Genomic DNA, 72,089 nt, shown 5'->3' on the forward strand with positions numbered 1-72,089 from the left:
ATTTTTGCATAATAATTTATTTGATGCCTGATTTTTCTCCTTGGTGGTATATGCTGCTAATTCCCAATATCCAGTATAGCACTGGGCACATGGTAAGGTCTCATTAAATAATTATTGAATGAATCAATAAAATGGAGAGAATTAACTTGATGGGCAAGTTATCTGTCTTACACTGTTTGCATTTTTAAATTTCTCATATTATTTTAAATCAACCCAACTCACATGGAAAAAATGTATGGCATGTCTTAAAAGTAATTAAGAACTAAGTTCCTCTATTGTTGCAACATGAAAATACTTCACTTTCCCCCACCTTGTTATATTTGTAGCTGAGAGGAAATACCCAAAGCTCAAGACAGGCAAGGTTGTCTTTAGGTAGAATGGGCAAGATTTGGTCCATGTTGGTTTAAACAGGCTGTTTGGACACAGTCTCAAACATTTTCGCCTGTAAATTTATTTTTTGATGTTTATTAAAACAAAAATTAACTTTGAAACTTTTAAAAATTACCAAGTAATAAATGCAGCAGATATCTTAAAGCAGCTCCTTGCCTTTTCTCAGTCATTGGGGCCTCTTAGCCTTGATGGCTTACCCACTCCATCACCTTCACTCCATCACTCTCCTGATAAGTACAATAATGGGGTACAGCGTAGAAATGGGGTTAGGCTACCTGCTAAATATTACTTGGTAACAGTATAAAGCTCCAATTTTAATGGTTTTCCCTCTAGCCTACAAAATAATGTACTTGTCCTTATAGCAAAATGTTGGAATCAAATGTCTCCATTTCAATGAAATCTGTACAACTGTCAATCTACCTGGACTTATCATTGAATCTGATGCTAAGGCTATAACTGATTTCCTGTCTTCAAAGAGCTCTTTGAATGTTTCCCCACAAATACAGCTCAGAAACCAATCAGGAGAAGGTTATAGGTAGTAGCAGAGAAGTCATTTTAGAAACTCATGAAAGGTGAGCATAATCCAAGTTGAAGGTAAACTGGAAAGTCTCCTGAGAGAAGTAATGATGGAGTTGACTCTTTAAGAATTTATAAGAAACACCCAGGTAGAGAAGTGGGAATGTACATTTCAGATAGAGAAACCACTGTGTAAAAATACTGAGATGTTTCACTGAATACGTTGCAGTTTTGGATAACTGCAAGTTGTTCAGCAGAGTTAAGGTAACTTTGAAGAAAGTAACAAAAGACAGGGCTGGAAAAATTAATAGGATTGACAATAGGAAGGTCTCATGTTAATTTCAAGGACTGTAAAAATATTCCTGAAGCAAAAACAGGTCGGTCGAATATTTCTTCGTAGGAATGTTTTAGGATTGGCATACTTGTTGGCTGGTGAATATAAAAAGGAAGTACTGCTAATCTGTCGTTTGGAAGATGTAAACATGTTGAATTAATCTTTTTTTACTTAGAATACCTGTTTTACTTTTGTCAACTTTAGTGATGTGGTTGAAATTTATTATATCATCTTACTATTTGTTTTATTATAGTCCCCTATCGCTATTCATTTCCCTTTCTCCCCAAATTTTTTATTATATGAGAAACTTTTAATATTTCATTTTATTTTTTCTATTAGCTCATTAACTTAATTCTTTCATTATTTTAATATTTTCTCTAGAATTTACATTTCATAGTTTAATACCACATTCTATTTTGAAATATTATTTTACTTCATGTATAATATATGTATCATAGAATATAATGCTTCTAAATTCCCTCTTCCTGTGCTGTGTGTACTATAATTTCATACATTTTTTTCACTATGTATTATAAAACCTTCAACCCATTATTATTATGCTTTTCTTTAAATTGTCAACTCCTTTTAAATTAATCAAAAATGAGAAAAAATATTTTATGTTTAACTGCATTTATTTATTCAGTCTATTCTTTCTTCATCTAGATTTCAGTGTCAATTTGTAATTTTTTTCTTCTTTGTGAAGAAGTACCTTCGGATTTCTTGTAGGGCAGATTTGCTGCCAATAGATTCTCTTAGGAATTGTTTATCTAAAAATGTATTTATTTTAACATTTATTTTTGAAGAATATTTGGCAGGATATAAAATTCTAGCTTGACAGGTTTTTCTTTTAACACTTTGAGGATGTCATTCCATTATCTTCTGCCTTGCATTATTTATGATTAAAAAAGTCATATCATTGCTATAATTGTTCTTTTTTTTACGTAATGAATGTGGGATTTATCCTTCCTCCTACCCCTGGATGGTTTTCAATTGTCTCTCTTTATCATTAGTTTTGCACAAATTTATTATGATGTGTTTTGTTATTGTTTTCTTCATGTTGATTTTGTTTGAGGTTCTTGGATATGCAATCTTTGGATTTTCTTCAGAATAAGAAATTTTTTGTTCATTAGTAATTCAAATAATTTTCTCTTTTTGCCCTTTCCACCCAGCATCTCCTTCTATAATTCTCATTACAATAATGATGATGGATCATTTGGTAAGGTCCCACAGGCCACTGAGATTCTATTCTTTTTTTTCTTTTTTTTTTACATGAGCAGGCACTGGGAAGCGAACCCAGGTCTCCAGCTTGGCAGGTGAGAACTCTGCCTGGTAAACCAACCACCATGGCCTGCCCAGATTCTATTCTTTTTGTTTTAGTTTTGTTCATCTATCTGTATTACTATTTGAATGTTTTCTATAATCCTTTATTCAAGTTCATTGGCCTGATAATATTTCCTATAGTATTTAATCTGTTACTCAGACATAGAATGAATTTCCCTTCAGAGTTCGTATTTTTCAGCTCTATAAGTTCCATTGGCACTTTTGAATAGTTTTCATTTCTGTCTTCGATCATGCTCATATTTTCTTCTTGAACCATATATCTCTGCATCTTCAGAGAAAAACTGTCAGACTCTGACTTGCTTCCCTCTTTCCGCGCTGGGGATTTGGCACCTGCTTCCAGGTTAAAACAATGCGGTCGTATGTTTCACCTCATTTGCTAATTTGTTTCATGGGATCCAATCTTGTGTTGGCTTTTCTCTTCAATACCTGAAAACTAGTATTACATATATTTTGACCACTTTATTGCTGTTATGGCAAAAGAGCTAGTTTAGCACCAGTTACTCCGTCGTGGCCAGAAGCAGGGATCATAGTGACTATATTTTAATTGCCCATCTTTTCCAAGGCTTGAGGTCAGTGGTGGGGACTTTCATTATTCACATCTCTATTTTTAATACTTAGAACAGTATTGTAATCGTGCTGAGGTTCAGCAAATGAAAATACTAGTCTTCAGCTCTGAAAATACACTGGGTTGGAAGTATAGATTTATATGTTACATTTATTTGATATGTTTGAAAATATATACAGACTCAATTGTATTACCAAGAAAATAATTTTTCCTTACCATGTATTCAAAACATCTGACATTATTACTAAGGAATGGGCTTTCTTTATTTAATTAATGCTGATTCATTTTTGTCCTTTTCTAATACGTGCTCCTTGTTATCTGACTCTCCCAGACTATGTGTCCTGCCTAAGCAACATTTTCCTCAATTACCATCTTGATAGTGAGGGTACTGATGAATCCAGTTTGCTTTGAAGCAGTAATATTATATTCCAGATCAGGTCGTAAACAAAAGCAGACCCTAACGCTGTGCAGAAACATAAATGCCATGGTAATTCCTCATGTGACTTTTAACATTATCCATGATACATGGGCTGAAATTATTCACGTCACCTGAATGTGTTCACACTTACTCATGTGTGGGCTACATCTTCATTGTAGGTCTGCATTTTGCTGCCATTCTGAGTCCTTTTTTGCTCCATGAAGAAGCTACATAGTTACTAACTTGTAATCATTTAAATTCCATCTTTCCTTTACCACGTTGGGAAATCTGAAGTTGATGATTTCTATGCATCCACTGGTAACTCTTGTTTCCCATATTTATTAATTTAAAACATCTATGTTTTTTTATTTTATTTTTTATTTATTGAGGGTGCATGGTCCAGGAATCAAACCCAGGTTCCCACATGGAAGGTGAGCATTCTAACCACTGAAACACCCGTGCAACCTCACATTTATGTTTTTAAATCACTTCCATTTTCTGAAGAAAAAACCTATTAAGACATTAAGTAATATTTTTCTGGAACCATTTATTTTACCTCATTTTTTCCTAACCATATCATTTCTTTCCTCATGTAATCGATTTATTGAATAGACACTTAGTTATAGTAATAGACAAACGAAAAATAAAGTGACAAGAATGTAATATCTGGAATCATGTAGACCTATCATGTAAATCTTATTCTCACTAATTAGATGTACAATTGTAGGCAAATTATATACCCTTTCCATCTCTCAGAGTCCTTACTTATAAAAGAAAATTTAAAATTTTATGATGAGAGTTTAATGGAGCATACATGCTTTGGAAAATTTTGGCCTTCAGTGTAGTTCCTAGGACGTGGTGTGCTTTCAATAAATGTCATAAAACATACAATGACTCTCCTGTTACTATTTCTCGACAATTAATTAAAAAAACAAAACTTTACAAGTGCCTGGGGCTTCAAGAGGAACACAGTTATCTTTGCATCAGCAAAACGCAGTGGCCTTATCAGTAGACATTTAACATCCGGTTGCATACCACGGGCCCTTTGAAAGTATTAAAACAACCACCTACAACACATAGGCCAATGTTTCTGACCTTTAAGAATGATTATTAGATGAATTATTCATTTTCTCTCTGTCAATACAACTATGTATTTGCTTATTGACCACTTTCTTGATTAAAATAAAAAGTTTCTAAAGGAATAGCTATTTTGTTTGATTTTGTATCCTCTATGCCTTGCACAGTTCATGGCACGTATTGAACACCCAATAAAAACTAGTAAATGGAAGCTAACATATATTCAAATGTTTTACTGCTAGTACATCTAAGTGTTTAATTGTAGAGTGGGTGATAATTGTGATTTATGGGCCTTTTTCCCATAATGTGATAACACTGGCATTGTAATACAAGTGAATGATTAATTGAAAGAAGTTCTATAGACACTATGCTATCTATAAACTTGGTCTAAATTACTCATAGTTCAAAGGTTGAGAAAATATAAGGTATGATAGGAAGAGTATCATCATCATTATTATTATTCCAATTTCAAGATTGTCTCCCTGATTCATTAATCAAAAACATAATGGGCAGAAAGGAAATAAATCATCATGGTGAATAGTTCCAAGAAGTCTAATTCCTGGGCATCAAACGGAAAATGAAGATCACTTATACATACAAGCTCTGTTTCCATGAATACATGGGTTGATAGTCAATTCAGTCCAGACTGCCAAGAACAGTGTGCATGGCAGCACTGGCTCCTGATATTTGAAGATCAAATCAGTAAATGATAATATAAAATGACACCAATCTGTGAATACAACACAGTCCCAGGCTGATACACTCTTTGAAAATTGCCGGACTTTCATTTGTAAGAGTGACCCCAAATAGAATCGTTCATAATATTCTAAAATGTCCCCTACTCATTCACTCTGTGGAACACATGCAAAGAATAAAAGCAAAACAGAAGAAAAACTAATTTGCAAAATAATTGGACAATATTTTTGTTTCTTTGCCATGGCCTTAGAGACCATCTTCTGATTTTCTCCATGGGAAGAAAACTTGGGCTAATGGTTTGAAAACTATTAGACCCCTCAGGTGGGTTTCAAGCCAACCAATCCCCTTCGTAACTGCTTAGAATGCATGCCAATTTCAGTTGTTGGCAGTCATTTGTATGACCTGCCTAGCTTAATATCGCAGCAGGATGGGAAAATATCCAGCAAGGCACTGCTTTGAGGTAGAATTGAATACCTGCAGCACAATCAAATTTAAAAGGAGAAGAAATTGGCCATGGTTTGGAATTACTTGAATGTAAACCAAAACATTGATTAAACATCTTGTAAGGACTGATGCACATCACATCACTCGCCAATACGTTGAAAATACCTTCAATAAAATATATGTTTTAAATTTGAATTTCCTCTTTAAAAAATATATAATCTATTTGATGCCAAATACCCTTTGGAAAGTCCTATTGAAAAGAAAATAGGATGTTAGCATAAGAAAAAGCATACTTACAAATGTACTCAAATATTTGTTCATCTTCATTTTTCTTAATTTTTTATTAACTACCTCTATGGTAAGTGATGTTACTTGTGATAAAAAAAATATTGCAGCTTTCATTCACTTGAAAAGGCAATCATTGTTCCATTTTTCTCTCTCAGGCACCACATTCCTAAGCAGATAATACAATGAAGAATAACTTGATTTGGTCCTGTTAGCCTCTAATGTAGCTTATGCAATTTCCTTCTGATCTGCTATTTGGCCACAAATTACACTACTATTTTTCTAGTCTAAAGGAACTCCCATCTCTTCTGATGGTCTTTATTTGATTTGATTGAAATTGTTTTGATTGTATGCATGTTTTTTCTTTTAATTTCAGTTAGGTTTGCTTCTTTTCCCCTAAGAACAGTCTATTTTGTCCATAAGAAAATTAGAATCTGAATCATAAAATGAAGAGGAATTTTTATCTTCTATTGAATAAGTAGTTTTAAACTCCCCAAAAGTTTCAAATAAGCTTCTTTTCCTCCTTTTTTCTTGAAACTGCTAGGTTCTGAACTTTGTCGAATAGAAAGCACATGCAATTATCTGGAATATGTTATTACACTTAAGGCCGAGTATTTTTTCCTATGAGTCTTCTTTTCTCATAGTAAAAGAATGTCGTTCACATTGGCAAGTAGTTTTCTTCTGTCTTTATCAAAATTCTATTTATTAGCCAGAGGTGTTCAATCATAAAATATCCTAATAAGTAACCCTTTGCTGCTCTGATTCAAAAAATGTCTGAAGTTTGGAAGTCTATTTGAAGTTTTCAAATAAATATATGGATTGAATATAGGACACATTTATTGCAGTTGTTATAACAGCTGTAATTGCTACATCAACTGTCTTTACATATTTTATATATAAAATATAGGAAGTAATCTATAGTCTTAAATTCTCTTTCTTAATTCTTGCAGACCATTTGTAACATTCAAAATACCAACTCTCCTCAGCATTTCCAAATAATTTCTACTTATTGCATCTTCTTTTTAATTTGAACTTGGCAGTGATTCCAATTAGTTTACCTAATGGGTCCAAAAAACTGTAGCATAAATTTGACAGCTTAAATTGTCTCCTTAGTGACTTTCCTTTTATTTCATCTATTTCTTTCCAAATGTGATCATGCCAAACAAATGGTTTTATTGTGCATGTCATTAAGTGAAATATATCCAACCCGTATTTCAAAAATCTGTTCCACGAAACAGTGGTTCCTCCGGATGTTAATGGATGTCATTTGCCATCGGCTTAATACAATTTTCATTACTGCACGAATTCGCTGAGTCTAATATACATCACCAGTGTTGAAGTTAGGGATATCCCATGACACACTTCCTCAAAATCTTGTAGCACAGATATTATTTCTAGGAGCATCTTTTTAAATAAGTATTACATGGAATGCTCTTCAGCAAAAACTGATCCAAGTAATCAGATTTCACTTTTTATTCTATGCTACAGAAAAAGTAAAACCCACATAATAATTAGCTAATCTCCACTAATACCCTTCCTCTTATTTAGCTTCTACCTCTAAATTTGCTATTTTGCAATATGTTCAACTTATAAGCCACCTATTCTGTTGGCTCATTTTCCTGCTCCCAAATAAGCATATTTCACCTTCTTCTTTTAAGCCAAAATGCACCTGGTATATAGGGCCATTGTACTTATAACATTAAACAGAATTTATGTTTTTTGTGTTACCTGCACCCAACCTGTGCACATTTTAATTTCAATAACTGGATCCAGTTATTACTGAGTATGGCATAATAGCCCAGGACCTGGAACACTCAAACAACTTTGAAGAAAGGCAGAATTAGATGAAAATAAAAGTGAAGTTTCTAATGTTCGTCTGGGTATTTTCCAATAGATATATCTAATTGTAATTCTTTCCTGTTAAAATATTACTGACATTTACTACCAACAAATACCTTAACTTATAAAAGTACTAAAACACATTCCAGGATCAAGCTCTGTATTCGAAGTTGTGTTTTTCTTCCAGGGAAACTTTGATTCTACACCTCAAACTTTTTGTTGCCAGATGTTTCTAATTAACCATTGGTTGCTTTCTGCAGTACAGTTTTCCTCTTTCAACTTTACATTTGCATTGAAAGAGAATGGAAAACATCGTGATTACAGTACAGCAAATTAAGTTCTAAATGGCCTAATTAGAATGGCAAATTGTTCCATTCTTTCCTTAGAAGATTCCTATCACATATAGAGAAAAATACACAAAACAAATGAAGTATTCAAAAGTCTTACTTACTTTTGGACCTCATTTTTAGAAAAGGGAAACTATTTCTGAAAACAAAGTGAAAATGCTAAACAGAAAAATATGCAATGGACAACCCAAACTTAAAAGGATCAGAAGCCAAACATTTTTTTTTAAACCTAGCAATATTTCCAAACTCCCTGAGCAAATGATCTATTCCACAACATGCCTAAAGTTTGAGTACTCTTTAAAATTTGATCTACTCTTCATTCTTCTCAGGAGAACTTTTTCTATTTAAGTAAGGATACTTATTTTCTTACATACAGTAATATTGTTTCAGTCACAGATTAAACTGAGATGTTTAACCTCTTTCTTTTTCTTTCTTTCTTTCCTTCTTTCCTTCTTTCTTTTTTCAACAACTTCAAATGGTAATTTATCTCTTTCTTTAACATTGTTTTCATTGCTCAAAGAGATGAAAGTATAATTTTCTACAAATGTATTTCCCAGTTATAAGTCTGATTTGAACATAAATTCATATATTTATGCATTTGCTAAGCAAAGGTATAAAAAGAATGCACACACAAAAAAACAAATATTTTATGTCTACATGCCGCAGTTTGAAAAAAATCAAAAAGCAACCAATTGGCAGTCTCTGGTCCTTTTGAGTTTTGTCACTGACTTGGTTTCCTGATATTTTAAATGAATTGACTAGGTGAGGTCATATAGATATTGCTCTAACATTGACAGCTTATATTGGCTGATATTGTTTACTAAAGATGTGTTTCCAGAGCTAACACTTCTGAACCTTTTGTAGTTCTCTATGTAAAAACCAGTTATGTCATCCTTCTTATTCTAGTCTGGCAGGCTGTGGAAATGCCATGTATCAGAAATGGGCTGGCTTTTCACAATAGGAATTTATTAGCTTACAGTTCTGAGGCCAAGAAAATGTCCAAATCAAAGCATCATCAAGACAAGACCTTCTTCCTGAAGGCCCCTACCAGACAAGGGACCAGGTAGCATCTGCTGGTCTCTCCCTTCTCTTCTGAGTTGCATTGCTTCCAGCTTCTGGCTTCTGTGGCTTCCTTTCTGTTTCTGTGGCTTTCTCTCAGCTTCTGTGTCTTTTTCGCTGAATTTCGTTGTCTTAAAAGGTCTCCACTAAGAGGATTAACTTCCTACTGACCAAATGAGTCTACTTTCCTATGGTCCAGACCCACAGGAAAGGATTAAATTGAAGAACATACTTTCTGGGGTTCATAAAGTATCCAAACCTTCACACTTCCCAAGCACCGACAAAGTACCCACTTGGTGTTAGGCACAGCAGGAACTCAGAAAAAGGAGTTTTTCTTGCTTTCAAAGAATACGTAATACAAGGATATCTATAACAAGTGAGTATGGAAATTTGTGGGAGAGGCCAAATAAACACTGTGGGAGGGAATATGCAAGTTCTCAGACAAGGTCATATGTTTCAGAATTTAGCCTGTCAGCACAGACATGTTCCTTATGAATTTCCATCAAAATTCTAAAGGGGCAATTATGTTTCTGTGCATAATGTGCAACTTTCATAGCTATATATATATATGAGAAGAATAAAGATTTCATGCATAGTGCTGCTATTTTTAAAATGAGCAAAGATGAAATAGAAGGCTTAAACACATAAACTTACAATGATAAAATTGCTGACTAAAATAAAATCTTAAAATACCAATATATACAAGTGACACAAGCTTCCACTAATTCAATTGCCACAAGAAACTCTCAATAAAAAGTCTCTGGTCTTATATTACAGCACACTGATTGCTTAAATGTGTATTTCTATTTGTTGTGTGACCTTATTTCTAATTCTAATTTCTTTCAGAAGAGTTTACACGTTGAGTCTTTTCTCTAGGAAGTAATTCAGGAAAAGTTATTAAAACTGATAATCAATTATCTTATTTGTTTTACCTAACTGAATCTGTCATAGTCATATGGAATATAATTTGTGTGGAGCATATGATTCTAATTTTTCTCCCTTTCTGTTCCCCCATTCAGCTTAATTCAGTGAGTACAGTGAAAATCTCTCACCTCCTTTCTCTGCAAGAATGTCATATTGTCAACAAAACTGGCAGTCAATCCAAAGGAAAGAAAAAATTATTTTGATGTCATGATTGACTTATTCATTGGAAGTAAATGACTTTCCCTGTCATCCATGCATCATCTTAATATGCACTTTAAGTATTAAACTGAATGGTATATTTCAGTTTTGCCACTACTTAGCAATGAAAAGCACAATTCGGAACCAGAAAAAATAATCTGCTAGTTTGCCTTTCCTCAAAAGTCACTGAAGGAAACAGTAGAGTTCATGAGCAGGTCATTTTGCCTCTGTTAATATGTCAGTGTGGTTGTAATCAATTCTTCTAAAAATTGCAATTCTCTCTCACACTGCCAATTTTTTCCAGGTTGGGTTACTGCAGCTAAAAAAATTGTTTCGAGAGCTAGCAGACAATAGAATAGCTATTTTACTTCCAAAGATATGAATAGAATTCAGTAGTATAATTTATCAAAGTGGATATTACCTTTTTCTTTTTAAATAATTTCAAATATTCAAATGGTAGTCACAATATCAGAAACCGCCCCCCATGAGAGAGTTGTTCCTTAGATATATCTATCGATATTGTTTCAATAAAAATTTCTTGACTATCTGCTGTATATGAGGCACTGTGGTGTAGTTTTGAGGGATAATTATTTTTAAACAACTCTTGTGCAAAGGGCCTGTGGTGGTATAATACCTTTTGTCTTTAAGATATATCACCTTAGAAAATATTGGCATGTCACTAGCTGAGAGTAAGGGCTATAAAAATGATTTGGTTCTCAAGCACCAGTTAGGGTGATTAGTCAAGGAACAACAAAAAAAAACGGTAGTGGAAACAGGCTAGTTGAAAGTTTAATCTTCTTTATCACTTTCCGTAGATAGTAGAGAATGCCATTTGCATGTCCTTGTGATCATGGAAAAATGAAGGGTTTATCTGAGATGTAAATTACAGAGTTCAAGGTTTTAGAGATGGTACAGTTTAGTCGACGACATCATCCATACCAGATATCTGCAGGTTAGAGATAAAAATTAATAATATCTGTAAGTTAGAGATAAAAATTAACAATAAACTAAGAGAACAATGTCTCAGATACTGTTTGGACCATCAATATGACACTGGATTTGTACAAAGGTGAATGTGACCATAAGAGGGAGCTAAAAATTGTGAATTAGACATCAATATCATAAAGTCCTCAAATATTGAGGAGTAACTTGAAGCCAAACAGATTATGATGAAAACAACAGGAAAAGAGAAGGGTGTTTCATGAGGTTCTTAGGTCAATAGTTTGTGGGCAGCTCTGAAATGTAGAAAGAAAGCCATGTATGAAACTGAGGTAAAAGCTGGTTCATATAGATATTTTCTTCAACTATGTATTCTCCATTTCTCTATTTTGATTGTAAGAATAGCCCAGGGGAGCGGGGGAAAATGCAGAACATTTTGAATGGACAAGGTCACTGGGGATGGATAATCAGCTATTTTCACAATAATGCTGCCTAAGCAACCACCCCAAAATCCAATGGTGTACAGCAAAAAGTATTTGTTTTCCTATGCACAGTCTCAGGATGATTGCAATTTACCTAATCTGGGCAGGCCTTAGCTGCTTCAGGCTATGATTTGGCCAGGCTTAGGTCCAAGCTGCAAGTTGAGTTTAGGGTTTCTCCACATGTTTTCTCCTTGCTGAGGGTGAAGGGTTACATGAGACATGCTCTTTTCATAATAGCTGAAATAAACTGAGCAAGCACAAATAATACTCGTGTACGTGTCATATTCACCTTTCTTTGGTCAAAGCAACTCATACACAAAGCCAAACATAAGGATTGAGTCCATACCGCCCCACCATGGAAGGGAGACAATATTTACAGAAAAATAACCCAAATCATAACAGGGAAAATATAGTTTCCATTTAAGATGAAAATTGGGAAAAGCGCCTCATAAAATGTGGCAAAGAGTATTTTTTTTAAACGTGCCCCAACCTTTTCCAATAAGTTACTGTTTTCCCTCTTAGCCTTTGCTCCTCACCTTCTAATGTTTCACTCATATATGTTCTATCCCACTCCCCAGAGTTACCAGCATTTACCAGTTTATTTCATATTTTTCTTAATTTCTTTCTGATGTTCGTGTAGACCTACACCGGCTATTTTATCAGTAGCATCAATGTTCAGAACAAGGCAACAGTAGTGTCAGTAGAAGACGCAGAGACTGTGTCCGAGTCCACACACAGCTGATGTGGATAGTGGGGTGATCATTTTATGGGTGTAATTGCACATGGCTGCACTGTGGAATATTGAGAAGTGAAAAGGAGTCAGGATGGACAATTGGCTTCATGGGAAGCCTCTCAACATCACATCCTCACATTTATTACAAGCAGGGAACAATTGGGTAATGTCACTAATACAATATTGATACGAAAATGCCATTTTAAAAATACCTGCATTATGGGAGTGCAAGGGTAGTTCAGTGGTAGAATTCTCGCCTGCCACATGGGAGACCTGGGTTTGATTCCCAGCCTAAGTACTTCCCAAAAAACAAACAAACAAACAAGCAAACAAATAAAAATTCAACAAACGGTTGCTGCAATAAGGAAAAACTTTCATGGAAAAAAAATGAAACGTGACTTCCGCCACACAGCATATGAAAACAAAGCAAAACAAAACAAAATGCATTTTGCATAACATAAGTTTCAAAAAAACTATACCTTAATATGGGAAAGCAAGCCTGATTTAGTGCCTGCTCAGGTAAATAGACTTCAGTAAAGTGTTGGAAAGGAACACTTAGCATTTTTTGGAGAATATGTGTAGATGTAGAGATATCCACTCTGAGAAGATGGGAAGAATGAATATGTAATATCTATATTTTGAATATAGTACTGTTTGATTATCCGTTCTCCTCCTGTTGGTCAGATGGGTAGTTTTCAGTTTTAGCTATAATAAACAAGTCTGATTTAAATATTATTTTACAAGTTTTTATTGTGAACATATTTTCATATCTTTTGGAAGGAAATCGCTGGGTAAAAGGGTTGACATGTTTAAATGCGTGAGATGTTGCCAAATACACCATAACGTATGGCATTTCTAATCTTTCACATCCTTGTCCACATTTGGTCTTATCAGCTGTTTTTGTTTTTTTGTGGTTGTCTGTTTGTTTAGCCATTCTACCATGTATTTCGTGGTTAGTAGTTTTAATTTGTATGTCCCTTATGAGTAATGATGTTGGAAACTTTTTCAAAGAGTTTACTGGCCATTTGAAGTTCCTGGTCAAGTCTTTTGTAAATGTTTTTTAATTCTTCGTCTCATTATTGCTGATTTTTTTTTTTTGAGTTTTTGAAATATATTTTGGAAAAAAGTCCATTGAAAGCTATATTTTCTGCAAAAAAAAAAAAATTCCATCTTATGGCCAGCAGTTTCTTAATGGCATCCTTTAATGAAAAGGAAATATTAATTTTGATGAAACCTATGTTAACAATTATTATTCTCTTTCGTTATTACTTATCTTTCCACCCCATTAGATTTGTCTTTTTCCTACCCCAAGAACACAAACTACTGTCTTATGATTTCTTCTGGAGTTTTATGGCTTTGATGTATATAGTCCACACTTTTTTATACAGAGTGAAATGGGCATCAATTTTTATTATTTTTTTTATTTCCTGGCTGATAGAGTTACCCAGTTGTCCTAGCAATAGTATCTGTTAAAAAAGTTCCTTTCTTCATTGAATTTACCAGGACCCTTGTCAAAAATGAATTGGCCCCTCCTGTTATCGCATGCCGAGAAGGTGGTGCGGTAAGATGCTGACTGCTCAGTCCTGGGCAGGCAAGTGCCGCATCTGAGTCTCAGTTTCTCCATGGTAAATGGAGAGAATCAGCACATGTGTGTTAAAGGGCCGTGCGTATTTTGAGATATGCTGAAAACATATCAGGAGTCCATACGTGTGGTGATTATTTGAGAGGTGACAGTAGGAGGGCGACAGCGGGATTGAAAGGCCCCAGCCCGGAGTTTACTGGCGGGTGTTCTGTGCGAGGTGAGGCACCTTCGCGAACGCGCCTCGCCTAGGAGCCTCCGCTTTTCTTCTGATTACCCAGGGCGCGGGTAGCTGTCCTGCGCTGTCGCGGGAACCACAGCCCTGTGATCTCGCAGGGAGAGATCTGCTCCTCCCCACCCTAGAGGAACCGAGGATTACTCTGGAACCCCGCTCCAGGGTATGCTCTGGGACACTTCAGCACGTGTGCCATGGGGAGACTTTCAGGCACGCAGCATGGGTAGAATTTTTAGAAATAGCAAAAAAAATGATGACAACCTAAAAAAAAGAAATTGAATCTGTGGATGAGTCTAACAGGAATAGCGCCCCGCATGGTACTTTGTGTGATGATGAAATGGGTCGCATCTATACCGCCCAATGGTCACTAGCCACATGCGCTGTTGAGCATTTGAAATGTGGGTAGTGTGACTGAGGAAATCAATTTTAATTTAATTTAATTTAATTTTAATGAATTTAAATAGCCACATGGGCTAATGGCTACTCTAATGAACAAAACAGATCCAGAACCTCTATTTTGTTCCACTGATCTTTTTAGCTACGTTTAAACAAATTATAAGATTTTAAAAATACCTTTATTGTAAGCCTTGAATGCCAGCTGTGTAATTACTCCAAACTTGTACTTTATTGTTTCAGTTTTCTAGATCTTTGGTGTTTCCAAATAAATTTTAGAATCAATCTTGTCTATTTTTTTAAAAGATTCTACTAGAATTCTGATAGAATTTATACGGAATGTGTTGCTCAATTTAGGTGAAAATTGACATCTTATCGAGTCTTCCAATCTATGTACTTGACCAATCTTCCTATTTCTTTAGGTCCTCTTTAATTTCTTTTAGCAATGTTTTCCAGTTATTACTGGAGAGATCTTATACATGTTATGTTAGATTTATTCCTAACTTCCTTTGTATCTGTTTCCGATGAATATAAAAATTGTAGTTTTTAAAATTTATCCCCCAAATTTTCGTGGCTAGTTTAGAAAAATATTATTCATTTTTGCATGCTGATCTTGTATTCTGTGACCACACTAAATTTACTTCTTTTTCTACTGGCTTTTGGTAAAATACTTAGTATTTTCTGTGTGCAAGCTAATGCCATTTGTATTAAAGAAAATTCTGTTATTTGTACTACTGTCCTAATAATGTTAGTATTATTTGTATTTTGATTACATATACAATCATTCTTTCTAATCTACAAAACTGTAGTTTCTTTATCGGCTCTTTTGCACTGTGTAGGGTCACCAATACATCACTGAATGGGAGTTTTGACAACAATATTTGTGTCTTTGCTTTAGATTTTTATGAGTAGAAGAACCATTCTATTTCTAGTTTGAGAAAAGGGTGTTTAGTTATGACAGGTGCTTTTTCTGCATCCACTGATTTGGTGAATTATGTGGGTCAATTTTGACATGTTAAGCCAACCTTGGATTCCTGGAATAAACTACACTTGATCATGCTTCACCACAGTGAAAGTGAATAAACTGTTTCATTTCCAATTGGGCATTTTTGTTTTAAGGCTTATTTTATTTAATATTAATATGGCTAAGCCCATGTTACGTAAGGCAACTCGTGTTGCCTGATATTTCGTTTATGAACTTTTATTCTCTTTATCTTAGTTTATCCCTCATTATATCTTGATGCTCTTTTTTCAATATAAATGTCCCACTTAGTCTTTTAACAGGAAAGTTTAGTCTATAGACCATTGTTTTCCAGACTAATCTATATGGAACTGTTTCTACCATAATGGTTTATTGTTTCATTTTGTCCCACCTTTTCTATGTTTTAAAGATTCTGTTCTTCTCCTTCTAAATTGATATATGTACAGGCCCCAACCTCTGAGACTAATATGATAAGATCTTTAGCATGTTCTCCTTTCTCTAGGTGTTTTCCTCTTCCACCACATATTTTTAACATTACCTAGATTTTTAATGTAGGATTTATGAGTATATTTATTTAGTTCCTTTTTTGTTTGTGTGAGTTTGAAAAACATATATACATACATATAGATGAAGAAATGTTTTAATATACTACAATGACATTTGCTTCTAAAAATCATAACAAATATATTCAATCACCTTTTCCTAAACTAAAACTTGCAGCATCTCTGATTGTGTTTCTCTCTTTTTCCTTTAAGCAGTTTATCCAAAATTCTTTATGTTGATGGTATTTTCATGGCAACTTTCATGTGCCATTATGCATCTGAAAATATTCCCTAAGGCTATTTTTAAAGCAATTTTATGGAGATAAAAATCACACAGCATACAATCCATCCAAAGGATACCATCAATGGCTCCCAGTGTCATCACATGGTTCTGCAATCATCACCATAATCAATTCTAGAACATTTCATTACTCCAATAATAATAATAATAATAATAAGGTAAAACAAAAATAAAAAAGAAAGCCCAAGGTATCTTATACCTCTTCCACCCCATTGTTGACCCCCAGTATTGATGTGATGCGTGTATTACTATTGATGAGTGGATATTAAAATATTACTGTTGATTGCAGTCTGCAGTTTGAAATAGGTACATTTACTCCCAAATACCCCTTGCTTTGGTTTGCTAAGGCTGCCAGAATGCAATATACCAGAAATGGGTTGGCTTTTAGGATGGGGATTTATTAGCTTACAAAGTTACACTTTCTAAGGGCATGAAATGTCTGAATTAAGGCACCAATAGGAAGATAGCCTCCCCGAAGAATGGCCGCTGGCATCTGGGGTGCCTCTGTCAGATAGGAACGCACATGGCCAGCCGCTGCGGATCCTTCACTCCCGGGTTTTGTTGCTTTCAGCTTCTGGTTCTGAGGGTCTCCTCTCTGCTTCTGTGGGTCCTTTCTTTGTTTCTCTGGGGCTTTTCTTTCTAAGCTCTCTTGGCTTTTTCTGTCCTTTATCCTCTCTTAATAAAAGGATCTCAGAGTGGGCCACGGTGGCTCAGCAGGTAAGAGTGCTTGCCTGCCATGCCCGAGGACCCGGGTTCGATTCCCAGTGCCTGCCCATGTAAAAAAAAAAAAGAAGGAATCTCTAATAAACTCCAATAAAAGGATCAAGACCCACCTTGAATGGGGTGGGTCACATCTCAAACTGAGATAAACTAAACAAAACTTCCCACCCACAATAGGTCTGCTCCCACAGGAATGGATTAAAAGAATGTGTTCTTTCTGGGGTACATGACGGCTTCAAACCAGCACACTACTCATACTACCCTGTTGTTAACTGTTTGTAATAGTGTTTTACATTTGTTCTAGTTCATAAGAGAACTTTTTAATAATTATGTTCTCAATTACAGCCATCATTCAGCAGAAGATTACTGCTTCATACATTCCCATGATTTCACCTCTAGTTTTCCTTTCAATGATATACACAAGTCTAACCTACCCTTTCAATCACATCCACTCACAATTCAAAACTATTAACTATATTCACAATAATGGGCTATTGTTACCTCTATTCATTTCCAAACGTTTAAATTCTGCACATATTAAACAACCACTCCCCATTCTCCAGCCTCATTCTATCCCCTAAATTTTATGTCTATGAGTTTACATATTATAATTAGTTCATATTAGTGAGATCATACAATATTTGTAATTTTGTGTCTGACTTATTTCACACAACAAAATGCCCTTGAAGTTCATTCATGTTGTCACATGCTTCAGAACTTCATTCCTTCTTACTGCTAAATAATAGTCTATTGAATGTAAGTACTATATTTCCTTTATCCATTCATCCGTTGATGGATTCTTGGGTGGTTTCCATCTTTTGGCAATTGTGAATAATGCTGTGATTAGCATCAGTGTATGAGTGTCTGTTCATGTTCCTGTTTTCAGATCTTCCAGGTATAAACTGAATAGTACAATTGCTGAGGCTATTTTTTATCATGACTTAATACTTAAATAAAAGTTCAGTGGGATATTGAAACCTAGGTTGTCACTTATATTTTACAATATTTTGAAAATATTAACACACAATAATTAAAATATTAGCTTGAATCCAGTATCAATTTTGAAAATCTGATCTAAATCTGATTGTTTTCCTTTGTATGTGATTTGCTTATTTTTCTCTTAATTATTAAGTTTTTTTTTCTCTAATAATGTAGGTGTGTTTTTTTCTTCTCTCTCTTCTATGACATTTGCTTGGGTTTCTTTAACTTGAGGTCTTCCTTGACTTTTTAAACTTCCTGATGTTTACTGGATACCTTAACTGAGACCCTTGTCCAAAACACTATACTATCTTATTAAAATTCTAAATTGGGCTCCATCTGGTTATTAATGTAAGCGTCAGTTTTTATTTGTATGGAAAACCAAATTTTAAAGTATACTTTGCAGTGAGATTTTCTAATAAATTATCTTGAAGCCACCCTTATTAGTGGAATCTGTTAGGGGTAGCAGTGTTTCAGCAATTTCCAAAGGGCATCCCCCATGTCTACTTTATAGAGAGTCCACTGAAAAGACTGTAGATGCCAAAGTTGTGCTTGAATAGAGTGTGAGTTTTTAATACATGTGGTCTCCAAAGAATTTATATAGCCAATAATAAAGATGTGTTTGTGGTGTGCTGTTGTTAGTTTTATATGCATGCTGTTAAATATGAATTACACTTCCATGTTGTCAAAAATTTAGAAAAATATAGAGTGTTTATATTCAGAACAAGCTTTCATGAATATGAACTTTTTTTAACCTTTGAGATATTAAAGACTAAACCAAGGAACTATCACAGCCAAAAGGAGCCTAAGGAGGCCTAAAGACTAAACGTAATGTGGTGTCTGTGTGGAATCCTGCAACAGCAAAAGGATGTCAGGTAAAAACTAAGGAAATATGAATGAAGTAAATGAAGTACGGACTTGGTTAATAATAATGTTCCAGTGTTGGTTCTTTCATTGTGACAGATGCACTGTAGTAACATAAGATGTCAATTAAAGGGGAAATTTGGTGTCAGCTGTATGGACACTCTTTACTATCTTTGCAATTTTTCTGTGAATGAAAAACTATTCCAAAATATAAAGCTCATTCTTAAAAAGGTAAATTCAGGGATGCCTTATTTTTGACAGTTTTATTTTCCTTAGCTATACATAGGATAAATAAAAACTTCCAGTTTAAGAATCACTAATCAATATGGCATAAATCTTAATATTGGCACATTAAATTTATATGGTACCTCTGCTCACAGAGCCTACAATAATTGTTTACTATTCTTCATGACACTTGTAAGTATGTAAGTACAGTGATTTTTTTTTTAATGTAGGGAAATTTAAAAAGATAGTTTTCTTACTCTGCATTAGACTATTTTAGGCTACTATAAAAGCATTTAATATAACATTTACTAAATGGACCTTGGCTATCCAAAGTGATTCCTTTATTTATTTATTATTATTTAGGGATATGCAACTCCAAAGGTGTGCAACTTACCCTAATTATCATGAGAACTAGACCCCTTAACTGTATCAACTATAAAATGGATTTAACTAATCAGAATAAAGGTGTAATAAAAATGCAAACTATATCATAGCAAATTTCCCTGTGCCTTGCTTACTAAAGCCTTCACTGCTTGTGGCAACTGCAAAGCAATTAAGGCCCATAGTTGCTCAAATGTAATATGATCCTGAATACCAATGGCGCCACACACTTCTACAATGCAGGAAGCCACATTCACAAAATGCATTTGAAAATCCACACTTTCGACATCAAAATCTCCTTCCAATTTACTCCCCAATTTCTGTTCTGTTCTTCCATCACTGATTGCATAGGATCATCAGTGCAGTTCTTGCCTCCACTCCCATATGTGTCTAGGTTTGTTTTCTTAAACACATAATGTAGAGACAGCTGAAAATCCAGCTATTATTCAAACTGCCTCCCTGAATAAGGAGCAACCTGCAGTCTTGAGAAAATCACTTTGGGACTGAGATACAGAGGCAGTAAGGCCATCTCCTTAGCTAAGACAGTGAGTCAGAGCAGACCCGAGGATACTTTTGAAGGTCACATACAAATAAGAATATAAAAATATATGAGTATGTATATAAATAACCACATTATGAATTTATGAATAAATTATAGGACGTAAGACTATTGTCTTTAAAATGACCTTGTTGACACTTCTAGCCTAAAAGTAGTCTGTCGACTCTCCTCATTTGACTTGCAGAAGATGTCTAAAAACAACCTTAAGCTAGGAACAGTTTTGATGGTCATGATTTTCCTTAGACATATTGGTGTGTATGCCTGTAGCCATCTCTGAACATGCATACTTTAGTTTATACTTGGAAAGCGTTTTCCTGGGTGGCTGCTGGCACTTTCTATACATACACATTGGTGTAATTTTCGAAACTACAGAATACTAATTCCAATGAATTAGCATCTACTGACTGGCAAATTTTTAATTCAAGTAAAATATTTAAGAATAGGAGTATGTTATTAATTTTTTCCATTTTTAATCATTTCATGCACTAACATTCACTTGAACTTTATATCTCTTCTTAACCGCAGTCTCAAAAGTAATGTTAGAACGTGCATCTAGGACTGCTATTTTTTTTTGTTTCTAATTACCATTCTTAGCCCAAACTCTACCTGTCTGTCCAGATTTTTTCATCTTAGTGAAACTGTTTCATATAGTTCAAGTCAGCTTTTGCTGCCAAACAAGTTCATGTCAGGTCAGGTTTTACCATCAAATGAATTATGAAAAATGTTTCTGTTTTGTATTTCAAAATTGTAAAATACTGGATTATTACTTTTGCCCTCTTCTCTTTGCATTACATAATATATTATATCCCCAAACAAACCCCACTTGGAATAAAATGCTATGTTTTGGTGGGTATATGGAAAAAACATAATGCTGACTATCTACCAGTGCTAAGGATTATGTCTTATTTTCAAAGGCTGATAGATAACTATTGATATTCTAACAGATTCTCCTCATTTGAGTGAAAGTTAGGAAACTAGAAATCAGGTGGAGGGGCAAAAAGGATAGCATAAGTCCATAGGCATTTAGTAAAAGACCCTAAACTTTTATTTTACTTCATCAGTAAAACAGATTTTGTTCAAGCTCCTCGGTATTGGAAATTTATCAATTATATGTAACTCTATATGTTATATACATTACAAAACACACAAAAATAGAAAACAAAAGGATGGGAAAAACATGAACAGATGTAGATGTTTTAATACAGAGATGTTTTAAAACTGAACCATTTTGAGCAACCTTTCACATCTTCCCTTTGTAATTCATCACAAAAAATTATACATACACCATATCGCTCTGTCCCATGGCTCCAACTTATACCATTAGTATGGGAGACAGGACAGCAGAGTGATATTTCCCAAACTGTGGTAGATGTGACACTCACTGGTGACACAGGAGATGATTTTAGGTGACAAAAGGAGGATTTATTTTATGGAACAGTTTTCAATTATTTTCATGTTCATTAGAAAGCATTACAACGAACATATTAAACTCTTGAATTTATTGACATCCTTGCTTACGGCAAAGGTAAGTTTGAGAAAACTGAGCAGATGTAAAGAAAAATAGCCACTTTCAAATAAAATTAAAAGTGTTTTGTAGCTCTAGCAATAGTTGAAATGGTTGTACGTGAATGACTGAAATTGGACCTGAAGGTTAAGAATGTAGATTGTAAAGTCAGTCTGCTGAGGTTTGAGGACTTCCTGAGCAATGGAAAACAAAATGTGCAGTGCCTCACCCAGAGTCAATGTTCATGAGATGAAACTACTGTGCAGCTCATCTCTCCGCATCTTGCTAGCTTTGAGGCTGAAGACAATGAAAAATAAGATGTAAAGAATCTTAGTGCAAAGAATGGGCAACCTCTGCCCTAGGTTTATCTTCATTTATTCTGCAGACACCAACATAGTGTTCTGACGACATTTTTATAAGCCAACGCTTTTTCGTTCAGTGACTTTGCCACTCAAAGTCAACTAAAACTAGACAAACATGGAGGTATGCACAATAACTAACTTATGAACAAAAATTAACCATTGCTAGAGACTTGTTTCCAGTGTAGCCTATTATGTTTCATTTAAGCTACTTTGCAGATTCTGGCTGTATATTATCTTCATAAAACGTAAACTGCTTAGCAAAAAATAGATGTGATTTAAGCAAAAATACCCAAACAGGGGGAAAAAGTGCTAATTTCAAAGATAACCTTCACAAAATGTGGAGAGAGATCGTTCCCATCCTTTTAAAGAACAAAGATAAGGAAATGAGTATTCTTGAGCTTCATAGCTTGGGGATTTTCTAGGATAGGAAATAAATAATTTGACAACTCTAAGCTTGCAAATCAAATGTCTAAAATCTAACTCACATTGTATAATGTATTGGATAATGTTCCTCAAAGCAAAACTCTAAGATTTGTCTGAGAAATGAAAAACTTTATTCCAAAAAATAATTTTCAATCTGTCTTAAGATGGAATAACTGTCTACAGATACTATAAACACAGTTCTAAATATTTATTCAGAATATCAAAAATATTTAAAGACCCTGGTAATCCCTTTACCTTATATTTCATTGAAAATACTTAACTGAGATTGACCTAGGTTCTCATTACAAATTATCTTTACGAGATATACAATAACCACCTTACCTTAGCAAACTCACTTGTCCTTTGAGGACCTAAGCTAGATTTAGTGGTGTGTACTTAATTTCCTCTACCTGTGCACTTCCTACTCTAGTAAATTCTATTATCTCTGGCTCCCACCAAATATCAATCATATCAGCGATTTTAATCTGAGCATGTTTGCTGTACTGCCTATTGTGCATTTTTCCTTGTGTATGTGTGTGTGCATGTGTGTTAGAGATTGCATTGTGAAAACCATGAACCCCATAATGTTAGAAGTGCTGAAGTTGTTAGTAAAGAGGCAACTCTCTCTCTTCTCTCTTCTCCTCCCTCCTTGTCCTATCTTGGAACTCTCCTTTAACATCTGAAGGATGTTGGTTTCTGTTGCGGTCATGACCATAAAACATCTCAAACTTCCAGATCAGCCCCCATCTTCTGGACTTTAATCTACCCCTTAGGATAGCCCCACCCAATTTACTGAAACCATTTTACTGTGAACTTTGAAATGCAAGGTCAATTATCAGCTAAAATCCCTTTATCTTCAAGCATTGCAGGGAAAGTTGCAACTGAAACTTGGTTTTTCCCTAATAACACGGCTTCCCTGAAGTCCCTGTTTTCTGTCGCATTCCCCTCATAGTTTAAGATTGGAGTGCGGTATGTTTGCAACTTCTCAGAGCCACCAGATACGTTCTACTGCAGACCTTTGCAGTTACTAGTTTTTTTCTACCTGGAATGCTCTCCTAACCCCCAACCTCTATATCCAAATGGCTAGGTCATTCACTTCCTCCAAAAAATATCCCCCACCCCTGTGTACCTCATATCTTTCTCATTATCTTAGAACAATCTAATTGAAGTCAAGAAATGAGAGTCTATATCTCCTTGATGTGCTGCAGGTTATTACACATATTTAACATCCATGTGCCAAGTTCTATTGTTATATACCAGTTACACAATGGTAAATGAGATAGAATCCTTTTCACCTATTTTCATATCACCACTGTAATCAGATAAACAATCCTTACCCTATCTCCTTTCCTCATCTTTATTCCTTCTCTTTCCTCCATTTTGCCATTAATCTAAAGCACAAATCTGAATTTTCTCCTTTGCTTAAAAATACACAGCTTCCTCTTCTTGGAACATGTTTTCTCTGTCTCATTAATCAATCAGCTTCAACTCACTCAACATTTAATATTTAATTCACCTTACTTGAATCTCTCTCTCTCTCTCTCTCTCTCTCTCTCTCTCTCTCTCTCTCTCTCTCTCTCTCTCTTTCTTCTTCTTCTTCTTCTTCTTCTTCTTCTTCTTCTTCTTCTTCTTCTTCTTCTTCTTCTTCTTCTTCTTCTTCTTCTTCTTTCTTGTGGCTTGGTTTTATGCTTTTCATCTGTGCTCTCCTGGTTTCACCATGTTATCTATTATTCCATCACAATACTATTGTTTGATATTCTATAGTATCTATGCACCCTGACTTATCTATCACTGTTTCTCCCATCAAATATCATAATTATGTAATAAATGTTTGACACATTGAACTCTCCCCTATGACCATTGAACTCTCAGTACATTGAACCCTATGACCATGTTTCCATGAGGAGAATAGGTGAGACCCAGGTACAGAGAATAATTACCCAAGTGAAGGAACTCAGAAGATAAAAACCTACTTCTCTCTAGTACTTAGCACTCCCATTGCTACCATAATAAAATGCCTCTGGAGATATACTATCTCAGAAGATGAGGAGAAGGACAGTGGATATTTTAGTTTCCTATTTGCTAAAACCATACCATATATGGGTTAGCTTAACAACAGAAATTTATTGGCTAATGTTTTCAGGGGATCAAACTTCCTCCCGGGATTGGTATCTTCTCACTGGGTGGCAATCTTGGGGTTTCTTGGCTTTTCCATTACAGGGCAAGGTACATGGTGGTGCCTTCTCCTTTCTCTTCCAGTTTCCACTGACCTCCATGTTTTGGCTGGTCCCTGTCACTTCAATTTCTTTTGTTTATCAGGACCTTAGCCCTAATGGATTAAGGCCTATCCTCATTCAGTGTAGGGACACTTTAACAATATCTCCAAAAGACCTATTTACAAGTGGATTCATACTCACAGGACCAACACTGGGAATTGAATACACCTTTTGTGAGGCACATGATTTAATCCCCAAAATCTGCCCACCTTCTGGACACCAAAAGACAAGTTATTCCTGCATACAAAATAATATCTTCATTTCTTCACAATATACCCAAAGAACTTAAGCCATTTCAGACCAATGCTAAGCACAAAGTCTCATCAAAATCAGTTATGGATATGGTCTATCCTGAAGCACAATTCCCCTCTGTGTGTAGACCTGTGAAACCTAGAGAACAAGTTATTCAGTTTCAACTAAACACTTCCATTCCAGAAGAGAGAAATTAGAAGGAAAACAGGGGTCACGAGCCCCAAACAAGTTCAAAACCCAGCAGGGATAACACCATTAGATTTCAAAGTCTGAGATTCATCCATGGATCTGGATTTAATGGAGCTGGGTCCTACCCCTTCCAAGTGCTGCTCCTGCCAGAGGGGTGGACCTGCCCTTCCCACACTCATGAGTGTACCCACTTTCTTGGCTTGAGATCTCTTCAGTCCAAACTTCACTTTCCATGGTTCTGCCCTTGAAGTCATTCTTCCTTCAATTTATCCTTTCCCTGTCTGTTTCAGCTTGGGCTGGCATGGTTATGCTCATACAAATATTGCAAAAACTCTGTCAGTTTTGCATTTAATTCTAGGAGGTCCAAACCATCATAAAATAAAACTTGCCAAAAATGCTTTTGGATAACTGTATTTACAACCTTTCACTGAAATGGCTGACTTGGATCCATGTTCAGCCAGAGCTTCTTTCACAAAGGGTATTTCAGTTAAATCCTCACATGGAGCCCTGCGCTCTGGGGCCTTACTTCCTGAAAGCACAGGGACATAGGGCCATTTCTGACCCAAGTCTCAGAACACAGTATCTGGATAAGCTGAGGATATTCCGAATCATTAATTTCCAGTTTCCTTGTGCTTAAGAGTTCAGTTCTCAGCTTCTCTCTTTCCTCTAGCATTTTATTATAAGCTGCAAGGGAAAACCCTACACTTAGCTTGGAAAGCTCCTCACCTAAATATCCAAGTTCAACACTTTGAATTTCTGTCTTCTATCCAATATCAAAGAACACAGTTTCACCAAGTTGTCCTACTTTATAATGGAGACCGCCTATCTTCCAATTTCCAATAACGCATTCATTGTTCCCTTCTAAAGCCACATCCAAATCAACTTTAATGTCCACATTTCTATCAACATTCTCTTCAAAGCAACCTAGGATTTTTCTATCAAGCGTCTCACAGTTCTTCCAGCCTGTAACCATTAGCCAGTTCCAAAGCTGTTCACATATTGTCAGGTATTTGTCATAGTGGCACTCCACTTTCTGGTACCAAAAAACTTTTAGTTTCTTGGTTGCTGAAACAAATACTATGGAATGGGAATTACCAACAAGAATTTATTGACTCACAGTTTCAGAGGTTAGAATTTCTCCTGAAGTTGATATCTTCTGATTAGGTAGTAATCTTGGGATTCTTCGGCTTTTCAGTTACTTGGCAGTGTACATGTCAGCATCTTCTTTCTTTCTGGTTTTCCACTAACTTCCAGCTTCTAGCTGCTCCTTGTGGCTTCTCTTTCTGCAACCAATTTCTTTTGTTTCTGAGGACTTCAGCCATATTGGATTAAGGCTTGCCCTCATTCAGTCTGTGCACACCTTAACTAATAACATATTCAAAATTCCTATTTACGAATGGGTTCCCACCCAGAGGACCAGGGATTGAGGCCTGAACATTCCTTTTGTGGAGAACATGATTCAGTTGCCAACATTGGACATGCCCATTTTTTAAAGTAATAGCAGATGACAGAAGATATTTGAAACTATAGAACTTTAGAATGAAAATTGAAATTATCTAAATTTGCAGATATTAAGGACTCCATATTATGAGAGAGGAAATATGGCTCACACAGATAAAGTGCCTGCATCAATGTAACGCAGCCAGCATATTTTAGAAACTTCATTTAAATTCATATCATTAGACATTCACTCACTATATGGACTTCCATTCAATATCAAGAAATTAAAATGGTATAGAAGTCCATATGCATAAATATGTATTAGTCAGGACTCTCCAGTGAAACAGAACTGACAGAACATATCTACGTGCACACATACACACACACACACACAAACATATATGCACATGCATTCCATTATCTCTATGTAAATATTAAGAGATTTATTATAGGAATTAGCACTTGTGACCATGGAGATTGGGAAATCCTAATTCCATTCAGGGGTTACTAGTTGGAATCTCAATGGTGATGTAAAATTCCCAAGAATAAGCCACTAGTTGGGAATGTCAATAAAGAAGATGATGAATTCCCCAGGAGAAGCTGACTGACTAAAGTAGAGATATTAATTCTTTTTTTTTTTTTGACTATTGAGATCATCAGTTATCCCCTTAAAGCATTCAATCAATTAGATGAGGAGATTTCTCTCATTGCTGAGTTCAATCTCCTTTGTTGATTGTTGATGTAATCTGCCACGAATGCAATCAAATGCATTACTAATGACTTACATCCGTGAAACGCACTCACTTAACAATCAGACCAGTGTTTGCTTAATCAAACAACTGGACACCATAACCTAGTCAAATTGACCCATGAAATTAACCATCACAGGTATCATGACATGAGGCATGCTCTGCAACCGTTGATGCCTTTGTCATGACCCATGGCAATTCTGAGTTGGTCTTAGACTGCAAAAAGTTCATATGTCTGGGAGAAATGGGCTTATTATATAAGGTATTCATCTGTTCTGCTTTCTGTACTTTGTCCTCTGAATGTCTCATTTAACCACTTATCCCTGATCAGATATATTTTCTAATGTAATCATTTTGTTTACTCATTGGCTTAGCACAATGTGACTTGAATTTAGGCTGCAATTTCTAGATAATGTCTGAGCAGAGGTAGATACACTTGGTTGCCCATATTTCAGGCATGGGATTGCCTTGAAAGGCCCTTGCTTGCCTATAAATATATTCACAATAGGATTTCTTAAGTCTTAACCCCCCAATATCCAGTTCATATGGTGAAAATGAGCCCCAGAAGAGAGAAACAAATCTAACAGCATTCCCTTACAAATTCCTAACGTCTTAGACTTATTGGAATCTTTGTGAATATAGATTATCTTGAGGGAGAATAAAGTCTGTACATGACGAAGGCCATTTCAAGTCATTAAAGTTCTCAAAAATCCACTTTCCAGATTGTCAATAGTGAAATATTTTTCCTTTACCTCTTCTGCGACACACTCTTCCCAGAATCTATGGATGCCCATGGAGCAACTTGGAGGCTTCTCTCCTGGAGGCCCCATATATCAATCCCTTCCAATAAAATGCATATTTGATCTTTGCTCAGCGTCCAAAAGTTTCCTCTCTCCTAAGAGCATGTCCTTCCTTTTATATAACTGCTGAAGGGAAATCAAATATGTGAAACCAATGAAAAGAGGCTATTTCTGAGCCTTGCTTTATTAAATAGGGAGCATATTATTAATATATAATGCATATTTAATGTAGAAACAATTATTAGTTTTAGATCCTATTAAAGAAGTTGTAAACCCCTTTTAACAAGGCAAATATGCTGGAGTCCCTGGTGACAGGCAATACTATTAATAGTAGAGGTTTTGTTAGCTTTATGGGTATTTCTTCAACTGTAGGCAGTTAAAAATGCTTACACCCTCTCACTTTATTCATGTCTCTGGGGACCAGGCTCATTCTACCTTCAGTCTGATGCAATTTCACATGCTATACTCTATTCTATTTTATAAATTGTGTCTCAAATTCACATGACTTGGACAGCAGTTGAAAATTAATTGCTCACAGATCAATAAGATTTCTCCCCTTTGTCCGTTTTTACACAAAAGCAAAGATGTCTTTCATATATATCATTGTACTTTAAAATATGGTGAGAGTTTCAAACTTATCTACCAATACCTTTTTAAAATGTTGTTTCTTCTAGCACATTCAGAATGACTCCCTACATCCTGAACTTTATCTTATATTTTATAGAAATAACAGGCTCTCTCATATGCATCAGCTCCGTATAAATTCTAGGTTGGTAAAATTCTTGCTTCTATTTTCTCCAATTTTCTGCTGCATTTCTTTTAAAGCTTAACTTTCCTGGAGGTTTTAATTGGTCCATTTTTAATCCCTTTTGACATCACGTAATTATTGGTTTCCTTGGTAGGAAAAAAAAAAACTACAGACTCTTGTTGTTAAATATAAAATATTTTATTGTGGGACTTCTGTGAGCACTTTATATTGACCTTTTGTGTTATATGTATGGAGTCAGCACTGCACAATATGACCCTATATAATATTCTAACATTTTAAACAGATCTTCTTTCCTCACTGCACCAGACAATCTATTGCTTAACTTACGTACATCCCTAAAGTTCTTGCTATCTTTACTACAATGACCTTGAGGCTATATTCACTTCTGGCCAATTAAGCTGTAAATCAGAATTTATCACTAATAGTGGGGCAATTACAGGCTGCAGTGAATTGCTCAGCAAAGAGAGATATCTGTATACATTTAAGTTTTGTTTATTTGCCAAAGAACAGACAAAATTAGAGCAACTGCAGCCGGCTCTACTCCCCCACCCTCAAGAAAAATTTTCTATGTGGCATATTTACAATTCATTCTCCTTCCAAAAATGTGTGCTTTATACTATATTCTTTGATATACCTTTAGGAAGATCAACTCCAAGATTAAATTTTATTAGGCATAAAAAGCAAATTTAGAGGTATAATATCCAACTGTAGTTAACCTTGCAGAATCCAAAACTTTGCTTGCCAATGATGTTTAAAATTGCTCCACCTTCATCAATTGCATTGACACTGCCAAAAGCACAGGTTTGAGTGGCTAATTGTTTTTCATTTGAAGGATGAAACAGACAAGCTGTGTTGAATCTGGTCATGAGATGTTCTCATTTACATTGCAATCTGTGTGAGCTCTAGTCAACACAGACACCAAAATGTCAACTCCCCACAAGGTGGTCAGAAATCTAAGTGAACCATGGGGCAATTGTGAAGAAGGTGAGCACATTTACATTTCTCTATATTTCAGAGAATAGAAAAAGAACATAACTGAGAGTACGGACGTGTTGTAGGAGAGGTGAAGTGACAGATAAACTGTGAATGGGCTGTCCTCTAATATTCCTTTGAAACAAGAGTTCCGGTAAGTCTGTGATTCTATGAAGTACAACTTGATAACAGTGATGCCTTAGTGTGTACTTTCAAGTCAGTTAAAGATGTGATTCAACTACATCACAAGTAATCTAAAGATAGATTCATGAACATCTACCACCAAAGTATTTTTACTCTACTTTATTGAACCTTTTGTCACTTGCAAGAAGACATCCATTTCTTAGTTTAGAGGATATGTATCTATGTATATATTTGTATATATTTAATGTTTTAGATTATTACAAATGTACTAGATTTGAACAAGACATCTAGAGTTGGAGATCATGTTTAGACTTAAATACTCATGAAGGAGTGCATCCCAGTGTAAAGTACTTTAAAATTAAATAAACATGTGTAAGTTTCCAGTACTTTAATGAATTAAGAACCCCTTTACAAGTTAGGTCTGTAAAAAGCATTAAGAACTATCAAGTAACTCATTATGTAAGTCACAACTTATTCACTTGTAAGGATAATACTGAACTTAATGACTATGCTATGCAAATGCCGTTATAATTGGCATAGTATTATACAATAAGGGTCTAAGAATAGCAAGTCCTTTAGGTAGAAAAAAATGTGGCCTACCGTTTCTTCAAGGATTATTTTAAAGATAGGATTTGTTTTTAGTAAATATTAATGTGCATTTGGGGGTCTTTCAAAAATATGTTATTACTGATTATTCGCTTTTTGGGGATTCCTCATGATCACCTTTAAATCGCGAAATATACTAAGACTCTTGGGTATACTCCACATTCAAAACAAATATTGATATTTTTACAGATTCTCTAGGCTTAACTCAAAATGTTGCCCTGCATAAAATCTTTGGTTACTCTAGAGCATGAAATGCAAGCTATTTTAGCTGCTCCATAATTGAACAAAAATAGGTGTTGACTAGGCACTCGAGGGAATACAAAGGTTATTCTAAACACATTTCCTTGAAAAAAAAAGAAAAGAGACCAATGTACATACAACTGGAATGCAATGTAAATGTAAAACCTATCATCGCAGGTTGTGTGAATACTCAAAGGAGGCCTGAAAGAAGATGTGGCTTCCAACCTAGAGTGAGGGAGAGGGAGGACAATAAAGAAAGAATTCAGGTAATGACTTCTGGGTTGAGCTTTAATAAAGAGGACTTTGACACACAGAAGAAAGATGGTCCAGGCATATTTTTACAATGCTTCCATTATACAAGGTGTCGTGAGGATGGCTCAGTGAATGGTCCAGATGTGGGGAAAAAGGGTTTTGTGTGGATAGGAGCTATAGGAATAGTGGATAGAAACTAGTTCGTAGAAGGCTACAAAAACCAGGCTAAGAATTATGAGCTTTCCCTGTAGATTTGGGAAGATCTTGAGGATTTTGAATGGATAATTATAATTGCACTCCAGAAACTTTAAACTGGCCTGAATGCTCAATATTAACTAGAACAGGAAATAAGGTCACTGGGAAATACAAATAGAGGCAAGAGGTATTGAAGGGCTGTTTTAGCATTTTCTCAGTAAAATGGGAATAGAGGACAAATTTGAAGGGTGTAATAGAGCTAACGTCAAAACAATGGGAAGTTGTGAGAATATGCAAATTACTATATAATATATAAAGGTGTATTATAGAGGTATATAAGGAAAATAAAGTTGAGAAAACATATAGGGAGAGTGGAAAAGAGGCAATGAAGAAATTCTTCTTGTTTTTTATGGGCCATTTTATATCTTGCATCTTCATGAAGCCATTTCCTAGATCAGAGGTTACGAGGGGCTGGTGTGGAGTGGTAGGGAAGGGGATGGTGAATTATTGCCTTATGGGTACAGAGTTTCTGTTTTGGATGAAGAAAAGGTTTTGGTAATGATGGCAGCACAAGAATGCTATTAATGTCAATGTAATTAATGCTAATTGATTAATATACATTACTGCCATATATATACGTAACCGCAAAAATTTTTAAAACACATACTGCCACTCAATGTACATGTAAAATATATTTCTATACAAATATACACACACACCACCACACACATGCACATGCACAGACTAACACACTGTCATATAGTAACTCTTCAATTGTCACCTGGCTCTGTTACCTAAATCATCTAGAATGTTTTCACATGTTTCTAAACAGACAATGAAATGCTTTAGGATGCTGGAAGTTATAGGAAATAGTGTTACACCTGGTCGGTTCTAAACAAATATCTATTCAATGAACAAACAGGGCCAGCTGATGGAGGGGATTGTATGCCAAACTGAGGAATCTGGATTTTATCCCACCAGGACAACAATAGGACATATTTGGGCAGGGAAATAACATGATGAAAATAATAATTTAGAAATGTTACTATGTCATCATGCAGGAATGATACGCGGGTGGAGGCTGGATGGGAAAACAAATCAAGGAGCAATTGCAGCAATTCAATATATGGGTATGGGCTCAAATGGTGGCAGTTGAGAGAGAAATGAGAACATATGCTGGAGACACTTAAAATAAAAAATCACCAACATGTGGTGAATTAGTGAGCCTATAGGGAGAAGGAGGAAACAGTCAGAGGCTACTTCAAGATACTGGTCTCAGGAGTAGGGAAAGGAAGAGTGCCGTTGATGTAGAGAGAAAGGGCCCCTGAAAAGGGGTGGTTTGCAGAGAGGATGACCACTTTTTGTAAATTTATCCTAGTGGCAGCTCCAGTTTCCACTTCACTTGCCAGGAATTTATCTAGTAGGTACGGAAAGAGTGTATGCACACCACTATGTTTTTTTTTTAATTAAACATACATTTATTTGCAGGCACAAAACTGTTCTGTAAACTCATTAAAGTTCTGTGTCCTTTTAGGTGCTCTATAAACTTATATGAAAGATTTACCCAAGGCAGAAACAATGATACTCCTGAACCAGACTTCTGTTAACCTTATAATTAGCCTCAAACAACTAGAAACCCTGAACAAAAAGATTCTCAAACTATGGTCTCTTATACCAGCAGCATCAGCTTGTTAAACTTATTTAACTTATTAAGCAAATGCAAATTTTTTATCCCGCCCTAGATCTACTGAGTCAGAAACTCTGCACACTAGAACTTTTTTAATTAATTTTTTCTTTATTCTGTAAAACCCCCATTTAAGGTGTCTTTGTTTGTCTGAGCTGCTGTCACAAATGCCACACAATGGGTTGGCTTAAACAACAGGAATTGTATTTTCTCAGTTTCAGAGGCTAGGAACGTTTGTTCGTCCCAGGTCATTAAGATCTGGTGCTGAGCTGCTGCACCTTGAGATTTCTTGACTTGCAACTCTGTCGCAGGACAAACGACCATGTGCTCTCCTTTCTTGTGTCAACTTTTATGGTTTCCTGCTAATTTCCTGCTTCTCCCTGTGACCTTCTCTCACCCTGGCTTCTGGTTTCTTCTCTTTACAATGCCTCCAGTAATCTGCAGTTAGCCCCCCCTTGTGACCACTACACCTTAATTAAAAATAACATCTTCAGAAGGTCCTCTTGGGGATGGGTTCACACCACAAGTCAAGGATCAAGATTAAGAACACATGTGTAGGGTGGGCGGGCCATGGTGGCTTAGCAGGCAGCGTTCTCACCTGCCATACCTGAGACCTGGGGTCAATTCCTGGTGTCTGCCCATGCAAAAAAAAAAAGAACACACGTGTGTTGGGGTACATAATTCTACCCCAAAAGAATATTAAAAGTTTTATTTTGGAGTTGCAATAATATTTTAATATTAGTTAAGACCGTGGGACTACAAATCACTGTCAATACACTGCTCACATAAAACTTCAAGAAAATAACCCATATTTTCATTTCTAACTAATTAGTTGTTTGCTGAGGAGAAAAATATTTTCAATGGCTATATTGTAAAATATACCATGCAGATTTGGTTGTAATTTAGGTATTGGCAAAACAATTGTGTGAGCTATCTTATATCTTAAACAGTGAAATTGCCAATAATTGTTTGGTTTTCATAGTGATAACATATAATCTGTGCTGACTTGTAAATTTAGTCATGGGATTAATCTGATTTATTTCCTTTGACTTCATTAATTACCTGATTTAGGTTATTAAATTGCCTTGTTATTTAGAACTAATCTTAAGATATAGAATCCAGTTCATCCAATCAAATATTTCACTGCAATTTTTATTCAAGTGAGTGAATTCTCACCACACAGAGAGAGATTCAGTGCCCAAACAATTTTTTATGGCTCTATGAACTGTTCAGAGGGTCCAAGGGAACTATTATGGAGCCAATCCTTCATTCCTGTTAGAATGTGCAAAAGGGAGACAGGAAGGTGGAAAAAGAAGGGCTGAAAATAACAGCATTTCTAGGACTCAGTCTAGCCCTATATAAGCCTGGCTTTCTTGGGATTCATGCAGAAATAGCTTCATTCCAAGTGAAATATAGTAGAAATCTGTAGTTCCATCTGCAGACTTAAAGAAAGTCTATTTTCCTAGTATTTTCTGATTGTTGAGAATACCTATCCATAATCTAATAAAGTAGGTGACTATGAATGAAACTGTTTACCAGTTCATGAGTTTTTTCCATTAGAGCCTACAGCAGAAGAGGAGAAAGGCACAAACATTTGCCAATCACCTATTAAACAGCGCTTTGTTACATGGATGAACAGATCGAATTCTCTCTAATTTGATGATGTTGGGTTTAATTTTATTATTTCCATTTTACAGATGTAGGAACTTCAGCTTTTACCTTGAAGTCACATAAGTCATGCATTTTATCAAATCCAAATCTGTTATTTTAAGATGGACCATTATTTTATGTATCACCAAGGGGAGGGACACACAGTCCCATCATTTTAAGGGAAATCCCTATTTCAGAAATATTAAATGGGAGCTCATGTGCCTCTTAGAACCAACTAAATGCAGATGTAAATAGCGAAACAGGGATACAGAGATGCATGGAAGACTAAAAATTGTCGTCTTTATACTGTACCTTCTAGTTAACTTAAAATGTCCTTTTCTCAAAATCTTTCATTTCAAACACAGCATGCCAAAATATTTGTACATTACCATAAAGAAAATTCACATATATGACTGAACATAAATATTCTGTATGCTTTATGACCTTAAATAAGTTTTTAGCAATACTGAGCAGTATGCTGATTTCCATATATCCCAAAATTTACAAGAGAGGAAGAATTCAGGAAAGGAAAGGAAAAGGAAGTGAGGGAAGGAAGAAGATAAAATAGGAAGCGATTATTTTTCCAATCAGCCTTTTAACCAGCAAAATACACAGTTTAACCATCAAAGCAAATAATCCAAGCTGGCAACCACTGTAAGACCTGCCCCTGTGTCAGTGTATTTCAATGCATGGTCTGAATGCTATCTGTAAGCTGGTAAAATGCAGGTTCTTAAATCCCCTTTAGTTTGACTATATCAGAATCATGGAAAAGAAAGTCAGGAATCTGCATTATCTGCAGACTCTCCGGGTGATTCTTATATGTACTAATGTGTGAGAATTAATTATTGTCCTCTGGTTCCTTAGCGTAGGCCAGTCTTCTTCTTAGCCCATTTCCAATTATCTGGAAAATACGTATGTATGTTGCATTAGTTTCCTATTGATGCTGTAACAAATTAACCACAAACTTTGAATCTTAAAGCAACAAATATTTCTTGTCTTAGAATACTGGAAGCCAGAAGTCCAAAGCCAGTCTTAGTGGGCCAAAACTTGGGTGTTGGCACAGTAATGCTTCCTCCTGAGGCTCTTGGGAGCATCTTTTTCTCTGCCTTTTTCAGTTTGTACAGCTGTATTCCATGGCTCATGTCCCCTTCTTTCATCTTCAAAGTCAGCAGTAGAACATTTCCAAATCTCTCTCTGCTGAGTCCTCACGTCACCTCCTTGCTTCTATAATAGACTCTTTCCCTGCCACCCTTTTATAAAGACCCTTGTGATTGCATGGGGGGCCCACCAAGAAAATCCAGGATAATCTCTCCATCTCAAGATCTTTTACTTAATCCCCTCTGCAAGGTCACTCTTTCTCTAAGGTAACATTCATGGGAATAAGGATTAGGTCCTGGGTACCTTTGGGTTCCATTATGCAGGCCACCCTAGGTGAGTTGGCATCTATTTTAAGATTAGTCTTCCTGGCAAATTGTAACATATGTATAGTGCATTGCAAAAGATATGCTCTGCTTTGAGGCAGAGCTTGGCTTGATTTGTGTGTGTGTGTGTGTGTGTGTGTGTGTGTGTGTGTGTGTGTGGAAACCTTTGGGTTCCATTATGCTGGCCACCCTAGGTGAGTTGGCATCTATTTTAAGATTAGTCTTCCTGGCAAATTGTAACATATGTATAGTGCATTGCAAAGGATATGCTCTGCTTTGAGGCAGAGCTTGGCTTGGTTTGTGTGTGTGTGTGTGTGTGTATGTTTGTGTGTGTGTGTCTGTGTTTTGTTGTTGGCATTGTTGATTTTAACCCAGTTTACAAACAAAGCCAGCAAAATACATTCAAGATGACAGAACTCTCCTTCTCCCAAAATCTTTCAAGGTTTACTTTTCTCTTCTAAATCTCTGTTGTAACACATTCTCTAAAAAGAGCGACAAACAAAAAATTGGTGCAGAGTGTCAGTATTCACAGACTATGGGCAACTAATTTTCAAGGACATTGTCAATTAATACCTTATTTATTCATCTAAACATTTCCCCCCAAAACTGCACCTTTCCTTATCTTAAATTACTCTCACAAAAATAAACCATACCATCCGGCCTTGGCACCATGAGATCAGTCCGGCCCTAGCACCGTGGGATCAACAATTCCATCCTGACCAAACAGGGGAAAAGAAATGTAATATTAAAGTATCAGTGGCAGAGAGAGTTCAAATAGAGTCGAGAGGCTACTCTGGAGGTTGCTCTTATGCAAGCTTCAGTTAGACCTTACTACCTATCATAACCTGCCAAACCCCAACCAAAACCTTTCCCAGCCAATCCTAAAGAATACCTAGGGCATTGTATAAGATTATATAAATGTTCCATGCACTAAGGTAACTTTCCAGAAACCTACAACCCCCAAATGGGTCCCTGGACCAGATAAGTCCTGAAATCTAGAGGGCCCAGCCTCTCCAGAGCATCAGCTAGTTCTATCTCCTTACCCCATATTACTGACAGTCCCTTCCAAAATGAAAAAGTTAGAATGGCCATAGGCAAAATACCTCTAAAAAGAGGGATAGAAAGACCAAAAGTGATGGTGGAGTTGTACAGAGAAGACAGGTTTTAACAAATGACTATGATTGCTGAATCAATAAATTGATATTTCTTTTCGTCACCAGTATTTTAGAGCAGCTAGAAGTAAAAACCTAAAATTATGAACCGTAACCCATATCAAACTCTGAAATCGGTTCTACAACTAATTGTTATGCTTTGAAATTTATTGCTTTTTTGTGTATGTTATTTTTCATAAAAAAGGAAAAAAAAGTCATTTGTGATGATAAAAAAATATTTATTCTTTCTAGCCTCTTATATTCTGGAGCAGCTAGAAAGAAAAAATCTGAGAGGATGGCTTGGTAGCTCATGACAAGCTCTGGGATATGTCCTGTAACTACTTGTTGAAGAGTGCTTTGAAAACTACTGATTTTTTCTTTCTTTGCTTTATATACGTTACATTATACAATAAGAAGAGTTAAAAAAAAATAAAAAATAAACCGTATTGGTTGTCTACCAGCAGCCCTTGATGATGGGGTAGTTGGAAATCACAGTTTTGTTTTCTTTTTTTAAAGGTGTCTGACTTTGTAGTTATGTGAAGGAGGCAACTTTTTTTTTCTGATTCTTGTAAAAATGATTATGAAAACGAATCACAACCTCTCGTCTATAAAGCTTTGAGACAGATTTGATTTCTTTACAGTGTTCTCAATTTTCATTGTTTAGTTAAGCAATTACAGGGAAGGCCACTTAGAGGACACAGCAAAAGGCACCGCAGATGATTTCAGAGTCATTCACTGGCCCAGTGGTGCTATTCTTACAATGATCTGCTATATGTCTGTGTTGTCAGCAAATGTCCAGCCCGTTGTTTTTGCATTTTTGTCTTCAGGGGACAGCTGGTTCTCCAAGAACTCCTGCGGAGCTTCGCTGCCACACAGCTCTCCATTCCAGGGTGCGGCCATCTCCATTAACAGCATTTTCTTCTGCAATGTGGCTCCCTGATGGGTCTCCTTGTGTTTCATTTTTACTTTGTATGAAATCCGCTGCAAATGGCTGTTTATGCTCCATCTATTTTATGGTGTCATGCCTTCTCTTTAGTGTATTAAGAGCTTGAAAGGCTTACAGTCACTGTTTTCTACTTTAATTAGTTGCCTGCCACTCCTGAGTCTTTGAGCTATGTAGTCTCCGATAGGTAGCAAGCTAAATTATATGACACTTTTTTTTTGCAAGTTTGTTTTAAAATGTGCCTTAGCAGATTTTAGTGGGCATATATTACCATTAAGAAACATTCCAATGAAGCCTAAACGTTCTTTCATGTATATATAAAATATACATATATACACAAATGCATCTTTAAAAAGAGAGGGAGGAAAGCAAGTTCAATTCCAAAAAGAAATTACAAGAGAAGAGAAACTGTAGGTAAAGAAGAATTTTAATAAACATGGAAAATATGATCCTAGGTTCTACTTGTAGAACTGGAATGGTAACACCTGCCTTGCAGGATTGTGCTGAGATTCAGATATAATATTTGCAAGGTATCCAACATGTTGCCTAAATTGACATTTTGCAGGTGTTGACAAAATTATGTATCTTATTCTATTATATCAATGTGTATAACTATTCAATTCATTCAGAATAAATCTTTGGGGTGGTTACTATGTATCGGACCTGTGCATTTATATAGATGTCACTGTTCTGTGACATAATAGATGTCACTGTTCTGTGATCGTGTGTCACATGCTGATTTCAATTAATTCATTATCCAAGAGATCAACCACAAACTTTTTTATCAATCTGTAGAACATATCTGAAATCAAGCAATGCAAAGGATCACTAAATGCATCTTGAACACAGAAGCTATGTCTCCTATTCGAAATCATTCCAGCTTTCAACGATCACTGTTTCATGTCATTTAAAAAATTGTTTTTCCCCTGGTTTCTCTGAAACAGCCAACTACTTTTGCTCAGCAAATTTCATTACTCTCTCAAGATTCTAAGAGGCACCTGTAGGACATAAAAGGATGCTTCATGTCCAAGTTACTTAGATCACTTAAACATTTAGAGATCCTGTACAAATTTACAGTTATCAAAGAAAGCCATTAAAATGTCTTTAGAGTCAGTCCAGCCTTGTGGAGTGGGTAATTCTGCCATTCTCCACTTTGAAATGAATTTAAGTAACTTTTACATGCTGCCACTTTCATTGTTCCAGTGCCTTCCAAATACTTACCCACACAGTGTGTGATTTTGAATTATGCCTACCGATGATCTTCTTTGTATTTCAACCCACAAAAAGCACAATAAGTGACTTCTATTGATCTTTGCCAGAGAATAAAATAGTGATCTAAAGAGGTTCTTGACAGTTAACACAGGTGTAAGATATGGGCCCTTTCATCATATGTCTTGTAAATTTTGGAACCTAAGGAAATAGAGATAATTTTTTGTGTGTCTATAAAACTAAGAGCTTGATGCAGGGTTGAAAGGGTCGTTACACAGTTAAACGTTTAAAAAGGGCCATATACTATATTTTATGATAGTGCCTGAGTATTTCATTCTCAACATGTCTGGGGTTTTACAATAACTTAAAAGAATGCAAATGATATGGTGTAGGTGTGGAAACAGGTAAAATTCCAGTGATGCATTTTATGATATCATCTATTATGTTCTTTGTTGATATGTATGGCTTATCAATTTAAATAAAGTCATTTCAAATTTTGATTTACAATGAGCCTGTTTTCCACCAAAGAAAGTCACTTTCTTTAAAAGAAAAAAAATTACGTCAAATGATTCAATTGAGTTGACTCATAGAACTATGTCAAATCCTAGACAAAAACAGTCTAACATGCTACAGGCAGCAAAGCAAAATTGTTGAAGGCCCAGACTTGGCTCCAGAGAGCCTGGGTTCAGTGTCCAGGCATACCAGTTTTAGCTGCATGTCTTGGACTAGTTCCGTAACATTTCTGTGCCTCCAACTTTAAATCTGCAAAATTGAATGACTCACATTTGATAGCATTTCTATGGGAATGACTAATTTACGACCTATGAAAAGCTAAGAAGAGAGCACAATGCATTGTGATCACTGAATAAATTTCTAGTCCTCCTATTAAATCTACGGACAATATCCTAAATCCATGCCACGTTAACTGCAATTGCTATGGCACATTAATGTATGAACACATGAAGATACCTTCGGCATCATCAAAGTGAGAAAAAAAAGACCCCATACCCGATGTTCTATTCTAGTAAATCTATATTTTTCATAGGACCTACCAGAATAGCATCACATTCTAGTCATTAAATTTATGACTAATAGTTATGCCATAGCCTAAATGAAGAAAGTTCGGTGAACCTAATGCTTTAGGTGCTTTTCCAAAGAAACTTTGAATTTGAATCAGAGGTTGGAAAGTAAAGGAGAAAGCAACTTTCTTGAAGCCAATATTCCAATACTTTTGTTCCCCTCAGTGAGAAAGACTGGAGAGTTCTGCTACCAATTCAGGGCCCATTGCAACCTGCTTTGGGAGGGACTGAAACACTGTGGGTTGTAATGTAGAATCTGTGTACCAATAAATTACTATACCCTGAATCATCTTTGAGATGAAAGAACAAAAGATGAGCTAAAATGTTGGGATATCTGAAAGTTCTCCATTTTCCTTGGAGTCAGAGTGTAAATTGTGGTTAGTTTATGGTGATTCTATTTCAAAAAGGTAGCATCTTTAATGTTTGAGGGAAGAAATGAAAGTTAACTTCTAAGCCCTCTCAAAATTGTACTATCTTCATTCCTCAGGGAAAAAAGAAAGCGGGGCGGAGGAGGGGAATATCTAATCTGAAAACAACCTTTTGAAATAGAAAAATTCTGTCAAATTGTGCTAAAGTCTATTTTGCCACTGAATCTTGAACATAGCCTTAAATTTTATTAGGGCATAATGTATTCTCATTTTTCAACATTAAATATTATACTGAGTAATGCTTTTGCCAATTCAGTTATGAATTCCACGGGCTAGAATCCTCTTTGTATGTTTTAGTAACTCTAAATCTGCTCTATTTCTTCAAAAATTATTTTCTAATATTCTTCTTTTTCCACTAAAGCAGATTATTTATTTTCACTGAAGTTCCATTTTGGAATGCTCATTAGGTATTGAATGTCTATCAGTGTCCACATTCCATGTTCTCCCCACTTTTCTTCATGCTTTCAACTTGCATTTTCCTCAATGCAAACACTTCTACACTTTTACTTTCATCTTATTCTTTAAGGACTCAAAGGATGATAAAACTGCTTTCAGAAAGAGCTGGGCCAGTAACACAAGGCATTTTTTTTTATAAGATTCTCTATCATGCATAACAGAGCAAGACAGGAAACAAGAGGGAGCAAACTAGAGTGGTGTGAAATTGCTCATTTATTCTTCTCAAATAGTTTTTGGTTTTTCATGAAACTGCTGAAAAATTTACAAATTATATTCCAATGAGACGAATATTTGAGTTCCAAGTTTTCATCAAAACTTTCATCTCAGGTAAACATTGTATATGCATAGGACATCCAGCTCCCATAGTATCTGCTTGTTCATAGGCATGAAAATGGAAATCGGATATAAAAGATGCACAAACTGTTTGACTGAATAAGGAAAATGCAAATAGTGCCGTAACTAGTGAAGGACACTAATATATGGGTGGGCATGTGCTTTTTTACCCCTTACCTTATTACTATATGAATAGACTGAGTTTGAAGATTTTTCTACAAGGGAGTTTTAGTTTTGATTTGCTCTTCTTATCTTGTTAGCTAATTTTATTGTGGGAAACCATCTTAGATTTCAGAACCTGTTCACTTTTGTTCATAATGACAAAAGTGAATAAATGGCCCAAGTGCTTTCAGTTTTCCCCAACATTCTTGGTTTTCATGTATGAAATTGTCTTTTGATGATAATGTAATAATTCATTCATTGCTTTCTTCCAGTTGTAATTTTCTGAATGAACAACTTTGAATGCCATATGCCTTTAATGGATCCATAATATGACAGCAAGTTTAGGTATCTACTAGATTGAAATGCCACGTAAAGGGTACTTTGAAATAGATTTCCCTCTATGTGCATTAAATGATGCTGAAGCATTCCTTAATTCGGATAAAGCAAATTATCCCAACACAGTACTCTGACAGAGATATTTGTAAAACAAGTAGCCCAGCCTAAAATGCCATTTTGGATCCCTATGAGTGATCGAACTGGGAGGCAAATCTTTCCTTTTTTTTTCTTTCTTACTTTCAGTTTAGTTCTTAAAATCTCAAAAATGTTCATATCTCATCTTTTTCCTTCACACAAAGCCAGGCAGGAACCATAAACGTATAAATGGGACAGATAGAAGACAAGAGGAGATGGCAGGGCCTGTGGACCCTAAGTCAATGTGCCCAGCCCGAAGGTTTCCGAGTCCAAAAATGTTGGATGATACTCTGATTGTTGGATTCAATGTGCCTTAGCCAGTTTGTGGAGCCATTCCAAAGCTTTAAAACTTTAAAAAATTATTTGTTATGCTTTCCCATTTCTCCCATTCACCAATGGATTCATTTATATCATTATAGCCTCTCATGATTTTGCTGATTGAGCATGGCATGATACGAGACCACACATTCACCCACATGCACTGTGCTCCCAGCACGGAGCCACGCCTACTGTAAATACGTGTAAAGGCATTCCACCTGTTTTTTTTTATGTTCTTTTTTGTTTTCTCCTTGCTCATACTTTTACAGTTCTTTAGAGACACATATGCTCTTTTGTTTTCCTATCAAATTTTTAAAATACTTTCTGAATGTGAAAGTAATGTTGTGAATGTTAAGTTAATTGTGGCTTTCAATATCCCAGGCTCTCTTATGTCTTATTTTTAAGCATTTCATTTATTATGCCTGTTTTGCTATAAGAGATTAAGGTAAATAAACATTGAGATGAACTCCAAATACCCTGTGGTAGCCTGGAACGATAAATATAGGCTGCAGGATGAGTGCAGATATTATTATAGTCTCTTGCTTAATATTCTAGAACACTGAGTTCTCCTAAATTACAGGTCTAGCTAGAATTATCATGAAGGGCCACACAGCTCCCATGATAGGGTTTTATTTCCTAAGCAGACCATAGTTTTAGGAACCTCTCCCAGGAAGAAGGTCAACTTATGACACCCACAGGAGTTTAAATACTTTCTGTAAGTTTTGTTGGTTCGTTGGTTCATTTGGAATCATCTACTTTTAAATTTTTTAATTTCCTCAAAGTATCTATTGAGTAGCTATTATGTACCATGGCATTTTAATAAATACTAATGTCATATTGGTGACTAGGACACAACTTTTACTCGTCAGAAGTTCAAAATCCAATGCGTGAAGAGACAATTATAAGTAACAAAAGTAGAAAATTGTGAGAGCCATTTAATTCAGTAATGGGAAATCAGAGTCGGCACACAGGATCATAGTTGGGCTAAGCTAGGTCCTCAAATGAATAAGGCAGCCAATCCAAAGGAAGAGTAGGGAAATGAGCATGCTTGAGATTGAGAAAGGCTTCAGAGGGTCTCAGAAGACAAACAACTGCTAAAGAAAATGTGGAGAAAGAGATGTAACTATTCACTGTTGGTAGGGAAGCTGCGAGGTGCAGCCCTTCGGAGGTCAGTGTGGTGGTTCCACAGGGCAGTAAGGGTGGGGTTGCCATATGATCTTGCACCCAATGGCTCAGTATATACCTGGAGGAATTGAGTGTGGGGGCAGGAATGTACATTGAACACTGGTATTTACGTTGGCAGTGTTCGCTATTTGCAATGGATGGAGGTGGCCTAAGGATACAACGACTGAGGAATAGGTCACAGATATTTAGGAAATATAACTGATATTTCTAAATTCTGATATACTGAGCTAGTTGTATATAACCTGGTCATTCCCTGAAACTTCAAGTATTCATGTAACACTTGAAACTCTGAGTTAGAGCTCTGAAGCTATGAAAGCCAGCATTACCCCATTCAGCAACTGTTAAATAAAGCTGAAAAAGTGATCAGACTTCATCTAGAAATATGAATGAATCTGATCTGGATAGGACTAAAGGAAATCAGAATCCTGGGTAAAGGATGATACGGCCCATATTTTCAAACTTTGACTTCTGTGCAAGACCAAAGGGAGAGACGTTTATTTGGTACAAAACCTGTATTTTGGGTAGCATATTATCTAATTTAACTTGTATGGTTAGTTTACATGAACACCATAATTACATGGAATCTTGAATAGGGCATGAGATCTTTTTGGTTTGTACAGGTTAGTGTGATGCCCTGATATATCCCAGAGTAGTTTGGGCAGAGAATAAAAAGAATTTGCAAAGTCCCCTTGGGGGACTGGGGAAAAGGAGGAAATATTCAACTTCCCCACCTGGGGAATTTCTGATTCCCCAAATAATTGCAAGCAGTAGGGACAACCAATTCAATTGGTTGAGCCCTCAATCTTGGGGCTCATTCTCATGAAGCCTCTTCCTGCAAAGGAGAACCTAAGTTTACTGATAATTATGACTAAAAATCACCCCCAGAGAACCTCTTCTATCGTTCAGATGTGACCTATCTCTCTAAGCCAGCTTGGCAGGTGAACTCACTGCCCTCCCCACTACATGGGACATGACTCCCAGGTGTGCAAACCTCCCTGGCAACGTGGGACCTGACTCTCAGGGCTTAGCCTGGACCCAGCATCATCAGATTCAGAAAGGCTTTTGGCCAAAAGGGGGAAGAGAGAAATGAGACAAAATAATGTTTCAGTGGCTGAAAGATTTCAAATAGAGTTGGTAGGTTATCCTGGAGGTTATTCTTATGCATTATATAGAATTCCCTTTTTAATTTATTGTATATTGGAGTGACTGGAGGGAAGTACCTGAAACTGTTGAACTGTGTTCCAGTAGCCTTGATTCCTGAAGATGACTGTATATCTATATAGCTTTTACAATATGACCATGTGTTTGTGAAAACCTTGTATCTGATGCTCCTTTTATCCAGGGTATGGACAGATGAGTGAAAAGACAAGGATTAAAAAAATAAATAAATAGGAATCAGTTCATGGGTCTCCAAGCCCCAAATCTTGACTGGTGCTTCACACCCCAGCCTCTGTGCTTGGCAGCTCTGCAGCATTCACAGTGCCACAAAAGGAATATATTGTGTTACACCATAAATGCTATGGATATTGTTTGAGTTACCATAAGAAAAACATGAATAAAGTTGAGAGGTCAATGAACGTTAAAAGAAGGCAAAATGATGATTGGTCTGAAGGCTCAGCTCTATCATAAACAGTGCCATGCTGAGAAAAGACAAATGAAAATGACTATCAAAATGCATGAAAAGAGGAATACCAAACAAAAGAATAAGAAGACTCTACAGTACCTGCCTGTCTGCTGAACAGAGAGGTATTGAGCCAAGCTAAAGTAATTTCCAGTATGATTAAACAAAAAGTTAAAGAGAAAATGGGGAAATGGGAAGTCCCTCTGCCCAAAGATAGTGCCCAGGGAGAAATGGAAGTACTAAAAGTTATTCAAACAAGAAAGAGACAGAAATAAACGTGGAGGAAGATGATTACTCAAGTCTACTTGGTTGGAGATGGCTTTACCTAAAAACCACCTCAGTATGGATGATTCATTAGACCAATGGGATTACGTTTCAAGAAGGCACATGTAACACATCCTGAATGTAAGGTCACTTTTTGTCTGGAAATACTTGTTGTAAAGAAGAATCCCTCATCCTCGCTATGTACAACTTTAGGTGTTATTACCAAAGGCACTGCCACTGAAGTGAATGTGAGCGAGCCAGGCCTTATGATACATGGAAGCAAGGTTATTTGGGGGAAGCATGTCCAGGTTACCAATAATCCTGAAAATGATAGATGCGTAAATGCAGTCTTACTGGTTTAACAGCAGTTTTTTATACAAATAACTACTAACTGATGAAGACTACATGCCCATCAGGAAAACCACCATTACTGTAATGTTTCTGAATACTACCAAATAGTCTTGCATCTCTACAGTCATCAAGAAAGCTATTATGTTATTTAAAAAAATTAAAATGGCCAAATTTTACAAACTTTTATTTATTTTTTGGATGGATTTATGGTTTAGATGTTCAAATAAAAAATTTTAAATATAAAAAATAAAAATAAATAAATGAATAATAGGGGGAGGGCAAAAACCAGGTAGGCTGAAATACTGTTGGTCAATGAGAAGAAGGGGTAAGGGGTATGGGATATATGAGTTCTTTTCTTTTTCTTTTTATATCTTTTTCTGTAGTGATGTAAATGCTCTAAAAATAATCATGGTGAAGAATACACATCTATGTGATGATATTGTGAGCCAGTGATTGTATAACATGGTTGGACTGTTTGTGTGCAGAGATTTCTCAATAAAAATATATATGTTTTTAAATGTCAGAAGAAAAATAGAGTAGAGATAATAGGAACTGCAAGTAATTCAGTCAGACTGGAGAAGGTGGTATGTGGGCAGGTGCTGTTGAGACATAAAAGTCTATATGGACCAGCTCGTAAAAGACATAAAAGACCCATGGACTATATTTCTAAGTCTTCAATTTCTTCTATTGGTATTGGAAGGGGGGAGTATGGAATCATACAGAAGTTTTAAGTACTGAACGGTTTCAAGAAGAGAATCTCATATTTATATGCCTAAATACATGTGTATTTTCTGCTTCCCAAAGACTGACCAAAGATAGAAACCATTATAAAGTTCAACAAGTGCCCTGAATCTCCATAGTGCATTTCCCAAACCCATTCTCACCCCATGCATGGAGCATGAATCAGGAGTATTCTTCTATTAAGGTATTGCTTCATTCTAACCTACACGTAAAGGCTCAGCCCTTAGCTCTGTGGAGATTGGGGGAGGGGGGATGAAAAACAATTGGCTCCCACTTTTTAAGAGCTATGTGTCTGGAAAGGTAAATCCTTCCCTCTTACATTAAGTTTCATTTAACATTGAGTTAAATGTCCTCTTACAGTGCTTCATTAAATAGACAAACAAACAAAAAAAAGGCAGTAATTACTTACTGACCCCAATATACAGTTCTACAGAATAAAAAATAATCTGAAGATGTAAAGTCCATGAACTATTATTATTGTGTTGTACCAGGTGGTATGAGTTGAACTGTGTCCTCCAAAAAAAGATATGCTCAAGTCCAAACCCCTGGGACCTGTGAATGTGACCTCATATGGAAATAGGGTCATTGCAGATATAATCAAGCTAAGAGGAGGTTCTACTGGGTGAGGGTGGACCCTATCCAATGACTGATGACCTTCCAAGAAGAGGAAAAACTGGACACAGAGATGTGCAAGAGAGAATGTTGTGGGAAGGTGGAAACAGACAGGAGTGTTCAAACCAAGGGAAACCAAGGATTGCCAGCAACCAGTAGAGGCTAGGAGAGAAGCATGGATTATACTCTGTCAGAGCCTCTAGTAGAAGCCAGCTCTGTCAACATCTTTAAAAAGGACATCTAGCCTCCAGACCTGTAAAAGAATACATTTCTGTTGTTTTAACCAAATGATAGTAATTTGTTATGGCAGTGCTGGGTAACCAGCACTTAAGGGAATTCTGCAGATAAGGCTGCCACAAACTATTGCAAACATCACTTAGTTTGCATGAAGAATGCTTGCTGGACTTAGCCAACAAAAAACTCTTCAAGTGTTCCAATTAATTCAATATCCATACCAAATAACAAGTAAATAAGAATTTTTATATGATTCACAGATGTCTCTGGAGGGGGATCCAAGGATGACACATTGAAAATTAGAGGAACAGGGCAGAAATGGATAAAATTGTAAAGCACCCAGAAATTTATAATTTCTTTCAATATGGATGCTAAGGAGTGCCATGTAGTATATGGAACAATGGGAAATATGCAGCTAGAGAAATTTGAATAGGATTTTAATAAAATATAAACAGAGCTGTGCCTAGTGACATTCTTTGGGCACCTGGGCTTTATGGGTTGTCCTAACATACTCATGAATGCCCAGCTGGGTATAGTACAAAAAAAAAAAAGTGAAATAAAATAGGCTCACCCTTTCTAGTTTATCTGAAGGGAAATGAAAGACATGACCCAGGATATAACTGCACTGAAGCAGAGTAGCATCACTGATAGAAAAATATAATTTTAACTCACCTAATTGATATCAAGTTTTATACACTTCTGTGGCTAGGTCTTTTAGCCTGTGCGGAATGCTAAAGTGGCAGAATTTCAGAATCAAAGGCTCTCCTTGGGGGATAGCAGAAATGCAGAGGCATTCTTTGGTGAGTCATTAACTCCACTAGGTCAAGTTGGAGGGTTATATCTATAAGAGCTCTGCAAATGTGACACTGCTTCTTTCCAAGTTTGGTAACTAGTTCTAACCTACACCTGTATTTATGTTCTCACCTCTTAACAGGAGCTTTTGATTAGATTTGGAAATCACCTAACTGTATTTGGTTATGCATGTGTTACTTACAGATGTTTCTATGTTATGGTCTTTCAATTAAATGCAGGTCTCTTCTTAATGCAGACTCAACTTCAACTTTCTTAGGTTATCAAACAGGAATGTAAAGCTCCATTTCTTTAAAGGACTGGAAGAAAGCACCGGTTATCACCAGAATATACTTGCAGTTCAAGTGATACCTAAACTTTACTAGGCTAATGAACTGAGACCATTTCATAGGAATTTTATTCTACCCCATTTACTTAATGCAGTATCCAAAATGTTGTACATTCTTCGACTGCCTTGTGGGAGGACTATGCTGCATATGAAGTTATTCACAACTCAGAGACACCGCACTTTCATTCAGATCCCTTCTCACAGCAAAGCATTACAAATACTTTGCACAGCCTATCAATCAACCCAATTTACATTTATGAAGTCCTTTACGTGTACATCCCCTGTTTCTATAGACTTAATATAAAAGAAGATACAATAAATATTCAAAAGGCTAAATCAAACAAATAATTTCTTTAGTACAGCCCTACAAATGAGGAGTAATTTTAAAGTCCTCATGCATAAAAGAACATATACCCAAGCCGAAGAGCAGGGCGAGGACGGATTTGTGATCTTTTAGAATCAGACCGCGAAGTGGCAAGTGGCGGACACTGCTTATAAATTGTGGCAGAAACTCTTTTGGAATTGGAAAAATCATTACGTGACAAGTTTTCCAGAGGGTGAGTACAGAAAGGAAACTGTGTCGTTAATGAAATACATATGCAGGCCACTCACACATACAACGGTATAGAAATCCTAAGGTCAAAAGTGTGATTTTAAGGTTGCCAGCATGGATTACATTTTAAACATTTATACCGGAGAACCAATCAGTAACAACCCAATTTTATCAGTACTAAATTTAGGCAAATTTTGAAGACATCCATGCTTGAATATCACACGGACCATTATGCAAAACATCAAGCAGCTTCATAGGTCTGCAGGGACTGGAGAGAATATCTGCGTATCGTCCACATACATATGACACTGCAGGCCACAGCATTGAATAATCGTATTCACTGAAAATATCTAAATATAAAGCTAAATAGGATTTCAAACAAGCCCCAGGGGAATCTGAAAGTAACTTAGCAAAGCACAAACCATTCCCTAAAGGAACAAATTGAAAGGAGAATATAGAGATGAAGCTATCCAAAACAACCCATGTTAATTTGAGAGAATTCAAAAACATAGAGTTCTGTCAAAGAATGACACAGTCTGTAGAGTTCAAGCCAGACAAATAGCCTTAAATGCATACAAGAAAGTAGGCATTCAACCCACACAATGCTCATGGACGTCATGTTCTAATCTGTCTCAGGGTCTGTGCTGTGTATATTTAACAGAAGGAGCTAAAATGATAGTCTAGCAATAATACAAGATAACCGCCTCCTTCCCTAATGATTGAAAAACATTTTCAAATGTTGGTTATGAAGAAGTCAAAAAAGAAAACAGTATATGTGCCCAGAGTTCTAGAATCTATTAAATTTGTTTTCCCTCCTATGACCTTGGGACATTTATTTCATGTCCCATTTCAGAAAAATAATTTTTTTTTAATTCTCTGTCAAGTTAAGGTAATGAAAGTTTGATGGTTCTCTGTAAAGAATTTAGGATTCTTTAGGGAGTGTTTTGGTTTCCTTGGCTACTCAAGCAATGCGATGTGTCGGTTTAAGCAATGGGAATTTATTCGCCCATGGTTTTGAGGCTAAATAAAGCCCACATCAAGGCATCATCAAAGTGATGTTTTTTTTTCCCCCAAAGACTGGCTGGCATATGGGGGCTGCCACTGGATCCTTGGTCCTGGGCTCCCCTGTCATATGGCAATATCCACGGTGGCCTCTCCTGGCCTCCCTGTTCTCTGCCACGTCCCAGTGAATTCCAGATGCTACTTGCTCCATGGTTTCTCTGTCTGGATCTCATCCTGCTTCTGAAGAACTCCGGTAATACGGGTAAACCCCATCCTGTGTGAGGTGGGCCGCGCCCCAACTGAAGGAACTTCATTAAAAAAGTCCTACTCACAATGGGTCTGGAGCCACAGGAGAGGATTAAGTTTTAGAACATGCTTTTCCTGGGGTAAATACAGCCCCAAACCACTTCAAGGATGAGAACTAATATTGCTGATGCTGTGCTATTGTCATTATCAAATGTAAACTGTAAAAAAAGCACTAAGTAGGTTTTCTCCCCTAAAGACCAACCATCCGCCACCTTTTTTACTTTTCATCCAAAACTAGATTATTTCATAATCCTAATTTTCAAGAGGTGCCATATGCATCTCTCAGAAACCACCACAGAACTGCTTGGGAACTTTTCTGCTAGATGGATGGCAGCAGAAAGTATTTCAATTAGATCTTGAATAACTGAATAAAGTTATCAGTTTCCAAAGAAGAATAAATCAACCATAATTGCATGATAGAATAATACAAAATTGTGGTTGTGGACACGAATGTGTTCAGTATAATAAAACAAAATCATATTTAATGTCATCACGGTAATCAAAAATGGAAAAGCCTCACATTTTTCTAACGATGTCAGATGAAATCAAAATGTGCATATTTTCACATTTTTATTAGGGGTATGAACCTTCTGTAATCAATAGTCATGGCTATAATATTTTATAATTTTAGAACCTCGCAACCTTTTGATATTTAGAAGAGTGAGTACAGAACAGCAGAGAGGCAGTACAAATAAACATCTATATTGAAAAAAAGAAAGTAATTCTTGACCACAATTAGTTTTAAATGAATGCTGCCACATCAGTGGTCAAATTGAAACCCACCAGATTGATTTTCTTTGCTACCCTGAATTCTTTATAATAAAATATTCATACCTATGTGTTCAGAGGAGTTCAGCAGAACTCACATCAATTAACGTACCTCAATGCTGCTATTTTAATGGCCATCAAATTAGACATTTAAACAACCTAATGGAAAGAAGCCTTTCACAATAAACAAACTCTGCTGTTCTGGACAAGCTTATATGCTTTTGAGTTTTGTTTTTTTCTTTCATCAAAGCTGAGTTTGCCCAGAAGATGCCCACCTGGCTACTCAAGCTCCTCAAGAGAAGAATTTATGCTCTCCCCCAAAGGAAACTCTTTTCAATTATTAAAAGCATTGAGTAATTTCTTCCTGAAAGAAAAACTAAAACTTGTTAGGGCTTTTTCTAAATCACTGCAAGTAGTTAACAGCTTAGTTAAAAATAATTAAGTCATTTTGTTAATTTGAAAGTTAAATTCAGATAAAATGCTAGCTCACAGAATAAAAGAGATTGCTGAAGTAGAAGGTTCTCAGGGGAGACACGTAGCCAGACCCAGCATGAGGTGTTTTATTTTCTACTGTAAATCTTCACATTTCTGCAAAATTCTTGGAAGCCAGTACTTCCAACCCCAAACTGTGGGTAGGTTTGTTTATTATTTTCTGTATGTCATCGGTCCCTACTGGGAGGACCTTTGGTTGCTCCTTTGCTGATATCCTACAGCTAGCTCAAAGCATTAACAGAATGCAGGGTGAATCAAATACATTGTGACAGATGCTTCCAGAAGGGACAGTCAAGGAAGAAACAGGAGGCAGGAAATCAATGAGACACACTGCACTCACCAGTACTAAAGATGGATCCAAAGCTAGTTCCCATGAATAGGGAAAAAGTCCATTCTATTTTTTTTTTTACTTCTATTTATACTTCTGAAGCATCTGAATTAAATTGTCTGGCAGTGTGGTCTTCAAATAGCCCCCTGGTTGATGAAGGATCCAATGATTCTTGGTGCAGCTTAAAGTCTAGCTCAGTCTCAAACACAGATAGCCATGTATGCAGATATATTTAAATGCAGTATATCTATTCATTCATTTTTCCATTCAGTACACATTTGACTGCCTCTCCTTTATCAGGTGCATAATGTTGATCGGTAGTAAGGCAAAAACCCACGTCTTCATTCATGCAGCTGTTGGATCAAAGTTATTAAATAATCCTATCAGTGTGATTGTTTTAAAACTCTTCTGATCCCAGATTTCACAAAATTTGCTTTATGGTTTCAAGTCATCAGTTCAACTTCTCTTTGTACCTATGTGGTTCTTCTCTGCTAATTTGCACAAAATAGATCCACTGGCAGGCAAGTAGTGTGCCTTACATGAAAAAGACAGAGAAGAACTCAAATTCTCAGCCGTACTGTACGCTCCTGTGTATCAATTTGTCCACAGTATATACCTATGTTATACAACCATCCAAAATATGTCTCAGAGTCAAAACAACAGATTTTCACAGATGGCTTATGAAATAACACCTAAATTATAGGCATAATTAAATCTGTAAAATACACATTACAACACTGATAGGTAGTCATTGTCAAATGCATAGATAAGAAGATATCAAGTGCATACTGTATTTTTATAATTATTTCTGATATAAGCCATAGTTACATCAAAAACCCTTAATTTCCCAATTTTGGAATAAAATAATACTGTGCTATTTCGAAGTCATCATTTTCTAAAGTACAATAAAAATTCTATACTTTTCTACTCTAGCAACTCATAAATCGGTTTTAGAGACCTCTATTTTGTTCCCTTAAAATCTGCCTATTAAATATTTTATTATTAAAGACAAAAAATACATGCAAAGGAAGATAGAGCAATCTGGAAAATATCCCCCCTTCTCTCCTGCCTGGGGTTTTTATGTCCCAACTTAGCATACATTTATTTTGAAAACAATAACAATTATGGTAGTAATTTCAAATGAACAAATTTGCCCTGATCTTTATAGAGTTGGGGCATAATGTTTTTGGGAAAATAGACACAGATATTCCATAAATAAATAAGGAGAGAAGGGCTTGATGTGAAACAGTTCAGAAATTTCTAAATAAATGTTTTTTAAGACCCTCAAAATGGATAAACACACTCTCTGTTGATTCATTAATTCCAAGAAAGTCAGAAGATATATGTTTGCAAAGGACACTATTTTTTTTTGTTTATATTTTCACACAAGATTAAAAATAAAAAAGACAGCTAGATTATAACTATTCTACACTCCAGTTGGCCCAAATGTTAGTGTTGGTTTTAGTGTTTCAAAACTTACTATTTCTTCTTAACCTCTGCCTCACACTTCAGATTTATTTTTCACTTCTTTGCTATTTAACATTCACACTCCAAAAAAGTAAAACTCTTGCATAGTCCACCAATAATTGAAAAGCATTTATTGAACACTTCTGAGTAAAACACATCCAAGAGGTTGTATAAAAAATAGAGTACAAGTCTTGACCAAACATGCATTTCTTCTGAATATATACTTCACAAACGAGTACACATTGTAGAGGATCATAAAAAGTGATTAACAATAACCAGGTAGCTAATGAATAGCTACTGTTTTGTGTTCTAATAGGGGAGTGTTTATTGTGCACACAACTATTTTAATAATCCTGGAAGCTAATAAAGAAATGAAAGAACTTATGCTTGCCCTTGAAAACTCAAATTACAGAACACCATAAGCTTTTGAGAGCTTAATATACTGCTGAAGCTGACCACTCACTGTCCTGATTGCAAAACTGAAGAGTAAACAATACAGAAAATAGATGACGTATGAAAAGAAAATGACTTCAAAAGCAAGTGCAAGACAAGTGAAATTATAAAAAGGCATAATTGAAATATGAAATGTTTACTTAAAGCTAAAATATTCTCAAAATGGGAATGATAAAACAAAAACCAAGTGTAGTATTATTCACGACAGTTGGAGAAAAGAACTTGAGACAGTACGTGAGATCTCAAATGCTGCAGAAGAGTTGAAAGACCACAGAAGATGTCTGCAATGATAAAAATGGTGCCGTGCAGTGGAGCCCAGCAAGCTCTCTATGAGGATCCCCAAAATACTTTTATGTTTCTATAGAGTAGATGAAAACCCCCAAGACAAAAGCTGTATATCAGTCTGCACAAGGAAATGAACACAAATGCAAGAGATAGCACTAAAAAGTTATAAAATCAACCACACATTTGCTAATGACAACTATGAGATCCAGCAGATAAATACAAATAATTTTTATAAAAGAGTAATACAAATGACTAATAAACATATTATAAAATGTTTGACCTCACTCTTGACCAGAAGAATGTTAGCGGAAATAATGAAATATTTCTTTACATATTATAATTAAATTTGATGATACTCAGCCTCTGGAGTTCTGATGCTAGCATCATTCAGTGATGGGGTATAAATTGGGAAATTTCCATTAGAACCAATGTAAAATTTTACATGGAAAAATTTTAAATTGTTTTTATCCTACACCTTAGAGAATCTTCATGTATGCTATTGTGAAGAAACCACTTAAAATTTTAGGCATAAAAATGACATTGTAGTTTTACTCACATCAGCACAATTTTTAGAAATAACATAAATAGAAAACTAATAGGAATATCATGATTCAATATACAATAGAATTCTATGTAATAGAATATTACATAAATTTTAAATGCAGTGTTACCCTTTCAAAATGTGTACAGTGATTGTCTCTACATGGTGGGTTTATGAATAGATATTTTTTCTCCTCCTTATATTTCTATACCTCATAAAACATCTTTTTTGAAGGAGTTCTTAATAGTATAAAAAAGTCAAAAAGAGGAAATAAAGTTAAAGTATATTAACTTTGGAAAGCAAAATATAGACTAAGTGGAATCAAATAAATTAGTAAATGGGAAGTAAATGAAGAAGAGTCAAAGACAAGATGTGGCAGTGTGCGTAGAGTGAAAATATCCAAGTCAAATTAATGTCCCATTGCAGTAGCTAACTTATAAGGCTAGGGTTCCAACTCCTGTAGCCCAGTTTAGGGTTCCAGCCATGGCTATCACTTGTCACCATGATCCTGGATCAAGGTGTCATTGAAGCAATGCTTAATACCCTAGATCAGCCTCAGTGCACACTCTAGAACCTCAGCACATTTACCTGATTTTGCTTTCAGAGATGTGAGTTCATGATAATAATTGAAAACAGTTTGTGCAGATTTTCTGAGATTCTCTGCTTGAAAATGGCAATGTGTGGGCAATAGGCTACTCTGCATTCATAATTCAGATCTTTCAAAAGTTTATGTTCTTGCTCCTGCTGGGCTTAAGGCTGTTGGGCGATACATTAATAGTTGCTGGCATCAGTTTGCAAGGAATACGATCATTTCACAACTGTAGCTATTTTCCATGTTAATATTTTATATTGTAAAGCTAAATATAGTTTGGCTAATAGCTAAAATTACAGACATGGTTATTTGAAAATTTCACTTGCACTTTGTTTATTCACAAAATTCATCTTTGTTTAAAAGCATAAAGTGACAATAAACAAATCTCTTAATCTGTTTAAATAAGTTTTATCTTTCTACACAATCAACCAATCAAACACATCAGCAATTGCACTCTGAATTTTCTGGTTACAGTCAAGAAAAATTAAAAATATATACCTGATCTTTTTCACTTACATTAGTATCATCTCCCATGTGTCTCAACATGTGGAAACTATCCTGATAGGCTTTCTTTTTTTGACCTCTTCAAATTAAATTGGCGTTTAGCAGTTGATGGTAATACTGTCACCAAAATGTCAAGGATCAACCAAACATCCTGACATCTGCTCCACAACAATGAGAGAGATGTCAACCTGAAAAATGTTGAAATCCCAGCTAGGAGACTGCTTAGAATGTGCTTTTTAGAATGGGAACTTGAAGATCTGCCTCAAGAATAAAATATCAAATTATAAATGGTCCAAGTATCCTTCCTTTATTCTCCCCTCGAACGAATTTGAGCAGTAATTGATTTGAATATTTGAATTGAAATCAGCAAATACCTATTTTGTGACCAATTTAAGAGTAACTAATTCACCGTATCAGCATACCATATCTTTTCCCTAAGCCTAATAAATGCAGAACCAATATGCATTGATTGTTACTCCATTGGCATGAGTAGGTTTAAATACAAGACCCATAAATTTCTTCTGCACTATGTTGTGTCTCTGGTTTGTCTTAATCCCCAAATAAAATTAAATATTAAACATTTCTTTAAAAGTATTACCTTGCTCATTCATTCATTCATTTATTCAATAAATGAATAATTATTCAATTATTATGAATAATTCGATTCAGCAAGGTGATTGTAGTGGGAAGGGGAAAATGCAAAATGAATGAATGAGACTAGGCCCTTATATTGACAAAATATAGTCTGGGGGCTAATTACAGTGTAATAAATGCTATAAAAATGCTATAAAAGTGATACTTATAGAACATTCTGGAAATTCATAGCCTGAGTACATCAGTAGTATATCCCCAGAGAAGGGCACACTTTAGCTTGTCTTATAAAAGACGAGCAGGCGTTTTCTATAAGGAAAGGAAAAGAAGTTGGGGGTGGGGAGAATAGCAAAGTAAAGGTCTTGACATATACACCATATTTGGGAAAAGCTAAAATCTGTCTGTGGATGAAGTGTAGAAAATTTGCTTAATAATAAGTGAGACAACTGCTATTACATAGATATCTTTTAGATATTCTTGATTCTACTTTCTGCTTCCTTCAGTGCCATGTCACATCTTTCAGGAGAAACACCTCTCTTCATTCATTATGTTCCAGTTACTTATTTCTTTCAAAATATTCCTCAGGTTCATGAAACTTCTTCCCTTCTCTGGAATTTTGAAATGCTTGTTCTTTTTTATTAGAACCCCATTGCACTGGCTCTTAAAATGACTGCTTGCCACTCATCATTTTGTTTCAACATAGATACACTCTCAACTGCAACCATGTTATTCTCTCCCATATGCCCATATATTAATATTTTCATTAGCACCTATAAATTGTTGATGTTATCTTGTCTGTTTTTTATTTGCCACTATATTGCTTACCAATGTTCACAAGTATATAAATTTCAGAAAGTCAAGAAATTAATCCATTATTCAACATTCAAAATATCATATAGAGAGCAAAGGTACACATGTGGTGGCACTGTATAATTATGTTTATATGAAAGAATGAATGATGCGATGGGCAAAGCAGCATGTGTACACTCTAAGAACCGCCACTCAAATAACAAGTGTATGTAATAAGTCAGCATCAAATTTGCATTCTTTTTCACTGGCTGTGTAAGACTGGACTTCAGAAAGTAGCACAGGATAAAGGAGAATGGATGGACTTTGCAGGAAAAGAAATGGAAATCCTGCATTTTACAAAGGCAGTTAAATGAACCAGTAAGTTATGGGTATTAATATTTGTGTTCACTTGAATTCAAAGTTGGGTGAGTCTGACAATGTTCAGTTCAAATTTGCTTGACCTTATCACAGAATATTTGTAAGATTCAAAAGAAAAATGAATACAAAAGTACCTACAAATGCAAGAGATTGCATCTTGACTTTCCATAGTAAAAGAAATAAAATACAAATTCCTCTGGAGTAGAAAGAAAAACAATTTAAGAAACCAATTAAATAGACTACCACTGGTATATTTTCTATTACCATCTGGTTCCTCTCAATCTATGAATTTTGTCAAGAAAGCAATAAGTAACAGAATTATAAGGAATAGATCTTTTGTTGATCTTCAGAAAAATGATTATATCATGATGAAAACAGTGTTCTTTTTTAAATGTCACACATAATTGTGCATAGCCAGAGTAAATGAGCCAGTAAATGGGCTGGCATTAATAATTATACTGATATGCATGCAATTTCAAGTATTGCCTAATAAGATGATTGATAATTTTCAGATAATTAAATTTAAAATCATGAAAGAACTTTGAGCAAACGTGACTTGTAGCTCTCACAGTGTTTATAATTAAGTACATGCTAAATGTAGCAATAATTTACTTCATCTGTAAAATTTTGTGAATAGATGTGCAAAGTAAAACAATTTCAGCAAGTATATCAGTATCATAGGGATTTAAATGTCATCCTTTCTAAAAACAATGGCTTGGTTTTTGTGAATGTCTTCCCCTTCTTCATTTTGCTTATGATTTCATACTTCCATTAAGTTACAGAATTAATTAAGCTTTTAATCTTACTGCAGACTTACAAAACGGGCTTCTGGAGCTATATCAATATGAATTTTGAGACAAATCAAGCAAACAGCCAAGAAAGAAAAAAAGAGAGAAAAAGAAAGAAATGGTCTCAAAGGAAAGAAACTGGAGCCTGGAGAGACATGAAATATGCTATCCCAGATAGGCTTTTGTAACAGGAAAAAGGATATTTGGGAAACACAGAGGAAATCTGAATATAAATGATGGACTTTAGTTAAAAGTAAATGAACAATGAGAGTTTATTATGATAAATGCACTATTTCAATGAAAAATATTATAATAAATAGAAGAAAATAACCTAGAAATCAGGATTTAAGGGATGATTTTGATGGATTTAAGGGATGATTTTGATTACTGAATCATTATGTAGATATTCCTTTTTGCTTTCTAGTATATTGGAGTAGACAGAGGGAAATTCCTGAAATCTCTAAATTGTAATCCAGCTGCCTGGACCTCTGATAATGATGGAATAGCCCTTATCTTCTGCCCTGTGAGTGTAAAAACCTTGAGACTGGCCTTCACTTCTACCCAGTTATCCAGTTTTTCAATTTTAGAATCTTGTAATCACTAATCTCAGCCCCTAGTGTTTGTTAATGGAGGACCTTGGGTCTACCCAGAACTAACCCACCCCAAGTCCAAAGTTAGCTTGATGACCAAGACTGGATCTAACCAAAGTGGACCCACCTGCAAGCACAGTAGCTTAGACTTAACATGCTCAGTAATTAGATCACCTCTAATTACATTACCTGGGGCCACTGTGCTCATTATCCTAAACCCTGCCTATCTTTTCTCTAATAAAACTACCCGAATCACTGCAGTTTGCGGAGAAAGATTTGGGGCCACTAGGCCATCTGCTCTCTGACTACACACCTAGTGATAAATTCTTACCCTCTTTGTAACCCCAGTGCCTCAGGAATTGGTTACTGAGTGCATAAGACAAAAGAATCACAGCCTTTGTCCAGTAACAAAAGTGAGTATGGGTCGTCTGTGATCTCTCAGTACTATCTTCACCATCATTTTGTAAATCTAAAATTGTTCTTAAATAAAAAGTTTATTATAATATATAAAAGAAAAATACTCATGGATTTTAAAGATATCATTATTCTGTCTAATTATTAACACATCAAAAATGATTGGTGAAGGATAGACTCTAAAAGCAACCTCTGTATTAAATAGCAACTTTCAATCTTAATCCTATTAGTCTTCATAGGAAATTTTTACAAGTAACGAACACTACTTATTTTGCCAATGAGTGCATATACAAGAATTTTGAAATCTAATATCAAACTTTTAGTCTAAAAAGGCCACCAACAATCATACACACACACACATATACACAATGCATTAAATGTTCTACTATAGAAGGGCTCTCCATTGCCTCTGCTGAGCCATATACCAGATGACTGCCTCAAATCCTGACTCCTGCCAATTAGATGAGGTATGAAACCTGATTTAAGACAATTGATCCATATTCTAGCCAATGAATCATAGTGTGACTTGATTCAAAATATAAGCAAAACCAAACAGATCTCTCTCAGAAAAATTTGACTGAAACATAGATAAAATTTGCCGGTTTTCAGTAGTGGCAAAAGAATGCATCTTAATTGTCATGCTGTGGAGGGACCTGTGTGCCGGTATGAAACTGTTGTGTACCTCAGAACAGCCATGTTGTAATCCTGATTCAATATTATGGAAGCAGCTGTTTCTTTTAACTCTGATTCAATTTTGTAGGTTGGAAACTTTCGATTAGATTAGCTACATGGAAATGTGACACACAGGTCTTTGCTTAGATGAAGATGTGACTCTGCCCAATCCCGTTGAGTCATGAATAGTTTACTAGAATCCTTTAAAAGAAGAAACATTTTGGAGAGAGTCAGAAATGCCAGAAACAACAGAAACCACAGAAGCCTCAGAGCTGACAGAAATTTCACAGGAGAGCTGACACAGATGTGGACATGTAGAGAACAGAGACATGGATGTATGGAGATGCTTGGACCCCAGCAGACATTGCCATGAGATGTTAAGCAAGCTGGAACCTGGAGAGAGGCAAGGGAAGCCAAGACGTGAAAGCCAGTCCTGGAGAAGTAAAGTGAGGAACCCCCGCATAGACAGAGCCTGAAAGCAACAGAGCCCAGGAGCAAGGGACCAGCAGATGCAGCCACGTGACTACCTAGCTGACAGAGGTGCTCCTGACCCATTGTCTTTTCTTGAGTGAAGGTAACTGCTTGTTGGTGCCTTAATTTGGACACTTTCACTTCCTTGGAACCGTAAACTTGTAACCTATTAAGCTCCCCTTTTTAAAGCCCATTCTAGGTCTGGCGTATCACGTTTTGGCAGCCTGCAAACTAACACAACCAGCGATAATCATCATGGACTATGAATTAAGAAGTGTAATCAAGAAACTCAATGTAAAAAGAGAGAGAGGAAAGTGAATGATAGGCAGAATCTGACTTTGAGAGGATAGCCTCCTTAGCTCTTCAATTTTCTGCCTCTGACCCAGGAAAGCCTGGCTATACAATTCATCTTTTCTAAAACAAACAGAGGTCAATACTTGTCCCTGCAATAAGAACCCATCTAAGACAGACTCCAAGATTATATGAGCTAATATGCACTCCTGATGGATCTACTTTCTAGCAACTGTACTTTTCTTCCATGATAAAAGCTGTTTCTTAGTTCTCACAAAACCAAAGTGCCATCATTGCCAATATTTTTCCAGACTCCTTAAGGCCAGGTTTGAATATAAATTTTCAACATTTCAGTAGTTCAAAAATCTCATTAGTCCCTGAATTGCTCTCAAATGAGTTTGTCAGAAAACAACATCCTTATTACTTAAGACCTTGCTGTCAAGGATAAAATCACAAAACTTTGGGTCTGTGAGCCACTCCTCTTCAATACATGAATTCTTCAGCATTTTCCCATTCAGCTGGGATGTGGACAAGTCACATCTGAGACGGTGAGGGTCTGGGGACACAGGACTACGAGAGAACAGGCGCATGTGGGCATTTGATGGGACTCTCGTCGTCGTGTATATCACAGCTCCTCCTGCAGTAACCATTCTTTAAATTTACTTTTCTCTTGACAAATCTTTAAATTTCACGAAGTCAGCAACCCTGTTTTGTCTACCTTTGTATCCTCAGACCCTGGAACAGTGTCTGGTCCAGAGTGGCTAGTCAAAAGAATATTTATTGAATGAAGAAAAAAAATTAGAAAGACAGTTATTACTTTAGCCAATCACACCAGGAAGAATAAAAATCACCATGGAAGTAATAGCAAAAGTGGAATAATGATTTCAAAAGGATGATAAAAAACAAATACCATTTTATCATAGACTTTGTGAAATCATTATTTCAAGGGTAAGAGTGACATATATTTTCAACCAAAACAGAGAGAGTCTGTAAAACATGGAAACAGTACAAGGCCACTCCTGAAGGATGTATTTTGAGAAAAAGGAAAATTATTTGTTAAATAAAACCTGAAGGGTAAGAAAGAATGATGAAGAGATAAAGTGATAGACATGCAGATAAACCTATCAGCGTTAACTATGTAAAACAATATTAGGATTTTCTACTCTGTGGGATTTTAAAAAGAAAAGCAAGGCAAGACAAAAGCATACAGGTTGAAAGAAGTTAAGTTGTCCTATGATCCTTGCATTTTTTCAGAGAATTTCAAAGACATTGCTTACAAATAGTCCCTGATAAGTTAATATGCTTGTTAAAATTCTAAAGATTTTCAATTGAAGTAAAACAATAAATATAAGTTGTTAGATATCAATTTAATCACAATAAATACGAATGTATTAAAAAACACAAAAATAGTTCAACTGCAAAGAGTCAAGTTATGTGTTATTTATTAAGAGATGTATCAGAACAATTTAAAGATAGAGTGAGGGTGAAAGCAAAAGTGCTAATAGGGAGTACTCCAAATATAATCTCTCAGTTTTCCTTAGAAACTGAACATTGATTTTCTTAAGAATGGCAATTTGTCAAATGTAAAACTGCATTTTCCAGGCTCCCTTGGTATAGCTGTAGCCAATGAAGTATAAACTTTGTCTTTGAGGAAATCTATCTAATAAGAGGTTCACTCAATTGAAAGGAAGACCCACTTTGCACTTCCCCTCCCATTTTCTATTCCTGCTTTCTGGAATGTGGATATGAGGTGAAGTTGAAGATTCAAGAATTATGCTAAATGTAACAGAAGAAAAAAAAGATAAGGGGCATTTTTCCACAATAACTGAGAATCTACCATTTCCACCCTGGATTGCTTGTCCCCAGATTTTTTTCAATAGGAGAGAAAAGCAACCTTGCAATTCCCATTGGATTTTGGTTACATATAGCTGTACTAATTCTAAAGTGGCATAGGACAGAAGTTATAATCACAGGAATGCTGGTATGACTAATTATGATTACTCCAGCCATTTTTGAAGCATAAGAAATCACCCCCAAAATGGAGGCTTAAGCCATATTTTTAGATTTTGTGGATCAGCAATTAAAACAGTGCACAGAACATCTCTGCTTCTCAATGTCTGAGGCCCCGGCAAGAAAGATCCCAAGTCTGGGGAAACTCAAGACAAGGAGCAGGAATCACCTGAGAGCCTTTCCTCATGATCTGCAGCTGATGTTGATTTCAGCTTGGGCCTCAGGTGGACTGTCAGGCAGAACATCTGCCTGTGGCCTCCTCTCTGATGTGACAGCCACATGTCCTTTGTTTGGTCTTCCTCAAAGCGGGCAGCTGAGCAGAAATGTTATTCCTTTACGATCTAGTCTGGGAAGGCACACCATTGCTTTAGCTTTAATGTCAATCTTCTCAGTAACCACAAGCTTTCCACAAGCATCAAGAGGAGTGCAAAAGACCCATCTCTCAATGGAGGGAGTGTCAGAGTTACACTGTAAGAAAACAATGTGTGATGGGAGATGTTGCTGCAGCCATCCTTCCAAATTACAATATGTCCCATGTAGAAGATGAGGGTCAAGATGTAGTCATGAAATACTCAATTTATTAGGAGGACATAACCATTCAAATATATGATCATAATTTGAGAGTTAAACATATCAGTAAACTACAGCTCATAGAAAACTATAGACCATAGAAAAATGAATCAGAAATAATAACAGGGATTTGAATAACACAATTAACAAGCTTGAAATAAATGGATACACACAGAACATAACAGTGGAGAATAAACATTCTTTTCAAAGATTTTTAAAGATTAAACACATACTAAGCCATAATGCAATCTCAACAAGTTTAAAGGAATCTATACAATCCAGATCATGCTCTCTGATCACAAGGCAATTGTCTGAAATAAATAACAAAAAGAGAATTAACAAATAAAAGTCATAAGGTTATTAGCTGAAACACATACATACTTCAAAAGAATTCATAGCCAAGGAAAGCATCCAACAAAAAAGTAAAAAATAAATTAAAATTGAAAAATAACAAAATATTACTTAGCAAAACTTTGGTTATCAGCTGAAGTGATATTTACGAGGGAAGTGTATACCCTTAAAGTTTAATGGTGGACTAAAGAAAAGGCTAAAATTAATGAGCTAAGCCACAGAGGAGAAGTTGGCAAAAAGGACAGCAAAATAACAATAGCAAGAAAATAAATTAGCATGATGAAAGCAGTAATCAATGAATCAGAACACAATAACATAATAGAAAGAATTCAACAAACTATTTGGTTTGTGAAAACTCTAGTAAAATTGGCAAACCCCATACCAAGATTAATCGAAAAACAGAGTTGCAAAGGGGTTAGGCAGAAAGAGAGAGAGGGCAAAAACGGACATATCTGGACATGTGGGATTTGTCAAACAGAAAATAATTGACTATTACAATTTTATGCCAATAAATTTAAATTTAAAGAAAATTAAACAAAACGAATCTGTTCTTGTAAAAATATGTATTCAAGAATTGCTAGAAAATTTGAATTAATCCATAATCATTAAAAATTGAAGTAGTTAAAAATCATTCCACAAATGTCACCAGATTCAGATAGACATGTAAAATATTACTGAAAAACATTAAAGACATACATGAATGGTGGTATACCTTTATCCTCAAATGTATTTCAGTGACATTCTAATCAAAATCCCAACAAGATTATGGGCACCATTTTTTGGGGGGGATAACTTGGCATGTTGGCTAAAAACATTAATGAAAGTGCAAAGAGCCAAAAATAGGCAGTCACATTGCAATAGCTATCTCATTATACAATCATCTTCAAGAAACATTGCTGCTGGAACACAGCTCTACATTTTCAGGCAGTTCCTTCCAGCCTCTCCAATATACCTTAGCTAAAAAGGTGATATATATATAATGCATAAGAGTAACCTTTAGGATAACCTCTTGACTCTGTTTGAAATCTCTCAGCCACTGACACTTTATTTTGTCTCATTTCTCTCTTCCCCCTTTTGGTCAAGAAGTTTTTCTCAATCCCTTGATGCTGAGTCTCAGCTCATTCTAGGATTTCTGTCCCATGTTGCCAGGAAGGTTTACATCCCTGGGAGTCATGTCCCACGTAGAGAGGGGGAAGGCAGTGAGTTTGCTTGTTGTGTTGGCTGAGAGAGAGAGAGAGAGAGAGAGAGAGCGCGCGGCCACATTTGAGTAACAAAAGAAGTTCTCTGAGGGTGATTCTTAGGCCTAATTTTAAGTAGGTTTAGCCTTTTCTTTGTGGGGATAAATTTCATATGAACAAACTCCAAGATTGAGGGCTTGGCTTATCACTTTGGTTGTCTCCACTGTTTGTGAGAATGTCAGGAATTCTCTACATGGGGGAGGTTGAATTTTTCACCATTCCCCCAAGGGGACTTTGCAAATAGTTTTTTAATCACTGTTCAAATCACTCTGGGATTTTTTTTTGGCATCACTCTGGACAAACCTACAAAATCTCATGCCTTACTCAAGGTTCCAAGTACTTATGGTGTTCCATTAAACTGTCCACGTAAGTTATATTAGGAAATGCACTCGTTAAAATATAAATTGTGTACCAAATAAATATTTTGACTGAGATGGTATAATCTAGTACAATGATAGTGACTAAATGTACAAATTCAAAAATGTTTTTGCATAGGGTAGAACAAAGGCATGTCAATATTGCAGGGTGTTGAAAATAGATGGTAATTCATATTTTAAAACTTTAACCTATGTGTGAGACTAAAGCAAAAAAAAATGTTTAATCAAATGTCTTATTGCAATAATAATATGTACTTCGAGGTACCAATGATTTCATTAAAATAAAAGTTAATGTTCTTATGCCAAAAACGTAACTGAAGAAATGCCATATTAACACACACAAAATCACCCACTTCTTAGCTTACAATATCTTACTCAGCTATTAGGTGGGTTTTCAAACAGTTTAAAGCTGAAAATGGTTAAAATGAAAGGAAATATAATTTTTTTGTTTCTGATTACTTTTTATAGCCTCAACTGAGAAACTACATACATTAATTACATAAACTATACATACTGTTGTAAACATACAATTTTAAAGTGATGACTAAGATATAAAATGTTAAGAATAACATAAATATCAAATGTTTATAAGGTTCATATAATCATCAAACAAGCAAAATAAGGTAAATTATATTGTCAATTAACATTCACTCAACAAAAATATGTCCAAAATCTATGCAATGTTGTTTAGCTTGGAACAATCTGTACCATCAAATAATCACCATTCTTTTATCCTGGAAATAAACCTTATAATACCCCTTCCCAATGAATCACAAATGTGTTTGTCTTTAGAGAACAGAGTAGCATTCATCAAACAGGAAAAACAATTCTTTTTCCTTCATTTGTGCTCATCTTTTCTTTCTTTTTTTCTTTTCTTTTTTTTTTTCTCATCTAGAGGATGGTGAGTAGCTAATACTTATAATGAAAATTATTTTAAAGGTAAAAGTGAATTGGACAACATAGGAGGACTGGTTGGTTTTGCATAGCAGCCAAAGTAGACTGGGAACTTAGGACCAGTCTATCAGGTAAACAAGTTGGAGCTGAGGGATGACTGATGAGCTTGACATAATCAGGTCAGAGTGCTCTGATAGGCTCTGCAGGCTTTGACAACAAATGAACATGGGCAGAATCATGAGCTCCTCTAAAGTGGGAATGGCAATAGAGAAATAACTCATAATGGGAAGGGTGAGGAACCCTTTTCTGTTAATGCAACTATACTAAACTAAAAAAATAAAATAAATTAACCCAAATATTTTTTCTATTAAGCTTGTCCAGAATCAGAATTAAGCTGGAGAGAGAAGAATTCGTGTCCTCCATTAAAACTTTCAAGGATTGATAACTATCAATACATTGAAAGTTTGACAATTGCCAAGATACATTGACAATTATATCTATATTTTCATATGAATACCATAAATAAAGAATTTGAGACAGAGTTTACCAAGTTAATGTATCTTGGTCATTATTAGTATGAGATAGCATTCAAAAAAGCAAAGTTTTCATTGCCACATCAATACGCCCAATTGGAGATTTGTAAGAGCTATTCATATATTAATTTGTGAATATCCATGGTAAAGAAAACTATATACCCTTTTTAAACCAGCATTCCCTAAATTAATTTGACAACTGAAACTTTTTCTTCTCTGTAATATTATTAACATGTTTTAGAAATAGTGTTTTCACACAATCTGCTAAGGAACTGTTGACTTGGATGATAGCCAGAGGTACATATAAGGCTGAGGCCATAGAAGAGTCTGTGCAAGTCTAATTTTTGGAATTTGACTTCTGTACTTGTAATATTAAGAGGCATAAAAATAATCAGAGAAATTAAGTTTATTGAGAGTTGAAGTTTAAATTTTATGAAAAATTTTAAACTTTCTGAATTCATGTAAACTTTCTGAATTCATATAAACATATGTCCTGTTTTAAATGTTTGTAAAATGAGTTCAGATATTCTGTGTGTATTGTTTGTGTGTGTAGGTGATCTGAATGGTATATTGATAACCAATTTAGGTAATCTATGTATCCATACTCAAACCCAATTTCATCCAGAATATAAGGGCTTCAGCTCCACAAGGAAATTAAAATAATATATACATGCATATGCTCATTTATATGCTTAAATATGCATATATTTATATCTAAATATGTGTGTATAATGTGTTTATTTATTTATTTAAGTGCCTACTTTGTACAAGGCTTTGGAATACACAAATAAAATGAGAATGAGGCAGTCTCTATCCTTATCAGCTTTTCATTGTAGTGGGGGGATATAAGCTTATATAAGCACAACATTGAGGGGAAAAAAAACTCTAAATTTATTTATACTTAAAACTCTGCCATTATATGATAAACATAGCCCTCCAACCCTCCAAAAAAGTAAATTCTCACCTTAATAGGACATAAGATTTTGCCAGCCTCCTTCCCACATTTTAGAAGGAGGAAACAGACTGGACAGAAGACAAAAGCAAACTACAAATTTGTTATTTCTGGATTTGGATTGCTGTGGCCCTTTTTTTCTGTTCTATGTAGAAAAAAATATATGGGGATAATCTAGAGAATAAAAGGACTTCGGGTGTGGTAAGGAAAGCCTGGCTGAACAGGAAACATTTTCTCCAGATGGATGGAAGAGAAAGATCAAGTCTTGTGGTTGGCAATTGGTTGAGGGATAGTAAGAAGCTTTGGAGACAGAGAAAAATACCCAAAGTGTGATATATCTGAGAAAGTGGAAAAGAACCACGTGGCTAGAAACCATGTGCCTGAAGAAATAAGAAGGGACATTATATGCAGCTCTTAAAAGTCACAGAAAGGAGTTTGGATTTTATAGTAAGTGCAGTTGGAAGTCATTACAAGTTTCTTTGAAGCTGAATAACATAATCCAAATTATATCTTTGTTACGAAAAGGAGCATGGGTTGATGTAGGTGAGTATGGAGTTAAAGATACTGCCCTATGGGCTGGTGCAAATCCAGATAAGAAAGGACGGTAGCCTTGACTGAGGTGAGGTCACCAGCTGACAGTTAAAGGAAGAAGAGGTGTACTAGGAAGGGTCTGTAAAAGAGAAGCTATGAAATCATCTCTGAGAATATAAAATCAATCTTACTAGAACAATCAGGTAGGAAAATCCCAAGAACAGGAATTGAAGGGAGACAAAGCAGTTAAGTGCTGTGATGTTCTCCATCAATATTTGACTGCTGGGGTCGAGTCATAGTGACTGGAAGAGCGGGAGCCACTCTGATTGGGAGTGTGCTGGTACTGAATGAAGAAAGAAACCAGAAGCAAGCACAAACTGAGAATATTTTCTAAAGAGTGATTGAAATAATGGACTTCAGTACCTAGGTGGGCAAGAGGAGAAGTGAAGCCAGATGGTAATGATAGAGAGAAAAAGGCAATGGTGAATGAAGAAGGAATTTTCCATACCTTTACTTACAGAAATTCTTAAGGACATGAGAGAAAAATAAAGAGCTTCTACCTGAAAGACTTGCAAGGAAACAGCATCTCTATGTTTTCACTAAAGCAAAAATGTGGAGGGAGTAATCTAATAAAGGATGAATATTTGGGCAAGGAAGTTTATGGTTACTGAGCCAGTATTTCAGAGACAGTAGATAAATGGACAGGGGATTGGGTCTGTTTCAAGAATGTGCTGAGTAGTATGATTATCACCATAAAAAGTGAAGGACAAGAAGAGAAGAAAAGAAGAATTTTTATAACTACCAAGATAAATTTGGACACACAGATCTGCTGTGCTCACAAATGCTTATGCCTGTTTATGATACACCAGCTCTCTGATGTTTGGTTGTGTTCCTAGGACATCATCAGCTCTCTGGGGGCTTTTTGTGGGGTGGTAGCAATTGCAAACAACAGTTCCCTGTGGCTAGGTGTAAGGTCCTGGTGTGCAGGCTTGAGACTCCCAGGCAGCTCAAAGAAGTCTGGAACAGCAGTTTTAGGTGTCTTTGTAGGGTTTTGACTTTCAGGGTTTAAACAAAAGTATCTTGTCTTGCTTACCCTCTTCAAATTCTCACTTCACACTCTAACGGAATAATTTACTACTATGTAATTTGAACATGTGACTTACCTGCTTAACGTAACTCAAAGACGACTCTGGCATTGGCTGTTAAATTTGGCTTCCATCAGACACATAAGAAAAACTTTTGGAAAATACAAATTCTTGGGTTCCACCCAATTATGCACCACAATTTCTGGATATTGGGGCTTGTGATAGATATGTTCAATAAGATTTCATGCAATTCTTATGCAGCCAGTTCTACATTGGTTAAAGATGTGAATTTAGAAGTATGTGGAATAGAAAATCCCCATCTACTGCCACTCAATGCACCCCGTTTGACTTTCAAGAAATACCAAATCTATCCTGGCATCACTAAACAGATGTTGGGAGTAATCGAAACTTTGACATACCTATTCAGGAGCCAAATAGTTCCTGACACCTGTCTGCAGTAGTTATCTACTCCAGTTCAGGGTCTCACAGTACTCAGAACAAATCTTCACCACCCAGCACTCTCCTGCACTGAATGATCTGTGTCTGTTTCCCTGCTAAGTTTAAAAGCTGAGGTGGTTGCTCTCATCTGTGGCATTTGGCTCTATCCGGGGCATGTATATGATTCCATTTATTTTTAAATAACTAAGTTGAAAGACCATAGAGTTAAATGGAGAAAAATGCAAAGTGTAATTGGTAAGTATGCTCTAGAAATAGACTTAAGACTCTCTGTCAGCAAAGGGAAGGGATTCCCAACTTAGGTTTGAATGTAGGGTTAAAGATAAGACTTCACAAAAGATGTGAAAGAAAGAAATCAATGTTTGAAAAGTCTTAAACTCAATTTAAAAAACCTTCATGTAAGAGTAGAGAAATGTGTCAATCAAGGATAAACGTCTATGGAAGGGTAGGAAAATGAAAAAAAAATGAAGTATTGAAGAAGCACAACCTATTGCTACTGATAGCTCAGAAACCGATTAAACAGCATGGCACCATGCTTACGGTAGATTTTAACCTTTTCATCCCCTACTTGCTGTTTTCTGAAAATGAAGATTTACTCGGTCATCTATAGAATTCCTACTCATAAGAAACATAGAAAACTGATGGGGTTTGAAAACAACAAACATGAGCATGTTTTGAGGGGGTCCTGAATTGAGTTAAGTTTTTCTGAAATGCAGTGTCTGTAAAATGAGGATAATGATTCCTGCTTTGACAAAGTTTTTGTGAATGGTTCCTGAGAAAATGTGTGTGAATGTGATTAACAACAGAAAAATACTTCACAAATGTTAAATTTCCGATGGACTTACATTCTCAGGAAAAATGTATATATATGCATAAAAATTGGCAAAACAGTGATGATAATCCTTGTCCTAATAATTCTCATAATCAATGAGTGTTATATTTAAGACATTATTTTGTTCTTTCCATACATTATGTTTAACCAGGCATAATGCAAAGCCCAATGAAAACAACAGTAGCATACTTAGGAAGCATATGGCATATTGGAAAATACACATAATATAATAATAATTATAATGAAGTGAGATGAATGGGCATGGTAATACAAAAAGGAAAAACACACTGATGCAGTTCATGACATCTGAAACGTGCAATCATACTAAAAAAGAAAAGGCTAACAAATAAAGGCTTACTGAAAGGTTTAGGAGGCAAAAGGGTGAGAAAGAGGGAAGGTAGACTGGGAAATTTAAAGCAAGCAGGTTTACTTCTGCGCTCCCGAGCAAAGATCACCTAATCCAAGATGGAGGGAGGTGAGTACACTCCTGGCTGATGGTGTGGGCAGTTTTTAAGCATGCGGGTCAGGTGACATCCAGAAGGGGTGGTTCGCTAGAAGTCAGGTGTCCGGAAGGGGCGGTTCTGGAAGGCATGTAATCCGGAAGGGGTGGTTCCAGAAGTCATGTTGGGAGTGGCGACACAGCCTCCGCAGCTCCAGTTGTAGTGCCCTTCCCCGTTCACCTCACCTAACACTTAGGATCTTAACTGTGTTTCAAGGTCCCTCACTTAAGGTTCCCATACCTTTTTTTTTTGTATGCTGTATGGTGCAGTCACATTTCATTCTTTTTCCATGTGACTATCCCGTTACTGCAAATACTGTTGAATTTTTTTGGTGGGGGAGGTGGAGAGGAAGTGCAGGGCTGGAAATCGAACCCAGGACTCCCGCATGGCAGGTGCGAATTCTACCACTGAATTACTCTAGCTCGCCCTGTGCATTCCATGCCTTTTGAATGCTAGTTCCCAGTCCATTCCTATTTAAGTTTCTTTAATCCTGATTTATTTGTTCTGATCATTTG

The 72,089-nt window shown here is 35.8% G+C and overlaps 1 pseudogene; it reads left to right on the forward strand.

Annotated features, from left to right (window-relative positions):
• Positions 1-19,148: 19,148 nt before the first annotated feature.
• On the forward strand, positions 19,149-46,256 carry LOC143680487 (ribosome biogenesis protein NSA2 homolog pseudogene; annotated as a pseudogene).
• Positions 46,257-72,089: the final 25,833 nt, after the last annotated feature.

The sequence above is a fragment of the Tamandua tetradactyla genome, chromosome 4 (genome assembly GCF_023851605.1).
Source record: "Tamandua tetradactyla isolate mTamTet1 chromosome 4, mTamTet1.pri, whole genome shotgun sequence".
In the NCBI taxonomy this organism is placed as follows: Eukaryota; Metazoa; Chordata; class Mammalia; order Pilosa; family Myrmecophagidae; genus Tamandua; species Tamandua tetradactyla.